This window comes from Triturus cristatus, chromosome 3_2 (genome assembly GCF_964204655.1).
Source record: "Triturus cristatus chromosome 3_2, aTriCri1.1, whole genome shotgun sequence".
In the NCBI taxonomy this organism is placed as follows: Eukaryota; Metazoa; Chordata; class Amphibia; order Caudata; family Salamandridae; genus Triturus; species Triturus cristatus.
Window position 1 is genome coordinate 966,122,353 of NC_140584.1, and position 72,089 is coordinate 966,194,441.

Genomic DNA, 72,089 nt, shown 5'->3' on the forward strand with positions numbered 1-72,089 from the left:
TGACCATGCTGCAGACCTGCTTTTCCTCACAGAAACATGAGTAAACCCAGTCTCTGCACCGAACATCGCTACAGCCATCCCCACTAACTACAAAATCACCATGCAAGACTGACAGCACAAGCCTGGAGGTGGAGTTACCATCATATTCAAAGATATCATTAGCTGCAACACCTACCCGAAAACCCCCACCGGCTACATGGCACACCTCATGTTGAAGATATGTATCATAGGCAACTTCTCCCTGGACAGAACTCCCATATACAGGCTAACAGAATCCCGCACCAATTTCGTCAGTGAAATCACAGAGTTTGTTGCACCCCTCATCATCAATGCCAGCACCTTAAATCTGTTCTGAAACCTTTTTTTTATTTTTTATTTTATTTATGCATTTTCAAGTACAATACAAAACCATTGTATAATTCCAAATACATAGCATCAGTGCAGTGGGAAAAGCACGTAATATCACAGTAGTGAGATGACATCATCACGACAACCAGAGCTCATATAAACCCAGGGATATAGACATGGCAGATCAGGCAAGGGTTTACAGGTGAGGGTGAATAGGGTAGCATGGTGAATACATTCAGGACATTAGTCATCCGTACGTGTCAGCAGATACGACGTGAACGGTCTCCAGATGTCTCGGGCCTGGAAGCAGATGGCAACTCCTCAGCATAGCAGGTGAACTGTTCCCGGCAATACACCAAGTCCTGTATCCACAATGCAGTTGTAGGCGCTAGTCTACTTTCCCAACAGAGAGAGATCCTGCGTTTAGCTATTAGCAATGCGATCGACATAAGTTTTCTGTTAGAAGCCTTTACCTTTGCCCCCACTCCCAGCAGACATAGCTTCGGATGACAGACAAGAGGCTCAACAATCATCAGACCAAGTATACGCACCACTTCACCCCAATAGTCAAGTATTTTAAGACTCTCCCAAGCCAGGTGATAGAACCCCGCTCCAGGTGCACCACAGCGTCTACAGGTATCGGATTGTCGGAGCCCAAATTTAAACAGCTGTGTGTGTATAGTACATCTGATGCAAGTATTTAAAATGCACCAGTCTTAAGTTGCCATTAGACGTCAGTTGTCCCGTCAAGCGGCAGCTGTCCAACCAGTCATTCTCCGTGAGTGGCTCGGGGAGTACAGTATTCCAGTTATCCAGAGCAACAGGCGCCACAGGCGCCATGTCACGCTGGGAAGCTCTGTACAGTCTTGCGACCAGCTTGGTTCTGGATGTAGCCGTGTATAGGAGTTGCAGCGCCTCGAGAGTAGGCGGTTCAGAAGGGAAATGTGGATTAAGTGCGCGCATAGCAGAGCGCAACCTAGTATATACAAAGATCTGCATGGCTGAGACCGCACCCCGGGCAGCTAGCTCTACAGCGGTTAGGAACCTGCCTCCAGGGAACACATCCGCCATAAGGGAGAGCCCCATCCCCACAAGCGTCCTTAGCGCACCCGATTCTTGGGTTACCGAGAGGTCAGAATGGTGGAGGAGGGGCATATAGTGGTAGTTTGTGCGCCCGTTGTCCTAACGCTCGCCAGGCGTGAGACGTAATTTGAACCGTATCAAATTCTCCCCTCTCAAACACCGTGTGGGAGTTGACAATCATGGCTTTAAGAGGTATAGGATGCACAGCGCCCGCCTCCACCACCACATGTAGGATGTATGCCTGGTCATGCTGCCAGTAAAAGGCATAATGCGCTTGTGCACAGAGGTAATAAAAATTGGGGTCTGCGAACCCGCCCTGTTCATACGGTAAGGTGAGTGTTTCCCACTTAAGCCGGGACTTCTTCCCGCCCCAAGCTAAGGTAATCAGGAGGGGGCGAAGAGTATCAAAAAAATGTCTGGTCAGACACACCAAGATATTTAAAAAAAGATAAAAAAGCGTGGGAGCACTACCATCTTCATTAAGGCTACCTGGTCTGCGAAGGACAGGGGCAACTTAATCCAGCGATGCACCTGCTCCTCCAATCGCGTGATAGCAGTGCCCAAGTTATCTTGAATGACCGTCTGCTGGTCCCTATGTAGCCATATCCCCAAGTACTTGACTGCATCTGAGCACCACGTTAAGGGGTATTCCAAGTCAAAGGGGCGAGTACTGTCAGTAAGAGCTAATATGGTGGACTTGGACCAGTTGATGCCAAGGCCCGAGAAGCGTTCAAACCGAACATATTCACGGATGAGTGGCGCCAGAAACTGCGCCGGTTCACGGACATATAGCACCATGTCATCGGCGTACATGCATACTGCAAGTGGGCGCTGATAGAATCTCGGGGCAGATGCAGAATGCCTCTGCCGCAGTATACACGCCAAGGGCTCCAACACCAGCGCAAATAGCAGTGGCGATAGCGGGCAGCCCTGCCGAGTGCCAAGGTGGATGGAAAACTTGTCCAAGAGATGTCTATTAATTCGAACTCTAGCTTCAGGCCCAGTGTACAACAGCCGTATCCAATTTGTAAAAACAAACGGGACCCCCATGCGGTGGAGGACTGCAAGCATGTAGGACCAAGATATTGAATCGAACGCTTTTGCAGCGTCGAGCAACACTGCCACCGCTGGGAGCGTGGGTGTTAGCACATGCATGACTGCAAAGATGGTGTGCAAGTTATGGGATGTGGAACGAGTGGGAATAAATCCCGATTGATCAGGGAGTACCATTGTCGGAAGAAGGAGTTGGAGCCTTGTAGCCAAAACCTTTGCCAGAATTTTAACGCCAGTGTTTATGATAGATAGCGGGCGATATGAGTCACATTTTTCAGGCGGCTTATCAGGTTTCAAAAGGGCAACCACCAGCGCCTCTCGCAGGATCTGCGGCAAACATTGGGTCTCATATGCCTCCTCATAGAGTTGGAGTAGACACAGCGCTAATTGTTCGGCATACGCTTTATAAAATTCAGCTGGCAGCCCGTCAGTACCCGCAGCTTTCCCACTAGGCAGAGCAGAGATAAAGTCCTGTATCTCCCCCAGCGTGAGTTTATGCATCAGAAACTCTTGCTGCCTCCGTGACAGCCATACCAATGCGATATCGTCCATATACTGTTCAAACTCAGCCGCGCTAGCTGCGGGGCGGGGAGCATACATCTTACTGTAGTAATCAGCGAACGCCTGCAAAATATTATCGGTGTCGTAATGAGTATCCTCATCCACCTTAATTGCCTGAACAACCTGAGCCCTGGGATGGGGATCTAGGATGCGGGCCGCAAGTGCTCTCCCCGGCCGGCCACCTTCCACATAATATCGCGCTTTGCTCCGTCAGGAGAGATGCCTAATCTCTTGATCAGCTGTTTCGTTATAAGCAAGGATTTTCTCTTTTATCTGAGCAAGTATAGATGGGCTAGGACTAACGCTATACTGATGCTCCAGGTCGCTCAGCTCCCGTTCCAGAGTCGCCATAGTGTGACGAAGAGACCTCAAGACCCCAGCCTGGAGGCCTAAACATTTACCCCGGATGGTCACCTTAAAGGCTTCCCATAAGGTTTCCATAGTTTGCACCGACCCTGTATTAAATGAAAAGTTATCCTCTATGGCCTTATGGACACCCTCTGCAAACACCGGATCAAGTAAAGAAGAGGATTTCAACCGCCATTGAAAAGGGGGCGGGATGTGAGAGGGCAGCATCATTTCCACAGCCACAGGGGAATGATCAGATAAAGTTCTGGGCAGATGCCTGATGCGCGTAACCCAATTACAAACATCTGGCGTTCCCAGCCAGTAATCTATCTGGGACCAGGACTGCCGTGCACACGAGTGACATGTCCCCTCCATGATTAGTGGGTGTCGCTGTTTCCAAATATCTGTGAGCCCTAGTGTTCTCATTCCCTCATGGATTACACTGGCGGCCTTGTGAGGGGGGTAATCAACTGTCGATCTACGGTCCATCTCAGGGTCAAGGACCACATTAAAGTCACCCCCACAAATAATGGTGTCAGAGGAAATAGTGGAAAGTGTATTAAAAATCCCTGGATCATCCGTGTTTGGGCCGTAGACATTCACAATAGTTACATGCGTATTATATAGCTTATCCTGCACAATTATATACCTGCCCTCAGCGTCTGCATCAATATAACTGGGCGTAAAGGGAACACTTTTTTCACCAAGATCATGACCCCCCGAGCATACGGTGAATAGTAGGCCGCTATCTTCACCCCAGCCCATCTCGCGGCAACACGCAAGACTGACTGCGGCGTCAGATGCGTCTCCTGCAATAGGGCGATCTGTACATGATGTCTGTCCAGATAGGCTAAGACTTGCCGCACCTTCTTCGCATTATTTAGCCCCCTAACATTCCAACTCACCCAGGTAAGATTAGAGCGATTTACATCTACCATGACCACACATCCCGAGATATAAAATTGCATCAGAGTGGGGTTCACATGTTATATACAACATTTCTCTCAACCACAGAATCTGCACAGTGCCAATATGCTGTACCAAAGGTCCCCAACCACCCCACCCTCCCACAGCGGCCAATGAACTATGCCGCTCAGATCCCCCCAAATAACCGAAACAGAAACAGAACATTTGAAGTGTCACAATGCATAGCATAGTAGGGGCAGAGAAGCCCAATACCCCAAAAAGGGCGCCATACAGGCACCAACATAAAGCCCAACTTTTGCGGGGAATTCCCATAACGTGGGTCACTAGAGGCCTCCGGCCCCCCGCAATTGCGGAATGGGTCAAGCTAGAAGTAAATTGGCAAACCAACTCGTGGCCAAATGGAAGAACTGGAGTGACAGCTGGAGCTGCCAGATGTTGACTGTGGGTATATGAGAGAGGTGACCATGCCAGCATAATACTAAGACACCTACAGACCACAGCACATATGGAGCCTAGATTCAAGCAGTACAGTTCAAGTGGTAAGCCTGAGGCATCTAGCAACATAGCAAACTACTCATGGAAAGTACCAAAGAAACGGGGCAGAGTAACCTTAACCACCAAAGTCAGAGTGGGCTCACGTGCTCAATCCTCAGAGTCCGACTGCCCGCTCTTTCCGCGTTGAGTCTCCTGCCGCTCCAGCCGTCGCGTATATTGCATCGTCTCCTTAGGCGTCGCAAAGATACGTGCCTTGCCATCATGTTGTATTCGCAGACGGGCTGGATACAGCATAGCATAGGGAATGTGAAGAGTCTGCAACTTCTTCTTCACCGTTTGGAACTCTCGTCGAGCCTGTTGAACTGCGATGGTGAAATCCGGGAAAAGCTCTATTTTCATCCCTTGGTATTCGAGCCTCCCTCTCTCTCTGGCCAGACAGAGAGCTGTATCCCTATCCCTATAATTAAGGAGTCGGGCAATAATTGGTCGCGGTGGGGCTCCTGGAACAGGCTTTGGAGCCAGGGGACTATGGGCACGCTCAACGATAAACACTTTGGAAAAGTATTTGGCTCCCAGCAGCGTCGGTAGTAGCGTTTCAACATACGACTCCACGGGACCAGTGTTGGTAGTTTCGGCCACCCCAATAATACAGAGGTTATTCCTTCGGGAACGAGCCTCTATGTCCTCGTTTTTGGCCTTAATGACTTCTAAAATTTTCTCCATAGTAGCACACGAGGCCCCACCACCTCCATTCGATCTTCCGACGCTGAGATGCGAGCCACAGCCTCCGCAATTTGCGTGCCATGTTTGTCCAACTTCGAGGCCATACTGTCCATACGGAGATTGAGCCCGTCAATCTTGGCATCGATAGTTTGGAGGCTTTGTTGCACATTGAGCATCATGCACTCCAACCTTGCAGTTGTTCCCTGATCCGGGTCCGGCTCCAAGTCACGGGCAGTGGAGGTTGAGGCCTTCGTATGCGATTTAGCCTCAAACTGAAGCTTACTTTGCTGTTTATCTGTGTGCCCCATAGTAACACTGGAGTAGGCATAGTGGAGGGACATAGCGCTGGTGAAGAAGTGCAGCGAGCGCCGGCAATCGACTAGTTAAGATGCCCCAAAAAGGTCTCTCGTCTAAAAGTAGCAAGTCCACACCTGGGCCAGGAAAGAGAGGATAAATGGGCAGTGGCACCCCCAACGTAGGTATAAGCCTTGGACGTGTGGCGGTATCTGGTCCAGTGAAATGAGCGCTTAATGCAGACCAGAGAATGCAGGCATTGATGTCAGCCAGCACCCAGAGGCGCCCGTGAAGCAATCGGCGTGCCAGCCGGGGGGGGGGGGGGGGGGGGGGGAAGCAGGGCGTCTCACAGTGCCGATATGACAACCTGGCTAAGTTGCACCCCGCCCCCACACAGGTCACGATAGGCTCAGGCACCTACTCAGGCCCCAATGTCCTCAGCGCTTCACCGTCACCACACTTTGCAAATTATCCCAGCAAACAAGGCCCTCCAGTGACAGGAGGGAAGCTCACCAATGCAGCTCCCAGGAGGCCCTAATGCCGATGTCCAGTCACGCCGAGCCGCTGAGTCCGCCCAGCTCCGGCAGATCGAAGAGGGAGTTCCAGTAACCGGCGCCTCGCCACACAACAGCGCAGCGGCGCAAGCGGGAAACTCACCATTCCACAGGCCCTCGCATCGGCGCTCCGCCTAGCTCAGCCGATGTACGCGACACCGCAGAGCCCAGGCCCAGCCACCATCGGGCGCCGCTCCCTCAGCAACGACCGCGGCCGGGCAACAGGCGTTCAAGATCCGGATCCAGCCCAGCGCAGCCAGCCAAGGTAGGTCAGCGCACCGGGGGGGCAGGGCGCGAGTCTGGGGCCGCTTGGGGAACACAGCGCGGCCCGACAGGCAGATCTTGTCCGAGGGGCCGCCAGCCGTCAGCAGCCAGTAGCAGTACAGCACCACCAGCAGCAGTCAGGGGGCAACACGATAGCGCAGGGTACCACTGAGAGAGTGTGAAGAGGAGCGGACCACCGCAACAGGCAGCTAATAATCCAATATCGCTCACGCCACCATTTTACCCGCAGCGCGGGACAGCAGTCGAACACCGGGACAGAGAGAGCAGAGGCCCCAAATTCCAGCCGTAGAGCACTCCACAACAGCACACCAGCAGGCAGTCAGCGTTGTTGGCCGTGGATGGCACCAGTTTTTACGGATTATTGACGGATGTAAAGCTCGACCAGCAGAGCTACACTAGCGCGCAGCCATCTTGCTCCGGGCTCGCTAGCGCCCCCCACTGTTCTAAAACCTTAACTCTCACCTAGAAGATAAGATCAACCAAAACTTCAGGGCCTTTCTAGAGAACCTCAAAAACCTTAGCCTCACTCAGCACATTACTGAACCCACCCACACTGCCAGACAACTTTTGGACCTGAATTCTTCTCAATCAGCAGCATCACAGTCGACAAGCAAGGAACTATGACCTGAACAGACCATGCTCTTGTCAGATTAAGGATATCCATCCGGCACCGCCACAGACGTACCACCGCCAAAATATACTGCTGCAGCTGAAAAAGCATCATAAAAGAGAGGGGCAGGGTTCTGCCATCTCTGAGCACCGGCCTGAGCACCCCAATATCTTGCAGAAAGCCATCAAAAACCTCAACAGTAGGATCACTGCATGCACTGACAACCTGGCTTTCCTCAAGCGCAACTGAATGGAAAGAGTCTAACTACAGGCCGAATGGTACACAAAGGAACACGGGCTGACAAAACACCACTGCTAACAACTGATGCACAAATGGACAACAAATCACTACTTTTGTAGATTGCATTAACCTCGGCACTAACAGGAGTAAGGAAATCTTCGCCACCATGCCTCCTACCGCCTCCATGCTCCAGCAACATTACCCTCTCACAAGACCTTTGCAACAAGCTCTCAGATTTCTTCTGTAACAAAATCACCTCCATATACAGCAAACGTGACCCTCAACTAGACCTCGTCACTGTCGCAACTCAATTTCCCATCACGGCCAAAGAACAACCCTGATGTTATGGCCCGAAATCAAAACAGTCTAAATCTCGGCTACCATGAAGACCATCACTCGATTTGACTCTTGCAATCACCATGCCTTCACCAAACGACTTCTAACGATCAGGAAAGCTATAACATCAAGCCTCAATGCCTCCATCGACTTAGCCACATTCCCAGATGCCGCCATCACACCTGGGCTCAAGAAACCATTCGCTGACCCAGCCATGCTTTCCAACTGCAGACCCACCTCTCCCCTACGATACCTGGCAAAGGTCTTGGGGAAACACATTAACTGATGGCTCACCAACCACCCTCCGCAACCAGTAGCTTCTGGTGGCTGGTACTGTGGCTGGTACTGTGGCTGGGCCTTAATCAGGACTGTGGGGCGTCGGCCCCACAGTCCTGATTAAGGCACAGCCACAGTACAGAAACATCGTCAATTGCCGCCACAGGTGACATCCACATGATCCTTGACAGAAGAGATAAGGCAACCCTTATTCTCCTGGACCTCTCTGCAGCATTTGACATGGTCTCAAACCCCCAGCCTCATCAGGTGCGTGCTTAACATTGGCAGCTGAGGATCCACTCTCTGCTGCATCTGTTCTTTCTTAATGGATAGAGCACAAGCTCTCAGCCTGGCACCTTACTTCTCAGAACCCTGCAACTTCATCAGAGGAATGCCTTGGGATTCATCGCTCACCCCCACCCTCTTCAACAGATAGATGATCCCTCGAGCAAACATCATCCATGCACACCACATCAACATCCTCTTCTGTGCTGATGACATGCAACTCATGTTCTCCCTCTCGGACAAGGCCTCCAACACAAGAAACAAGTTCACTGCGTGCATGACCGAAGATGCTACCTGGATGAAAGCAGATTGTCACAAGCTCAACACCAGGAAAACAGAAGTAGTGACCTTCAGCACGAACACCTCACCAATGGACTCCAACTGGTTGCCAGCCAAATTTGGACCCACACCCAGCACCCACGACAGCAACCTGGACATGACTGCACAAGTCAACGCATTCACACCATCCTTCTTGCACACCCTGAAGATGCTGAGGAAGATCTTCAAATGGCTCCCAAACAGCAGAACGCAAATGGTGCCCTAGTCAACTGAAAGTTGCACTATGGAACACCATTTATGCCGGAATTACCAATCAAGTCACTGTAAGTCTACAAACCATCCAAATCTCTGCAGCCAGACATCCTCAACCTCACACACAGAACTCACATCACACCACAGATCACTCCACTGGCTCCCAATATAGTAGCATGCTCATTTCAGACTACTCACACCCACACATTCAAGGCGCTACACAACTTAGGCTCCACCTACCGGAACAGTCCCATCTCATTCCGCCAACCACCCAGACATCTCTGCAGGACTTCTACTCTCACACATCCCATGCATACACAGACCCCAGATGAGAAGGACGGGTGATTTCTTACATCACTCCTGAAGTGTGGAACAGCCTCCCACTTCACTTCAGAGCATCCTTCTCTCTTCTTGAACTCCGCAAGAAACTGAAGACCTGGCTTTTCAATTAACCAACCTACCATAGGCAGCAATAATGTAAACATTGTCAAATGTGAATGGGTTCAGTAATTTAGTGTGCAGAGGGTTCAAAGTGTGTATAGAATAGTGAATAGTGTGTAAGGGAGCTCATGACGTACGTTGGGGATACCATTTTGTTGTTTTGTTATTGACCATGTCCCCTATGTTTGTAAAGGCACCTCTCACACTTTGTGATATGTCTTGATTTATATTACCATTTGAGGTTAAAATGTTTTGCACATTTTCCCACTAAATGGTTATATAGTGTGAGCTTTCCCATGTAGGTATACAGTGATGTGATGTTTGTATTATTGCCACTCTGCAACAAGGGCTTTCAGAGTAGCAGATAAAATGATCATTTGCTGTTTGGGTGTTACTTTTTCCCTCGATAAAAGCCATATTAGAGACCCTTTATTGCAAGCTGGAACCTTCTTCTAGCCATTTATGCTGGTGCTCTAAGGCAACTACCTGCAGTGGCCCTGAAGTTCAGCCCTCTTTGTCACACTTTTCTGTTAGCTACTGTTACAACATTAAAAAAATAAAGTCAGAATTTTCTCTGCGCAGACCTTGGCCTCAATTGTTTTAAGGCTCATCATTAACTCATGAAATGAACCTATACATATATCCTGAAGTTAACCCTACAATGATATAAGGATACAGCAAGCATAGGAGTAGCATAAGCATTGAGCAAGGATACAAGCATGTGCCCTAGAACTAGACCAGATGTGAAAAGCTTGCCATCTCACCCAAATATTCGCACTTAGGTCATACTAAAATCACACACTTTGGCAACCAAACATACAGTTCTTTCTGCAATTGCTCTGGCAATTAGGGTGACACAGTGTCACATAAGGGGCTGCTACATGCTGTGCAAGTGACAGCTGGCATAATATAGAATGAAGACTTTCTAGAATTGTATCTGGTGCTTCCATGCCACTGACTGGATCAACATTCAATCGAGACTAGGTTACAACAACTCATCAGAGCGAGTTTCGCCAGGATCAACATTCAATCTAGGCCAGATTACAACAACTCATCAGAGCGAGTTTCGCCAGGATCAACATTCAATCTAGGCCAGATTACAACAACTCATCAGAGCGAGTTTCGCCAGGATCAACATTCAATCTAGGCCAGATTACAACAACTCATCAGAGCGAGTTTCGCCAGGATCAACATTCAATCTAGGCCAGATTACAACAACTCATCAGAGCGAGTTTCGCCAGGATCAACATTCAATCTAGGCCAGATTACAACAACTCATCAGAGCGAGTTTCGCCAGGATCAACATTCAATCTAGGATAGATTACAACAACTCATCAGAGCGAGTTTCGCCCATAGACCTCCTCCATCATGTTCAGCTGATACAGAATGCTGCTGCTTGTCTGGTTTTAGTGGCATATTTTACCTGTGCTAGGGTCTCCTTTTTGTCTGCCTATGCAGCATAGGGTCTCCTTTAAAGCTTTGACTATGATTAACAAAGCAATATACTACAACAGGGCCATTAGTTTGTATGACCTGAGTTGAGGTTCTAAGGTCCGCAAATCAAGTTCTACTTGTGATCCTAAAATATTAACAGTGTCTTATGGTGACCTGGCTTTCTCCCTGGCTGCTGCTACACTCTGGAACTCACTACCATGCAACATGTGATCCAAATTCAATTTGAGAACTTTAAGGAGACACCTGATAACCCTGCCCTTTAATAAATGTTGTGTGTTATTTAGCGCCTTCTGGCTAGCTGAGTGCCACCCATGTCAATTCTTGACGTGGGTTTTAATTTCCTCCATCCTCCCACACTTCTCTCCGTATTGTTTCTTTTATCCAGTTGTGTTTGATTACTTTGAACAAAGAAGCCTCACCATCACACCATGTAGAAATAAATGTAACATTTCATAACATCCATGTCTCTTATGTCAGCAAGTAAGACCCAACTCATAGTAATAAAATGTGATACGAACATGGCAAGTTAAGTTGGCCTGCACTGCAGAGCACCCCCACATCTGTGCAGCCAATACAACTGGGACCTTAGACTGTCAGCATTAATCATGTTTCTAGTGTTACAATGAACAGTGGAGTGAAGTCAGAAAATGATACCAAAAACACAGAAGCTGTCACCTGCAAGATAACAAAACCATCACACCTAGAAATTAAGGTACCTATACATTTCAACTTAAGCCTCTTTAATTCATATATTTACTCACGAGCAGATAGCTGTCACAATGTATGCTAGCTCGCAGATGCTTGATGTTGACAGATGCAAGAATGCCTGTCATGACAGTATTCTGGCATAATTGCTACAAAATTAGTAATGGCAGGATGAGCATTACAAATGACTCGTATGTTTATAGAACAAGCATGCTTGAGGTTCAGCTGTTTGTGAATATTTGCAGGTGGTGCTTTAAAAACAACATGTATATAGTCAAGTCTCTCAGCAGCATTGGGGAAATAACTCAGCTCACACAAAGATTCCTTCATATGCTGCAAGGTGCCAGGCACGCTGCTTCAAGTGTTTAAGCACACACAGCCTTGAACATAGGTTTTTTTTTTTTTATAACTCTTTTTATTAACAAATATCGGCAAATCATACATTACAGAGGATCAGGCGAGTAAGTTATCACATGAAAAATTGATGGAAGTATTTACATACATTGTAATAGTTGGGAACGTTATGGGGAGATGGGGTCTTCATGATCATTGTTACAAGGTGGTGCACAGATTTCCCCTCTATAGCTATTCCACGGGACCCAGATTCGTGACCTCTTCTTGGGGCATCCCTCGCCAGATATACAGTTTTTTCTCTGAACATGCACCAGTCAAGGTGTCTTTTCCAGTCCTCTAGGGTGGGCGGACGTGTCGCTCCCCATAGCTGAGCAATATTGCGTTTGGCTAACATGAATCCCAAAGTGGCCCACTGAGTCTGCGAGGTATTTAAATCTGTGGGCTCCCATATGTTTAGTAGGCATCTCCGTGCTTCTGGTCAGAGAGTGGTGCGTAGTACCTCACTGATAGTGTTGTGTATTTGGAGCCAATACAAGCTAATATGTGTACACTCCCAGATAATGTGTATGTAGGTGCCAACATGTCCGCATTGTCTCCTACATTCTCCCGTGTCAGCCCACCCCAGGTTCACCAGTCTGGGCCCCGTTAAGTATATTCTGTGAAGGATTTTTAATTGAACCAGCCGTAGACATGCTGGAATAGCCACCACTCTGGGAGAGGATACCGCCAACTGCCAGTCCTCGTCATCCATTTCTATACCGTCTTGCACCCATTTGTCCCTTAGTAACTGGAGAGGATCTGCCATATGGTTAATCAGCTTTTTATATATTAGAGAGATTGTTTTCTCGGGGAGGTGACCATCTAGAACCCTGTCTTCCAGCGGAGAAGCCTTCGGGGGGGCTGTCTCCTTGGGTAGCCAGGACTAGAGCGAGTGACGAACCTGCAAATAGCGGAAATATTCCGCGTCTGCTAGCTCGTATTCCGTTTGAAGTTCTTCGAAGGACTTAATCCTACCCTTCCCCCACATATCTTTAATAGCTGAAATTCCGATAAGGTCCCACCTGTCGAAGCTCATCGTTTTCTGGAGATCGCCAAGTTGGGTGGCTAAGATCAACTTGTTCCTCCAGCCCAAGAGCTCTATTGTAGTTCCCACCCGCTAGGATCCACTTGTCCATGGCATAGCCCGGATCATCTACGCGACCGAAGGTACCGTGGTTGATAGCTGCTAAATGGGAGGCCCAATAATACTTCCTGATATCCGGGAGACTGATGCCTCCATCGTACCAGTGTAGTGTTAGTTTGTTTAGTGCAATTCAAGGTCTCCCGTCCCACAGTAGGTCTCTTTGCAAGCCCTCAATTTCCCTGAAGTAGGACGCTGGAATGACATCTAATGTGTTTTGCAGGACGTATATTAATCGTGGCAGGGCCATCATTTTAAAGAGGGTGGCCCTGCCCAGTAGTGAAATGGGGAGCTTCTTCCAATTTGCAATGTCACTTTTGAGTCTCTGAAGGGGGGGAGAAGGTTGCGAGCATACCGAACTGAGGAGTCGAGGGAAAGATCCCCAAGTATTTGAACCCAACGTTGTTAATTTGTATCTGACAATCTCGGGGAGGAACAGGAGGGTTCCCACTCAAAGCCAAAAGCAGGGATTTCCTCCAATTAATGGAGAGTCCTGAGAACCACCCAAAGATTGCCAGAATGTCTGGCACTACAATCAAGGATTTCCGGGGGGAGGCCAAATAAAGTAAGATATCATCGGCGTATAGAGATATACGATCCTCCCACCCGGGGGACCACTTCAGACCACGTATCATCGGATCCCATCAAATCCATGCAGCAAGGGGCTCCAAGGCCAGGGAAAAGAGAAGGGGAGATAGTGGGCAGCCCTGACGCGATCCACGACTAAGCGGGAATGAGGCTGATACCCTCCTGTTCACCACCACCTGCGCTAGAGGTGCGGAGTACAGCAGGCGCACCCACTAGATAAACTCAGTCCGAACCCAAACTTAGCCAGAACTGCCCACAAATAAGGCCACTCCACCGTGTCAAATGCCATCGTTGTGTCCAATGATACAATCACCGCTGGCTCCTGAAGAGTGGGGGCTCTACCTATTACCCCGTGGAGTCTGCGAAGGTTAAGGGCGGTGTTTCTTTGGGGCTTAAAGCCCGATTGAGCGGGGTGTATTAGGGTGGTGATCAATTTATCAATCGATTAGCTAAGAGCTTGGCCAGAATTTTGGGCTCTGCGTTCAATAGCAAAATAGGCCTGTAGGAGGCACAATCCACTGCGACTGCAATCCTTCGTGGCTATGGCACCCTCTTGGGTGAGTGCGGCTTGCCCCTATATGGGCTACAGAGGTGGAAGAAATTACCCTGAGGAGACTGGCATTTTCTGGCTGACTTCACAATAAGTTAGGCCCAGGGATGGGAACCCTGAGATTCAAGTGCCACTGGGGATACTGGGTATTGTGAGCTGGTGGCTGGTGCTCTGATCCAAAGTGGGGCATATAGAATACTGAGAGCTCTTGTGCATGAAGCACATAACTCCTGTACCTACCTGTAGTGGGTAAGACCGAACTCGGAGATGGGGAAGGATAAGTCTGCCATGGCTGAGCAGTTGAACAAGATTGACAATTAGACCCTCCCTTTGCCAACCTGGGGTGATGTTGGGGCACAGGTTCCATCAGTGGAGGTGGGGACCCAGACAATGGCAGATCTCCAGGCAGAGATACAAGGAACACGGGAGGCAATGCTGGTCAAAATCGATACTGTGGCCATTGAGGTGAACCTTCTCCCTGCGAACTTTCAAAAAATGTCGGAGAGGGTCATGGATAATGAGGGAAGTGTTAAAGAACTACAGCATGAGCAATTTAATCACTAGGGCCTTAAGGTTTGTTCCCTCCTCTGCTTCTGGAATGTTTAAAATCCGAAGAATATTCCTTCGAGAATAGTTTTTTATTCTTTCCAGATCTTCCCTAAGGCTGGAGTTTTCTTTAACCAGTGCCTCTACACCTTTGGTATTTTTGGATATGTCCTTTCGCAACAAGCTTATTTCCTCCTCTAGATGCCCTGTCCGAGCGACCACATCGTCTAGCTTTTGCGCCAGTACTGTGCAGGAAGCTTGAATGTCTGCTTGGTTCGCCTCTGACATTTTAAACCGACTTTTGAGTTCTTCCTTGAGGTCCAAAAGAATGGACGCCAATGGGACATCTGGGTTTTCTAGACTACACCGGGATGCCGCTAAGGGCTCAGATTGAATTAAGCAATTCAAGGAGGTTGATAGGATCTCGGGTTGTACATTGGGGGCCTTTCTACCCTTAACTTGTTGCAACTCCTCCTCAATTTCTTCTTCGTCCTGAAGAGTCAAGACACTAAACATATTTTGCGTTGTGACCTGAAAGTGGGTCTCTACGACACCATGATTCTTTCCTGTTTCTTGGCCCCTTAGTACCTCATTTCCTATGGTAATTTCAGGCATACTGGGGTTGACTCCCCTTCTCTCAGACTCTGTTAATGCGTTCAAAGGCACCCCTGTTGTTTTACTTCCGACCTCTCCTTTATCTCCTGATGCCACTGCGTGAGTCAGGACTTTATAATATGATTTTAGAGATGGGGTAACTTTAATTTGCAATGGAGAGATTTCTTTCTCTTTTCCACGTAGGCTCTTCCCTTGATGTTTTGTGGCTTTTCTTTCCCTTAAAGTCTTTGGGGGGATAGCACCAGCCGTGATATCCCCAGGGGCAACTTTAGCTGGAAGATGTTTAGGATCGTCACTTACCCCTATCTGTTTCCCCAAAGTACAGAGGGCTCTGGTGCGCAGAGTGTACCATGAAACCCTCTCCGAAGTTGCACCAGTGTTCTAAACCAGCGTTCTCACCAACCTTTTCTGCTGACGTCAAGTTAGTCTTCTCCATAAGGGGAAAGCGCTGTGTAGAACCCACCGGCCCTTACCATCCTGCTGGGGGCCCCCGCAGTGGTATACTTGTGAGGGGACTCTTCTCCTCTCCACACAGACAGGAGAGTCAATGTGTGTCTCGCTGTGACCCGTGCCGTAACTTGTCCCGGCTCTGCCCCTTACTATGCGCGCGGCTCTGATACGTTGCAGCAGCCCTGCCGCCCTCAGCCACGCTGAAGTTCTCCCCTCCTCTCCAGAGCCAACATCGGAGCTGCACTCGCTGGACGCCAGCTTGGAGCCACACAGTCCGGTAAGGAAGAAAAGGAACGGACGCTGTTTGGTGTCATAAACGTAGCCGATACAAAATGTTTAGGCAGCGATGGGTAAAGGGGGGGCGAGGGGGCACTTGGGAACGCATTGCGCACGCCTCCCTCTCCCGGCGGTCCGCAGCCGTTTACCTCGCGGCCGCCATGTTCCTGGATAGACCGGATATTAACCTTGATCAGGAAATACAGCGAGTACATAGGGATCCATTCAAGAGGAATCCACAGAAGCAGCAGCCAAGAACAATCTTGATAAATTTCCTATTGTATACAGTCAAAGAAACCATCTTGCTGGCCGCTCTAAGAAATGGTCCCTATACAACTCAGAACCTGACGTTCACCATCAGATCGGATGTATGTCACGCAACAGACGAGAAACAATGGTAGTTGGGGAAAAGAATGGGGGAGCAGAACAATCTGGGTGCCAAGGTCCAACAAAAATTTCCAGCTATGCTCCGCATCATGTGGAACAACCAAATGCGCAGCATTCGGTCCATAGAAGAGGCAGACAGTTTGATAGATAGCATAAGGAAAGGCGGAGGCTCCTAAGAAATTAACCTTTAATCTAATTTAAGGAAGAGCTAAAGATTGAAACAAATGGAAAAAAATATATTATATACATATATAAGAATTACAAAAATAAATAAAGAATAAGACACAGACATAGAGTCATACACAGTAGGTGGAGACGGTAGGGTGGGACGAGAGGATGGCTTGGTTTAACTATAGGGTTTCTATGAGACAAGCCTTCCTTCTCCAGCGGTTCCAACAGGCTTTATGCCTGATAGTTTTGGGAGGGTTCCTATGGGGGGGTAAGAGTGAAAGGGGGCAGAATAGGGCACAGGGTGGGGAGCAGCGGGAGAAAATAAAAAATCAGTCCTCATCTGACATATCATTAGAGTCCATTTTTAAAATAGCGAATCAGAGACCCTTGGGTCCAAGAAAGCTGGTGTACCTTAAGACAAATGGCCGGGAAGGATAACAACTTACAAATCGTAACATGGAATGTAAATGGCCTAAGATCTAAAACTAGACAGAGACTGGTAATGAAGTATTTGGAAGAATCCAAAGCCCATGTAAGCATTATTCAAGAGACCCACCTAAAGGCAAGTGAGAGCAGGGGGCTATTTCAAAATCAAAGTTGGATAGGGAGATATGCTACCTCTGATCAATCAGAATACTCAAAGGGAGTTGCAATAATATTCAGGAAAAGGGTCAGGAGTTGAGATGACCTCATCCAAAACTAACAGTTCAGGTAGATGGGTCATGGCCACTCTTAGATGTTTGAGCTTTGAGTTTGTCTGTGCTGGTTTCTATGGCCCAAATTTGGACGATCCCCAGTACATAGTAGATCTTCAACTCATGTTATCTGGGGGAAGCAGTCCCTATAATAATAGGGGGCGATTTTAACACCCTTCTAGATCCAACTTTAGATAGGTCTATGAGTAGGAGAGGGGCCCAAGCCCAAGGGACAAAACAGGCTCTTGAACATATGCTATTTGAATTAGGTTTGGTCAATTCCTGGATGTATCTAATGCAAGGTACCTTCCATAGTAAAAAATACCATCACTTTTCACGATTGGATTACCTCTTAGTAGATAGAGAGTGGGCGGGGAAATTAAAAGAGGTCCTTATACTCCCAGGACATATTTCTGATCATGCCCTGGTCAGTATAATACAAAAAACGGTAGTAGTGTTGTCTAGAAGGTCGCACTCCAGAGAGGAATTTACTGACCTCGAGTTTGGAGGCCCACGTCGCGCATCGGCGCTATTGGGGCCTAACATAGCCCGAGCCGGTATCCCAAATACGGATGCGACTTTCGATAAAAGCAGGACTTTAGAGTGGTTTGTATATTTTCAAGCACCAAATACTGGGACGCGCATTAACATACAGGAACCAACACACATTGGAATTGAAATCTGGGTTTACACTCGGGAATACGTTTTTGGACACCTTCTATACGGACTTACTTAAACATTTTTGAGCTACATTTCTACTACATATATGAAGAAGTAGGATCGGTTATAGTCACGGACATCATTTCTTGTCTTGAAAGCCTTGAGGAAGTCACTGGATGTGACGAAGCACGTGTCAGCTGTTCTCGTGCATCTTGATCGGAACTGTACAACTGTGAACTTTCTGTGCAAACTTTCCCCTTTCCACATGTTCTCTGTAACAGGGGTCTACTTGCAGCTTTGATTTAATTGTTCTTGTTTCAAAAGTAAAGAATATAGTAACCTATTTATGTTGTCTGACCAGTGATATATTGATTACATGGTGTGTTATGGTGACAGCTTATCAAGGCAGTATATGAGGAAAGATTTGATTTTTAGAGTGCCGGGGTATAACTAGGTTTCTATTCCCTGGTCAGTATTTCACCGAAGGGTGTTAATATGAGAAACAATGCCAGATGGACGTTGAAAAGATCCATTTTAGTAGATCTAGATGTGGCCACCCATCTGAAAAAAACAACCTAAGAGTTTTTTCAGATTAATGCCCATTCGGCTCCAGCTTATCAGCGGGGGGTCCTACAAAGTCAGGTCTCTTTTAAGAATAAGGTGGAAAGGGCTGAGCTAAAGAAATCGGAGGAAGAGATTGGGATATTAGAAAGAAGAGTGCAGCAGGAGGCACATAACATACAATATAGAGAGGAGATTTTGAAAAAACTAGAGGCAGCCAGACTGAACTATAAGATCAAACTAGACACAAAATGTAGGGAAAGGTGAGCCACGAGGCGCATGCAACATGTTGAGTACGGCGAAAAAGCTGGAGCACTTCTAGCTTGAAAGTCGAGGGCCGAGAGGGTGAGAAATCATATTGGAGAGTTAGTTATTAACCCGAGGGGGATATTACGAACAATGAAGAAGAAATACAGGAAAGTTTGGTTTCTCTGAGCTATATGCAGTGTTAGAGAGACCAGACGAAGAGGTCTTGAAGCGCTGGCTAAACGATGTAAGCCTCCCTGCCCTAAGGAGAGAAGGTAGAAATAAGCTTGATGCCCCCAATACAGAGGGCGAAATAAGAGAGCAGCTTAAACGTATGAAGAACAGAAAGGCGGCGGGCCCGGATTCCGTACCGGTCGAGGTCTACAAATTGATAGTTGACTAGATAGTGCCGGAAATGAAAGCTCTTTTTAACTCAGTTTATATGGAGGAAGGGCAAACCCCAATTTCTTGGAGGGAGGCCATATTTACCTTGATTTTAAAACCAGCTAAGGACCCTAGGAGGGCTGACTCATATCGGCCAATCTCCCTACTGAATGTAGATCATAACATTTATACGGGTATCTTGGCCAGGAGGTTGGCCAAGGTAGCCCCCCAGCTCATTCATACTGACCAGAAAGGTTTTGTCCCGAAGAGGCAAATACAAGAACTCACACTGTCACTAATTGGAACAATAGACCTAGCAGTCGCTCAGTGGATTCCGTCGGCGGTGATCACTACAGACGCTGGGCATTTCTTTGGGCAGTTTTAGACACTATGGGTTTTAGCACAGACTTCATCAGGGCAATGCAAAATCTATACGAGCACCCCACAGCCGAAATCCTCCTAAATGGCTCCATGACAAGGAGTTTTGATATCCACAGAGGGACGAGAGAGGGTTGCCCCCTGTCCCCACTCCTTTTCGATTTATACATCAAATCCCTGGCATATATTTTAAGAACTGACGATCAGATTATTCCCATACACCAAGTCCCTTCACGCAGTAAAATCACGCTATATGCTGACGATTTGATAATCTACACTTCTGACCCGGCCCAAACACTAATTAGGATGGAACAACTGACAACTGAATACCGGGTGCTTTCTGGGTATTCAGTAAATTTATCTAAGACAGAAGTGATGTGTTGGAATATGGAAGCCTAGGGAGGTAGAGTGTGCACAGAGATGAAATATCTGGGTAAGTTATTGCAGATAAAATCGATGAGATTCCTTCCCGCAATTTGAAGAGAGTGATGAAGGAGGTAGAGAGGCAACTAGCTAGGTGGAAGAACTTACCCCTGTCTATCTATGGGAGGGTCAATTTGATAAAAATGTATGTTCTTCCGAAGCTAACATACCTCTTTAATGGTATACCACTCAGTTTCTCTACGGATGAGATTAATAAAATATAGGGGAAAATATTGAGTTTTATCTGGGCATACCGGGGGGTACGTCTCTCATGGAAAAACTACGGAGCAGTCTTAAAAAGGGCGGGTTATCTTTGCCAGATCTTAGACTTTATTGTATGGCCTTCCAATTTAAAAACATCTGTATGTTGGTAAGGGAGCCCACTAGCACTACATGGGGGTCAATATTGGGCAAAATGACTAAAGATATGAGCCCAGAAGCCTTTCTATATAAATTCGGCGCCCACATTTTTTTTAAAAAGTCAGGCTAAAGGTGTTAAAATCTGCACTAAGACTGTGGCTCGCAGTGAGTCGGTCACTAAAGATCGGTTATTTTTCTGAATTTTCCCCAATTTGGGAATCCCCAGGAACGCCGGGGGACATGAAAGATGCTTTCAGTCTGCCTTTAAAGCGGGCGGGGATAACTAAATGGGGGACCTGTTAACAGCCGAAGGAATGTTTTCCTAGGAGGTATTAAACATCAGGACAGGTAATACGCTATCCAGGTTTAAGTACCTGCAGCTCACCTCATGGTCTTCAACTGTTGTAGAGGAGGTGGGGGGTACATGGGACTTTGAGGCCTCCCTCCAGGACACTAGTCCGAGTGCCAAAGAAGTGGCAAAATGGTATGGACAGTTTTTGGAGGCAGAAGAAGAGAAACTGAAGGCCCCCTCTGACATCTGACAAATATACTGCAGGAATAAAATCTTTGTGGATAGATTCCCTGAAATTCCTTTATGCCATAGTATCTCCTGCTAACTTTAAATGTCATAATTTCTTTGTCATTCACAGGCTGCATTGGACCCCACAAAGATTGGCCAAGTTAGTACAACAACCGGTTCCCCGTTGTAAGAGGTGCAGTCTTTTAAGGGCTAATGACGTCCATGTTTTCTTTACATGTCCAGTGATTAAAGAATTTTGGAAGGATGTAGAAGCCACCATAAGGGCTATCTTAGCAGAGAACATAGTTTTGTCTGAAACATTGGTGCTTCTTGGGGTGGGCAGTGCCTCTCAACTGGCTTTAAGCAGAAAGCAAAGGGGTTTACTATTTTATTTGCTGCTCTTGGCCAGGCAAGAGATTTGTAAACGGTGGCTGGACCCCCTTCCTCCACACCCTACAGCCTGGTTAAGCGCAGTAAATGGACGTGCAACATAGACATCAAATGCAACCCACACAGGTCAGAAGAGTTTTGGGGGGATTATCTGAAGTGGTCAGGATAGGGCTCTATATGATACTTCTGGTTGGTCATATACATCGATGTTGATGTTTGTTCCAATGATTACATCAGGCCATGGATTTGGTGGTGGTGGATTCCGCCCCCCTTAATAAGAACAGTGCCGTGGAGGCTACGAGTCTGAACCTGCATGGACCACAGACGGATCGAGGGTGTACGCATACGGCCCAGAGTGCAGTAGCCATGGTGAAATGAGGACTAAAAAATAAAAAATTAATAACTACAGCATGAGGTAGTGGCACTGAAGTAGATGGTGGATGGTGGCTACACTTCAGTCCCTCTCAACTCGAAAGCAGGAGCAGATGGATGACTCGGAAGGGCGCTCTATAGGAATAAACTGAGATTCGTGGGATTCCCCGAACGTGCCAGGGGGCAATCCGCTGAGTTGTTCTTGGAAAACTGGCTAATTAACTTTTTGAAACCGAGGAAGCTTTCAAAATTATTTACCATTAAGCGGGCCCATCAAGCATGGCACTGGTGTACAGACCAGGGGCATCACCCTGCACCATCAGCACCTGCATCTTTAATTTTAGAGACCAAGACACCCTCGTCGCAGCATGTCTGTGCACATGGGTCACCACAGTATGAGGGTAGGAATAGTATGGTCATCCCGGACCATACCCACAAAGTGCATTAACTCCGCAGGGACTTTCTGCCGGTTAAAAAGAAAATGTGCGACTTGATCCTTCGGTAGAGCCTGATGTTTCCAGCAAAACTTCAGGTGCAACACAATGGAAAGGCTTTCTTCTTTACCACATTAGATGAGGCAAGCGACTGACTAGATAGTCTTGGCGGAGTGAAGCAGAAGCAACCCTTACTTTGCATGGCCTCTGGTAGTGGCCTCAGCTGTCAGTCACAGCGATTAAGGAGGTATTCAGATAGGCTCTGAGGTCCATGCTGGGACAAAGCAAACAGGGAGGACCTAGGTCTGCCGAGGTGGTACTTTGGAAGACTCAAACTATGTGTCTGATACTCGAGACTCCTTCTTGTGATGCAGGGGAGAGTGTGACTCCCTGAGTGATAGCACAGACCTCGGCTAACGAGAGCAGTGACGAAGCCCTGGTGCTGTGAGGTGGCTCGGACCTGGACTGGGAGAAACTGGAGGAGGGAGCTGAGGCTACCGTTCGCAGATGGAAAAGGGACGGAGAAGTTGCTGGTTCACTGTTGTTTTGCGGACTACAGTGATGTATTTCAATGATTTTGGAACCAGTACTGCCTTATGCATGACTGGGGAGAGTTATTGATTTTATATTGATGCTGAATCATGGGGGGGATTTCAGTATGTTGTTTTCATATGCTATACATGCTTGTGGACATTTGAGTGCACGCCAGTGGGCAGCTGTGAAGGGCTACGGTCCCATATGGGTTGTTTGAGCGCCATTGATCTTGCTGCCCCATTGGGATGTAGGCCCTCAGCGTGAAGCGGTTGGGAGGTTGAGGCTGTGGCCTCCAAGGATGGGGTGCTGGTTGCTGAGTGTTGGTCAGGAAGTTATGAGCCGGCATTGTTCTGGCTCACTGCCTGTGGTTGGGGGGCATTAAGGGAGTTTGTGTTGATGTTTGTTATGGGGTTCAAGGATCTGGGATTGCTCTACTGTGCAGGGACATATCAAGAAGTGTGTAAGATAAGTGTGGCTGGGGGGAGGGAGGAGTGTACAGGGGGTTGAGTGATATGGGAACGAGGACATGATACTTAGGATGGACCCCTTATGGAAGTTCATAACATGGAACTTTCACAGAGTGGGTCAGCCTACCAAGAGGCGTAGGATGCACTTGTATCTGAGGTGATATGGCATCTCAGTGGCTTTTCTACAAGAGACACACACCTGGAGGGACTATATTGCCAAGTTGAGACATAGGTGGACTGGACAGCTATATGCGACTTCCTATTCTAGTTATGCTAGAGGAACACTGATCTGGGAGGCCATTTTTGGCTAAAGGGGTGAAAGTAGATGAAGAGGGGAGGTATATAATAGTGTCAGGAACCCTGAATGTCAGGGATATTTGTATGGTGAATATTTATGCCCCCAATGTGGATGATGCTGATTTCTATGGGGCGGTGTTGAGAGTGGTGGCTGAATATCTAGGTTTGGAGGTGATGGTGGCTGGGGATATGAACTGTGTATTGGATGGCACTGTGGCCCGTTTCTCCCCTGGGTCTATATGAAGCCTGCCATGACGGGTGCCATCTGGGAGGTCATGGGAGGCGTTGGGCTACAGGATGTATCAGTCAATCAATCAGGGTTTGTAAAGCACAGCTACTTACCCATGAGGGTCAAAGCGCTGGGAGGGGGGAGGTCTGCTGGTCGAAGAGCCAGGTCTTGAGGTCCTTTCTGATGGGGATTGTCTGAGTTGGGTAGGCAGGTGGAGTATGTATGAAGGGTCTGTCACCCTCAAAGTCATACCTAATCATGTTTTAATCTGGCAATGGGGACATATAATGGCTTAGATTACTGCTTGGTGTCTGTTTACTTGATTCAGAATATGGTCAAGCTTTTCATATCTGGCTTGCTACCTAGCAGATCATTCCCCCATGTTGATCTCGTAAAGAGTGGGTAGGTGGGCCCCTAGTTTTCCACTCTGGAAATTGAAGGTGGAGACATCCCGTTTTTTGCACAGACTGTGTGTTTAGTGCTGGACCATTAATTTGAAGACATCTGGGAAAGTACCAATTCAAGAACTACATAGTGGGACACTATGAAGTTGGTCTTACAGGGAGGAGTGTATGAAGATGATGTATAGAGTAAAGCTGCAGCTGTCACAGATGCAGGATGTTTAGGAGAAGAGTTTGGCATCCTGGAGGAGTGTCTGACTGCGCAGCTTCATTTAGACAGGTTTGTACACACTATCTATAGGCAGCAACTTCACACGAAGGGAGACTAGGTGGGCAGGATGCTTGCTACCCTCCTCTGCAGTGAGGCCCAGAGGACACCTGTGGTATTGATGCAGAATGCGCGGGGAAGGGAGGTATATACACAACAGGACATCGCAGAGGTCTTTGCAAAACATCTGCAAGGAGTGTATGCTGTGCACGATGAGAGCACATGAGAGGCAGGGGAGGCATATTTGTCCGGCTTGCAGATGGCCAGTCTTTCACAGAAAGGGAAGGAACGGTTAAATGCACCCATTACCAGGGAAGAAACTGTGGTGGCGATCCAGGCCTTAACGATGGCTAAGGCCCGAGGGGGGAATGGCGTGCCAGCTGAGCTATACCAGATAAGAGCTGACTCATTTGCGGACCGCCTGCTAGAAGTTTATAATCTAGCGTATGAGAGAGGTCCGTTACTCGAATCAATGAGGGAGTCTCTCATAGTTGTGTTACCTAAACCAGATAAGGACATTGAGGGGGTTACCTCTTATCTTCCCCTCTCAATGCTGAACGTGGACGTGAAAATCCTCAGCATCCAGAATTCTGAAGGACTTGCTGTCACTGATACACTAAGATCAGTGTAGCTTCATCCCACGCGGACACACTCTATGTTACCTGAGACGCCTCTCGCTGGTCATGCATGCCCCAGTTCTGTGGGATGACCACTACATTTTAGCGCTGCTTGACATAGAGCAAGCATTTGACTCTCTCACCTGGGAATTCCTCTGGCAGGTGCTATGGAAAGGGGACATAGAGGAAACATTAATCCAATGGGTGTAGCAGTTATACAATGGCCCGGTGGCAAGGGTGCAAATCAGCAGGATGGTGTCTCATATCTTCCCCCTGTTTCAGGGGACCAGGCATGGCTGCCCTTTGTTGCCGCTGCTATTCGCATTGGCGACGGAGCCACTGGCTTGTAGATGGCGGTCGGTGTTGCGGGGCTGGGAGGACACTGTAGGGGAGACCATGCATGTGGTCTCCTTGTATGCAGATGACACTTTGGTGAATCTACGCCAAACTTGAATATTTGGGGGGGGGGGGGGTGCCATTACAAGATCTTCTGGTGTTGGATGTTCCTGGATAACCGCCACCGTGGGGTATTTTGAGATTAGGATAGCAAGGGAGGCAGGGATGTTTGAATCCCTGAATATTGGGAGAGTGTTGAAGGGCCTCAAACCCAAGGTGAGAGTCTGGAACACTCTCCAGCTGTCCTTGATGGGCACACTGGCGAAGATGATTAACTTACCCCGCTGTCTATACATTATTCGGGGTGCCATGTTCAAAATCCCTAAAAGGTATTTTTTTTTAAATTAGACAAATTGATTGTGGAACTCCTATGGACCTCGGGGAGGAAGACAGTAAGCCTGACTACAGTTAAACGTACCTGGAAGCAGGGTGGGTTGGAGCTACCATGCTTGGTGCTATACTACCTAGTTGCTCAGCTGCATCATGCAGTGCATTGCTTTGATGAAGGGGATAATTGGGAGCCGAGGCAGCTACGGGGTTCATGTTGAGAGATTCCTAATGTTAGGTGCTGGAGTCCCCGATTCGGTTCGGACATGGTTGGGCAGGTGTGTCAAACCTGAAAAAGGGCAGTCTGGCAGGTGCTACGGCGCGTTTCTTGTGCACCAGACTTGTGCATTTGGAGACTGCACCCATTCACACACATTGCACGGACGATGTCTGTGGACTGGTGGCATGCTGAGGGTTGCAACACATTGTTGGATCTGTATCCCAATAATAGATTGTTTACTATGGCAGTGGAGACATTTAACTTGGGACAGGGGCAATTTTTGCACTTTGCCAAAATAGCGGACATAAGATGTGGTATTTAGCCGTCCTTCCCGGACGCATCTCTGCAGTCACAGCCTCTGGTGACACTGCTCCATATGGCTCGGGGTCGGAAGTTGATCTCTTATGTTTCCAGGGCACTGTGGGAGGATCTACCACTGCACACCCTACCGGTTGAGAGTAGGCAGCAGGAAGTGCTGCGGGAGCCTCTCTCAGATAGAGATTTGGAGGGCGAGATTCAAATTACTACAATACAATATAGTACACTAGGTGTATTTCACCCCAAACGCATTGCATGCTATTTACCCTGGGAGGGTGTCCTCCTGCCCACGTTGTTCTACATGTGGGGCAGATACATATGCTATGGCATTGCCCCAAGCTGGATATGTACTGGCAAGCAGTAATTAATAGATTGAATGCAGCTACAGGATAGAGTGTCCCCAGAGATGTTAAACAGTGCTTGTTAGGGATGATTCCTGCCCGAAAGAAGAGAACACTTAGTAGAAGAGTCCGATTGTTTGGGTTAGTGCTCGCTAAGCTTAGGGTGGCCATTCATTGGATGTCCCTTAGCCCCCTTGGGGTGAATGACTGGATGAGGGATATGGCTGAGTGGGTGGTGGCAGAAGAGAGCCACATGCGGAAATTCCAGAGAAACAATGAGTTAGTGGATGACTTGAAGGCTTGGGTGGTGATGCTTGCTGAGCTACTAGAAGCTCCAGATGCCAGGCCCTCATGAGGAACAAGTGTACATCGAGCTTTGAGGTTGCGAGGAAGATCTGTAGATAGGATCCTGGGCTGGGAATAGTGTGAATAAGGGTAGGAGTGCAAACTAGGTGGGTGATGTTTGGACTGCTGTGCACCGGCGATGTGTCAAGCTGGGCCTGGATTCTCAAAGGCTCCCTATGACGGCCACAGTCAATGTTCAAATGTTTTGTCCTATGCGGTTGTTGAGGTAGAGAACAGTGGGAGGGGTGGGGGTGGTATAATGTGACACATATATTTATGTAATATATTGTTTCCTGGCCTATTTCAAATGCCAATAAAAACGCATTTTAAAACAATGGTGACTCTACAAGTTGTATTTATTGGCGAATTGGGATTTTATTAAAGCCTAGGACAGCGGCGGTGTGTCCATTGGGGCGTGGGGGCGTAGCCCCCCCGCCCACGCCCGCTCCCGCAGCTCTCCCTCCTCTGTGAACGTCAGTCAGCATGACGTAGGACCGTGGGCGGTCCGGCGTCATGTTGACTGACATCATTGTCACACGCCTTTGGGAACGGCAGCACAAGTGCGCATGAGTGGGCATGGAGCTTAATTTTTACTCCGTGCCCAGTCATGCGTACTTGTGTTTTTGCTGCCTTGCGCATGCCCATTAGGAGCCCCTCGGTCTCCTAATGGGCAGGCGGCGGGCGAGGAGTAGGCGGTGCCGTCAGCCAATCCTGGTGCTGCTGCAGCGCCAGGATTGGCTGAGGGCCGGGTGGCAGTCACTTGCGTCACGTGGTGTTCCGGACCGTTTGAAGGGGCAGAGAGGCGCCAACGCGGGCCAGGAGAAGAGGCGGTCACTGGTCAGGTAAGTGTTTTTTAATTTTATGGTGGTTTGGCTGGGTTGGGGTTGGTCAGATTTGGCTGGATAATCTGGCCGGGTTGGCGCCTCGGCAGTGCTGGGCTTTCCTGTCCTGACAGGCACGTTTAAATGCGTCAAAATGATGTTGGCTTCTTTCATTCTGTAAATGTTATCAGATCTTTTCATAAATATTCCTCCTCACGTTTGAAAAAAAGATATAGGGGCTGATTTAGAGTTCTGACCCTCGCTGTGTCAGACACAGAGACCACTGCGTGTTTAGCTGTTGAGTACATGTTTAGAGTTAACACTTGGGAAAGTTATAGATGTTTGCTGACACAGTTTATATCCCTCCTTTCTGTGCATGTGGCTGAACTTTCTGTTTGCGCCGAGACGGGGTGTTATTTGTAACTTTATCCCATATTTCTGATGCTAATTTGTCTGGAGTCATTTCTGTGGACACTGACCAGACGCCCTTTCCATTCTGGGATTGTGTATGTCAGCCCAATGTTGGAAGTTGAGGGTGGCGCTGGCGCTACAACAGCTCCCCAATATTTCGAACGAATCGTGCACACCTGGCACCGGAGCACTGGATTGAGGGGGGCTGAGGGCTCGATGGATGCTAGGCGCAGTCAGGATGCGGTGCAATCTGTCGGTTCCTGAAAGTCTCACGTGGCCCTGCTCGCCGTGGTACGCTTTGCAGCTTTGATACCTGCAGAGCCCACATAGAGCACCCCATGGGCTAGAAGGCAACATTCAGAGTGAAACCAGACCTATTCAGGGTACAACGTCGGGCATTTCATGCAACTTGCTGCGTTGTGTTCCTTGGCATGCCAGTGGGCTTGCTTGCAGTTTTGCTGGTACTAGTAATGTTGGCCTCCATGTTTAAGACTGTCTTTGCTCTGCATTGCTGCCAGGGCCTAAGTTCGATCTTGGCAGAGGGGGGGTTCTACCTTATGACGGTCGGGCTTGCTCGCCGTGCGAGCACACCAACAGCCACTCATCCCAAACCTTTACGCCCCACTAATTTCAAATGTCACCAGCCGCGCCTGGCCTAGGAGGCTAGCATTCTCACTCACACTCCCAAAAAGGTATGAATTTAAAAATAGAAAGCAAAATAAAAAATATGCTTAGTCTTGTCGATGAACAAAAAACGTTTCTACAATAGTCACCACTATCTCTATCTCTTGTTACCCCTTCACTTCACCAACATTGTGAAGGCCCTCTTAGTTTGTCCACACCCATTGATACCTGTAAATATGAGTTTGCAATACTGCATCAAAAGCTGAATGTAATATTTGAGGCTAGAACATAAGCTCTTTCTTCAAGGACATCCTTCCATGTTCCAACATGGCTCAGCCCCACTCTCAACTGTGGGTATCTCACTTTATGATGAGCTTAACCCTGAAATCTTAATTACTGCAACAAACAAAGGATTGCACCCACATTCCAGTCTTCCACTTATCTCTCCTCTCCTGCCTCCTTCAAGGCATCAAACCTCTAACTAAATACAGGGCCAGAGAACCCCCTATTTTAAATCCTCACAACCAAAAATTGGCACATCTCTCCCTCCTTTCCCACCATCCCCAGAACTAGATAACACCGACAGAATCATAGATTGATATGCACGGGGCATGGTCTCGGCGCCAATCCAAGATGGCGTGACCGTGTGGTGCTCCGAAGGACCGGTGAGCCCTTTTGATACCGGAGGCTGCTCGCTGAAGGACGCGACTGCACAGCGTCGGCCCCTCATGTCACGGTGAGTAGCTGGAGCCCTCTATAACTCCTGCCTCTGCATTTTTAAAGGCCATAATGGCCCCGGGGGATTTCTCCTCAGGAAAAGGTTGCACCTGCCATTTTGAAAAGGAGAACGTGCTTCCTTTTTCATGAAAGCATCTCTGTGCTATTTTTTTTACATTACTTGCATCCCCAAATGGTCTTTTGTGGTGACTTTGGCATGCCGCTCCTTGATGATACATTTATTACTTTTTGAAAAAAAGAATTCTCCTCAGTAATTCATCTCTGCGGAACAATTTCTTCATTCTCATGCCGGACATGTCATTGGCTATTATCATATGGATACTTGTGACTGTTTATTGAATCCTCATCGCTATTGTTGATAAGGGAGGTCGACCCAAAAGTTTTCTTCTGTATTTCTGGATGTTTTTTGGTTGTGTCTCTCTGCTCCTCACTGTGTGACTGCGATCTACAGCCTGCGCAGCTCTTTTACTGTATATGGGGAGATTATATCAATCAATCATCAATCATAGGCATTTGTATAGCGCACTGCTCACCCGGAGAGTCTCAAGGCGCTGGGGGGGGGTGGGGGAACGATACTGCTCGAACAGCCAGGTCTTGAGTTGCTTCCTGAAGGCGAGATGGTCTTGCGTTGTCCGGAGGTGGATGGGGAGGGAGTTCCATGTCTTGGCTAACAGGTAGGAGAAGGATCTTCCTCCGGCGGTGGCTCTGCAGATGCGGGGGACGGTGGCGAGAGCGAGGCTGGCGGAGCGGAGCTGGCGGGTGGGCTTGTGGAAGGTCAGGCGGCTGTTGAGGATCTTGGGGCCCAGGTCGTGGAGGGCCTTGTGTGCGTGGGTGAGGAGTCGGAACGTGATTCTTTTGTTGACGGGGAGCCAGTGCAGGTCTCTCAGGTGTCCGGAGATGTGGCTCTGTCGGGGGATGTCCAGGATGAGTTGTGCTGAGGCGTTCTGGATCCGTTGGAGTTTCTTCTGGAGTTTGGCGGCGGTGCCGGCGTAGAGGGCGTTCCCGTAGTCCAGACGACTGGTGACGAGGGCCTGGGTGACTGTCTTCCTGGTCTCGGTGGGGATCCACCGGAAGATCTTTCGAAGCATGCGCAGGGTGTTGAAGCATGAAGACGAGACGGCGTTGACTTGTCTGGTCATCAAGAGGGAGGAGTCCAGGAGGAAGCCTAGGTTGCGTGCGTGGTCCGTTGGCTTGGGGGTGGCTCCCAGGGCGGGGGGCCACCAGGAGTCGTCCCAGGTGGAGGGTGATGATCCCAGGATGAGGACCTCCGTCTTGTCTGAGTTCAGTTTCAGGCGGCTGTTCTTCATCCATTCGGCGACGTCTTTCATCCCTTCGTGTAGGCTGGCTCTGGCAGCGTCTGGGTCGCTGGTGAGGGAGAGGATCAGCTGGGTGTCGTCGGCGTAGGTGATGATCTTGAGGTTGTGTTGACGTGCGATGGATGCGAGGGGGCTCATGTAGATGTTGAAGAGGGTGGGGCTGAGCGATGACCCTTGTGGAACGCCGCAGATGACTTCGGTGGCCGCTGACCGGAACGGGGGGAGGCGGACTCTCTGGGTTGTTCCGGCGAGGAATGAGGTGATCCACTCCAGGGCCTTCTCCTGGATGCCGGTGTTGTTCAGGCACTGTACCAGGGTGCGGTGGCAGACAGTGTTGAACGCTGCGGAGAGGTCCAGGAGGATGAGGGCCGCAGTTTCCCCGTTGTCCATTAGGGATCTGATGTCGTCTGTGGCTGCGATGAGGGTGGTCTCCGTGCTGTGGTTGGCTCGGAAGCCGGATTGCGAGTGGTCGAGGGATCCATTGGTCTCGAGGAAGGCGGCTAGCTGTCTGTTGACGGTCTTCTCGATGATTTTGGCAGGAAACGGGAGGTGGGGCGGTAGTTCTTGAGGTCGGAGGGGTCTGCAGTTGGTTTCTTCAGCAGGGCACTGATCTCGGCGTGTTTCCAGCACTCCGGGAAGGTGGCGGTGTTGAAGGAGGCATTGATGATGTCACGGAGGTGGGGTGCGATGATGTGGTCGGCCGTGTTGAAGATGTGGTGTGGGCAGGGGTCCGTAGGGGATCCGGAGTGGATGGTGTTCATTGTGCGTGTTGTGTCTTCGGTGCTGACTGGGGTCCAGGTGCGGAGGGTGGCGGTGGGGGGCATCGGTTCGGTGGTGGGGTTCGTGGTTGGTGGGCCGAAGCTGTTGTGAATGTTGGCGATCTTGTAGTGGAAGAAGGCTGCGAGGGAGTCGCAGAGGTCTTGCGAGGGAGTGATGTCATTGTTTCCGGCGTCGGGGTTGGAGAGCTCTTTGACGATGCTGAAGAGTTCCTTGCTGTTGTGGGTGTTGTTGTCCAGTCGTTCCTTGAAGGCTGTCTTCTTTGTGGTGCGGATCAGTTGGTTGTGTTTGCGGGTGGCGTGTTTGAGGGCCGTCATGTTGTCTGTGGTCTGGTTGGTGCGCCAGGTGTTCTCCAGGGAGCGGCAGTTCTTCTTGGAGGTGATGAACTCGTCGGTGAACCAGGAGGCTTTCTTGCTGCCGCGTCTGCTGGGGGGGTTCTTCTTCAGTGGTGCGAGGGTGTCTGCGCAGTTGGTGATCCACTGTGTGAGGTTGTTGGTGGCTTCGTTGGGGTCCGTTGAGCTGGTGGGGGGTTCTGGCTGAGGAAGGTGGTGAGCTGGTCGCCGGTGATCTTGTTCCAGCTCCTGCGGGGGGCTTGTTGAGGGTGGTGGTGGGTCGTCGTTTTACTGAAGCTGAAGTGGACGCAGCTGTGGTCAGTCCACTGGAGATTGGTGGAGTGGCTGAAGGTGACGTATTCGCTGGATGAGAAGACTGGGTCAAGCGTGTGGCCGGCGTAGTGGGTGGGGGTGGTTACCAGTTGCTTGAGTCCGAGGTTGGCCAGGTTGTCCAGCAGAGCAGTGGTGTTGCAGTCCTTGTTATCCTCCAGGTGGAAGTTGAGGTCCCCCAGGAGGATGTAGTCGGTGGAATTGATGGCGTGTGGGCTGACGAAGTCTGTGATGTCTTCGCTGAACTGTGTGCGTGGTCCCGGTGGTCTGTAGACGAGGGTGCCTCTGAGCGTGGTCTTGGGGTCGGTGTGTATCTGGAATTGGAGGTGTTCGGCGGAGGTGAAGGTGTCATCGGAGTTGGTCGTGATGCGTATGGTGTTCTTGTGGATGATGGCGATGCCTCCTCCGGTCTGGTTGACGCGGTCCTTCCTGGTGATTTTGTAGCCTTCTGGGACGGCGATGGCGACGTCGGGCGCTGAGGAGGCGTTCATCCAGGTTTCCGTCAGGAAGGCGATGTCTGGTGCTGTCGAGTCGAGGAGGTTCCAGAGTTCGACGGCATGCCTGTGAACGGTGCGGGTGTTGAGCAGGATGCACATCAGGTGTTTGTTGCTGGGGCTCGGTTTAGCAGGTGCGGTGTTGGGTCGGAGGCCGGTGAAGCGGCAGGTCAGGCAGGTGAAGGGTCCGTGGGTGCGTCTCGGGGTGGCTCGGTAGCAGGCGGTGTTTCGGCCGGCGTTGAGTGCGTGGAGGGTTTTGGCGTCGTAGATGTGCAGGGTGTGCTGGCGAGGGCGAGGACCAGGGGGTCTGGTGCTGGGCGCAGTCCAGGCGCGGACGGGCGCAGACGGGCTTACCTTCGGCGCACCTTCGGCGCTCAATCGGCGCTCCCGCTGCACGCGTCCGCTGCGCGGTCGCTCTGGGGGCGTCATAAGTAAGGAGCCGGGAGGGAGGAGCAGCTGGGTGGCGGGAGCGGGGCGGCGAATGGAATCACAGGGGCGCGGGGCCGCAGGGAGGCTGCGGCGGGAAATTCCAAGAAGCAGCGGGCAGCGGGAAATTCCCAGGAGCAGCGGGAAATTCCCAGGAGCAGCGGGCAGCGAGCGAAGGAATCTGCAGGCAGGAGGCGGCAAAGGCAGGCAGGAGCGGCAGCAGTGAGTGGGGCGACCAAGCCCTGTGGAGGGCTGAGCGGTCAAGGTTATAGAATCTTAAACTCTCAGCTGCATCCATTGTAGTCTCTGATTCCAATCATAACGACATGGAGGATATATCTCCTCATAAATCTGAACCTACACCAGGGGTCTCTCCAAAACTCGCAACTCTCAAGCAGGATGCCTGTGGGAACATCTAAAAGACCAAAGAACCCCCCCTCCCCACCCCGTCTCCAGTGCACACCTCGCCAACCTCCATAGATATGATTCTTTAAGAAATTCGTGCACTAAAACCTTTCAAGGAGGAAGCTACTAAAGCACTGCAACTTCTGAATGACAAATGGTCTTCTTTGGATTGCCATTTTGTTTGTTTTATATGGGTGTTTTTGTTTACTGTATAATTCTTTGAATGTTGTCTCATTCTTGATTCACTTATGAGATGCTTTTCTTTAGTCTCTTTTCTCCTTTTTCTCTTTTTTTCTCTTCTTTATACAAATAGTAATGCATACTATTTCTCTTTTTTCTAATACAGGTGTATTTTCATCCCCCATCTCCCATGTGATCTCCTTCATTTTTTATATCTTTATCCACCCAAGGTTACCCTGACGTCCATTGGGATTCGTATGCTGTCGTCATCGTCTCCTGGTGCTGCCACCCCATATCAACTTTGTGTTTTGTAGGTATGTTCTTCAGTCGTCATTCGTATGACTTGCACTGTCTTTTTGTTTTTTGTCTCCTTTCCCCTTTGTTCGTGTTTTTCTATGTGGCTGTTTTTTATCACATTCCTCTCTCTAATGTTTACTACATCATTCTTTTTCTTAATCTTTTTTCTTATTAAACAAATGTTCTATTTATATCTTTTTTCTTTTTCATATTTGATTTATTCTAGTCTTAATATCGCTACTGTAAGCATATTGAATGTTCGTGTTCTTATCATTACGTTACATTCTGGGTTACTACTTGGAATGTCAAAGGACTAGGTAATCCTATTAAAAGACAGACAACGGATGTTAACTCACCTAGCCAAGTTGAATACTGATTTTGCACTGCTGCAAAAATCACATTTATCTGAATCTGAGGCTTCCAAATTAAAGAGAAGTTGGGTGGGTCATGTGTTCAATTATCCTGCTTTAGGTAAGAAACATGGGGTCCTGATTCTTTGCCATCAAAAATTGCAAGTTTTGGTTGCTCATCAAGAATCTGATATCGAAGGCCACTGGGTTGTCGTTAAACTTCTTATTGATAACATACTTTTAGGTATTTGCAATGTATATGGCTCTGTCTCTGTTGATAAGATTTTTTCGACAAAGATTTCTGACAAACTGCTTTTACTTGATGATGACTATATTATATTTGGTGGTGACTGTAACCAAATTTATGATCCCATATTGGACAGGCATTCGACTGTTCAGTTTGTTCCGAATAAAATGCACTTACGCTTCACTTCCACTATACGCCGTAAATCGTTAGTTGATATATGGCGACTCTGTCACCCAGACCTTCGGGAATACAGTTTTTATTCAGCACCACACCACTCACAATCTCGCATTGATTATCTTTTTCTAAGTAAATCTTTAGCTCAACATGCTCTTCAAGCTGAGATAGGATCAATTTTAATATCAGATCACGCTCCAGTACATGTGGATTTAGACTTTTTATTACTACTCCAATCTGCAGAACTTTAAAGCAAACTCCAACCGCACTTAAAATTCTAGAATTAGAACTACCGCCACAGTCTACATAAACCAAAGTCCAGCAGCCATCTTCCTCTTTTATTTGTTCCTTACCAGATTAGTATCTGTTAGCACTGTTAAGCGAATTTTAATCAATGGTAACTAAGCAAGATCATGTACTGTATTTAATATGAGGTCATGTGTAGTAATGTATTTTTGAATATGATTCTGTCTTACTGTTTGCATTTCCCTAATTTACGGGATGTATATATTATTTGCCAGAACGATAAATGCAGTTTTAGATTATGTTTGATAAATAAAGTGTGGCTCTTGTCTGTTTTCGGCCCTCGTGCACCGCTCATTTAGCGGTGAGTCGAGGGTGAAGGAAACGGGCTAAGCACAAGGCATTTTTTTCTTTTGTGCCTCGCGCTGACGTGGTGCTGTGCTTCTGAATCCTCATGTGTGTTCCCTGTGGGAATCCGTAGGTTCAGAAGTCCCTGTTGACGATGACGTGGCAGGTGGTGCTGCACGTTATCAAATTGCTGTTGACATGGTTACCATGGGGATTAAGATCTTAGGCAGCATTTCTGTTAAACCAGTGCATGAGGCAGTTTCGCACATGCATTTCGGCCATTCTTAACTGATATGAGCGGCGATTTTACAGACATGGAGTAGAAATTAGGTGTTTGAGCAGAATTACATTAAAAAAGAGAAACGGTTACTTGAGGTTTGTGGAGTGGAAACGTAATTTTATAACCATAGCAAAGATGAATGAGGGAGGGGTAAGTTCAAGAGTAGAAAGTAATGATGATTTGTTGAAGAAAATGGTCTAGGATGAGGTAAGGGCCTCAGTAAAATATATTTTAGGATCTATTATGAGAAGGAAAAGGAAGGCAACAGATCTTTTAGATGAGGAATATGGTCTCTGGTGGAGGAGGAAAATAAAAAGATGTTTTCAGGAAAGAAAAGGATGAAGAGAAGGAATATTGAGATAGAGAGTAAGGATAATTTATTAGCCTGGCAGAAAGGTGGTCTAGGCACCACGGTAAAGGAGGCTGTCAAGTGCAGCACAAAGGAAGGTATCCTTGGCGGCACACATGAGATTCAGGTTGGAACTGATGAAGATAACTCCTACAACCGTGATGGAGATAGTTGTAATGAATTTGTCTTAAACAAGTATGATGATGATGGATGGGATTTAGATTTTGATAAGGAAGAGAAGATAAGGAAGGATTAAGGAATTGTGAAAGACCACCAGGGGGTAGGTATGTTCACTCCTCGATAGGATAAGGCACCCTAGGAGTGCAGATTGGTGGCCCCTGGCTCATGTTGCGGAATTTGTTATACTTTGGATTAGGAGGCCTTTGGTGGAAGAGGCAAGAACTGAGATGGGAGCAGAATGCTCTCGACCAGTGATTGAGAATAAGGCATGTATGTCTCCAGATTTAGACCTTGATCTGATCAGTTTTCTTTTTATGATGTTCGTTACCCTAGAAAGAGACTAGAAAGAGCCAGTGGCAGCAGCCACCTATCCAAAGAGGTAGGGCTGCCGAGGGGTTTTGGGGGAAGAAGTGAAAAGAAAAAATACTTACCTACCGCTCTGCTGCCACTGACACCGCTGGCCGCCTAACTGCTCCTCTTGTAGGGTCGGAAGCGGATGGGCCCTCAGGCACAGGCTTCCCACTCAATCCAGATGCTGCTCTCAAGCATGACAGCAGCACCAGGATTGGTCTGAGAGGCCTAGTTTGCCACTCAAACAGTGCATTGGAGCCTGAGAAAAATAAGTGCGCGTGTCAGTTAGGCCGGCCCAGGACGGCATGCCAAACTGACATGCGCACTTATAAGTGCCCACCACTACTCCTCTATGCCATGGCCCAGCCATTCCCCGCCCCTCCCAATACTCATTCCGATGTCAGACAGCAATAAATAAAATGAAAATAACGTTGTGTTATTATCATTTTATTTATCATCTGCTGGCTTTGGGCAGTGTGGCCCGCTCCTCCACCATTACGGAGGAGCTGCCCCTGGAAAGGGCACTCAAACAGTGCCAGGATAGGCTGTTTGACTAAATTGGCCCTCTTGCAAGAATATCGGAAGCTAAGTCAAAGTCAGTCTTGGTGGATGCAGAGTTACTAAGGGGTTGGTCACAAAGTGCTGTTTGTTTCCCTGGGAACACAAATGCGGCATTAAAGGCTGAGAGACATAAAGCTATCCTCATGTGCATTAGCCCTAAATTGGGGTATTTTGATTAAAAGGAGCCTTGATAAGGCTCAGAGTTCCCTAAGAAGGGTATTTGGGGGACATGTTTTAACAGGGCCGGAGCAAGGGGACGTTTCTCTGGAGGATCATTCTCAAGGTCCCATTACCAATCACAAGGACGTACATCTTTTAGAGGATTCCAGTCAGCCACTGGTTTCTATCCTCAGAGAGGAAGAAGTATCAGAGGATGCCAGTCAGGAGGAAGGGTTCTTTTTACACAAGGAAATCAAGTTAAGTGTGAAGACTATTTCTGGTTCTTTCCTAAGAAAGGTAGGGGGAAGTTTTAAAGATTTCATGCACATTTGGAAGAGTTTAACAAAGGATCAATGGGTCCTACAAGCAGTGCAAGGGTACACAATAGAGTTCAGGGAATTGCCTGTTCAGGATATAGAACCGTGAGAAATTAATTTTCAAGTAGACCAGCAAGAGTTAGTTGGCATGAAGGTTAAAAACATGTTAAAGAAACGAGCAATAGAGAGACTGTTTGGAGAACATGTAGGTTTTGTGAGCACAATATATATATATTTTTTAAACATCTGTTCATTGAGTTTTAGATTGAGCAGTGATTGCATACATGTTAAATACATAACATTTGCTTGACTTTACAGGAGTTCAACAGTCTTGATTCACACCAAATGGTTATTACAGCCATGTTTTCACATTTTCCCATTTGTCCATGTAATGTGCTACTTCAGCAAAGTTGCCAATGACTCTGTACAGAATCAGTCAGGCTTTACATTTGTTAAGTTCTACAATTAGACAATTGTGCAACAGATTTGATCATGAAACACAGGAACTTCTGAGCATTCTAGTACAATTTCGTTTCACCACATGATATAAGATGTCTATGGCTTGCAGTTCCCCATTAGGTCGACACAATACTATAGTAACGAAACATGTGTTGTGTGCAACATTACTCACATAGTTCGCTGCTGTCCGACTTTTTCGGTTGATTTAGTTCTGAGAGGAGCAGGATGCAAACATTTGCAGTAAGCGGGACATGTACTGCCAGTGTGATATTTTTGGTTTGTGATTGGGCATTACGCGCGTGAGTGAGCACGATATTCATAGTCAAGAAATAGGACAAGGTATGGTGTCCAGTAATAAATCTGAGAAATTTTAATTGGTATTTAATTTACAGACATTTTAAGATGGAGGTTATCCATTTTTATTTAAGAGGTATTCCGGAGAAGAACGATTAGTTAGTAAAACTGGATTTGAAAGACGCTTATCTTACCATACTGATAGCGGAAGAGAGTAACAGATTTTTGCAATTCAGATGGTTAGGAGACTTTTATCAGTTCACTTGCCTGCCTTTTGGACTGGCATCAGCACCTTGGTGTTTTACGTAGGTACTGAGACTAGTGGCCTCTTTTCTCAGAGAGAGAGGGAGTCAAATGATTTTGCATCTCATCAATTTTCTAGTTATGTCTCAGACTCAGGAGGAGTTAAAGGCACAGCTGTCTGCGGTTCTGCAATTGTTGGAGTCCCTGGGTTTTTTCATCAATATGGAGAAATCAGCACTGATTCCTTGTCAGAAATTAGAGTTCCTTGGGTTTCAGGTGACCACAATTCATTCGACTTTGAGTTTGTCGGAAAGGAAGACTGTGAAGATAAAAACAGAGTGAAAACAAATTCTGAAGCAACACTTCATTACATTGAGGTCATTAACAAGAGTTATACGTTTATTTTCTTTTTTAATTCAGGCGGTCTTTCTGGGACCACTTCACTACAGAGGTTTACAGAGACTGAATGTGGAAGGCCTAAGGAAGGGTTTGTGGTACAGGTTTCTGCGGAAGCACAGGAAGAGTTGAATTGCTGGCTAGACAATGTAGATGAATGGATTGGCTGAGCAATTTTTGAGATATGTCCATATTTTATATTGGAAACAGATGCAAGCCTTTCTGAATGGGGAGCTTGTTTGAATCAGCAGGAGGCAGATGGTCATGGGAGGAGAGTCAGGACAATATAAATGGGTTAGAGATGAGAGCACTTTTTGCGCTACAATATTTTGGGAAAACTTTGAAGAATTGCATTGTTTCATTAAATATGTAAAATGTGCTTTTCAACAGGTTTGAAAGGGACTTCAGGGGTATATGTTCCCACCATTCTCGATGATTCAGAGCGTGTAGTTGATGGTGAGGAGACAAAGATGTCAGCTCAGCTTTGGTTTCCAGGGTTGTTGGAGTTAGTAGTAGAGAACCCTTTTTTTATTCCAGTATCAGAAGATATATTGACAGGTCCAGGTGTAGAAGTTCAGCCTTTAGTTTTGAAAGATCTTTGAAGATTCTTATTTGGAAGATTTCAGGGGAGGAAGACATTTTGAAGGACTTTTTGAGCAGACTCAGGAGTTGCTCAATGAATCCTGGGCACCTGGGACAAGGACACATTATGTTAGAGCATGGGAAAAATGGGTTAGTTGGTGCATGGAGAGAGACTTGGATCCAGGGAGGACCTGGCTTGGCAGTTCGGGCTGGACTGGTCCCATGAGGCACTGGGTCAAAACTGATTTGCATATGGCCAGGTCTAAACATGGTGAGCAAAGGAATGATGGATTTAACTCAGATCTTTTGACTGGGGGTGAATGTTTTGATTTGTTCTGCATTCCGTCCATCAATTGTGTGTCTTTTGCTTTCTCGCCCTAAGTGCTCCAGGTATGCCCAGACGTGGGTCCTGGGCTCACTGTGCCACTGGAATCAAGCTATCCTGGCTGAAGAGGGGTGAAACCCCGAAACCGGTCCTAGGATGCTTGTTTCCAGTCCAGGGAGGACCTGGCTTGGCAGTTCGGGCTGGACTGGTCTCATGAGGCACAGGGTCAAGACTGATTTGCATAAGGCCAGGTCTAAACAGGGGTGGCATGGTGAGCAAAAGAATGATGGATTTAACTCAGATCTTTTGACTGGGGGTGAATGTTTTGATTTGTTCTGCATTCCGTCCATCAATTGTGTGTCTTTTGCTTTCTCGCCCTAAGTGCTCCAGGTATGCCCAAACGTGAGTCCTGGGCTCACTGTATCACTGGAATCAAGCTATCCTGGCTGAAGAGGGGTGAAACCCCAAATCCGGTCCTAGGATGCTTGTTTCCGGTTCAGGGAGGACCAGGCTTGGCGGTTCGGGCTGGACTGGTCCCAAAAAATGTTCAAGCATATTTGAGAGGGGTCTATGTTACAGAACTATAAATTGTCATAGATCAGCGGTAGTCATGCTCCAATAGGGAGTTTATCCATACCAGGAAATATTTTGATTTGTAGAGTATTGAAGGGTATAAAGTTGGGGAGGCCACATAAACCTAGGTAAAGTTCTTCACGAGATGTGAATTTTATTTTTACAAAACTAGAGTGTTGGCTATCTAACAAGTTTTTGATATTACAGCAATCATCTTGCAACATTATTATGTTTGATATCTTTTAGAAGGGTTTCAGACGTCTGGACCATGGAGGTGAGCAACCGATTCTACAACCCAGATGGGGTCGTATTTAATATTACAAAGAGAACTAAGACAGTTTCAACATCCGTGTTTTATCCAAGGTTTGATGGCCATCCGAAATGGTGTGTTGTGCAATGTTTGAAAGAATATGAGAGCAGAATGACTGAATTCGGTAGAGATAGAGTGACTTGATTGTTAATTTCTTATGTGAGACCATTAAATCCTGTGAGTTCAGTGACTATTGCACGTTGGGTGAGATTGTGTATGCTAGAAGCAGGAGTGGATATGCAAACGTTTGGTGCACATTCCATAAGAGGTGCAATGGCGAGTAAAGTTTTTGTATCTGGAGGACATTTGGAGAAAACTTTGAAGGCGGCAGACTGGTCTAATGCTGGTGTGTTTGTAAGGTTCTATTTGAAACCTATGGAATATGTATCATCAGTTGTGTTTTCACAGCTTTAAACATGCATAACGTTAGCCTCTGGTCTTGACTTGAAATGTAGATTCTCCTAGTTTTATGATCAGTGAATCTGGATTTCATTAAAGACACGGAGGCTAGTATTATCCCGCCCTACCTTCCAAGGTAAGGTTGCATAGAAAAGAGAGTGAGGATTTAGGAAAATATATTGTGAAAATTACAGTTTGCACTCTAAGATAAGTTGTTTTTTCCCAAAATGTTAGGAAATGCTGTTAAATATTTTCTATAGAGAATTAATCAAGTTGGACACCAGAAGGATAGAAGAAGAGAGTGGCGATGTGGATCATTTAGTTGTTTTTTCGTTTTCATGTTCAATAAGGTTTAGCCTTGGAGCAGCTGTAAAGAGGAAGATGGCTACTGGGCTTTTGTTTATATAGACTGTAGTAGTAGAATTTTAAGTGCTGTTGGAGTTTGCTTTGAAGTGCTGCAGATTGCAGTAGTAATAAAAGGTTATGCATAATGCTAGCCTCTGTGCCTATAATGAAATGGAGGCTCTTTGATCATAAAACTAGGAGAATCTACATTCTTTTCTCCAGGAGATTGCCTCAACACAACACTGCAACTATCCACCCACACTAAAAGGTGCTACCCTCAACTTAGTAATTTTCAAACCTGGCCACGTCAGTATGCTAGGCACAATACATTTTAAATAGTGAGACAACTAGTCGTTGCAGGTGAGGCCCACGGACACTCATTTTTGGGGATTGACACTTTTTTTTTTTTTTTTAATGCTTTATTTAATATTGAAAAAACAAAACAGTACAAAGACATTGGCTGTATGTTCAATAAAGAACCAGTGATAAGATACATCACGACACTTCTGGCCCACAAATCAGCAACAGCATCTAATAATGGCATCGGTTCAGCGGCCCCCCGTAATCGCCCCAACACTCCCATCCGTCTGAATTAAAAAATAAAAATAAAAAAAATAACCTCCCGCCAAAGGGCCCACCATGCAGTCTCCATAGACACTACGGTTTTCGCCCCACACCCCCCGACCAGCCCACGCTCGTACAGACCAGCATCCCGGAACGAACAGCAATGAGGACCCTAACGTCCTGACAGGTTCATAACCCCTCCAGAATCATAACCCTGGCGCCGCGCGGTTTACCCCACTCCCGTAGGCACTATGCCGGAACTGGAGTGTGCTGGGGAAGAGCTCGGCAGGGTAGCGATATATGTCTTATACAGGCCCCAGATATCTTTGGGTCGCGCCACCGTGGGGAGGAGACTAGAGTAGATCTCGCTTTTTGTGTTGCAGAAAGCCATGGAAGTGAGCCATGCACCCGCTGTGGGGGCCATTCGATCCCCCCAGCGCTTAGCAACCTCCCGCTTAGCAAGCAGGAGGCCTAGAGAGGCAAGCCTTCAGACAGTCTTAGGGAAATTGACCGTGTAGCCCAACAGCGCAACCTCGGGTGTGGGAACCAACGTGAGCCCCAGCATAGCGCCCAGGATCTCGTGTACCTGTGTCCAGTATGATTGCAGTCTGGGGCACGTCCATGACAGGTGTGCAAAATCAGCATGTGGTGCAGCGCATTTCCAGCATGTGTGAGGTCGAGAGGGATCAATGGCGTGGAGTCTATCAGGGGTCATGTAGAAGCGGCGAAGGAATTTGTAATGGAGGAGCTTGTGGCGACTATTGAGTGATATCGTGTTAGTGACTTTGCAACAAACGGTCCACTGCTCGTCTGTGATAGGCCTACCCAAGTCCGACTCCCAAGCCGCCCGCAGTCGGACATCCGCACAAGGAACCAGAGCTGCGCATGACTTATAAAGTCTAGAAACCATGTGGGCTCCCGTGTCTATATCAATGAGGAGGGTGAGGGGCTCCAAGGACTCCGGCTCGAGAGGGAATCCCGCGATTTCCGACCGCGCCGCGCAATAAAGCCGGCGTAGTACAAACTTGTCCATGAATGTAGCCTCGCTGAAACGCGCCTCCTCCGTCATCGAGAATATGTGTCCGCCAGGATATAAATCTCCAATCTTAGTAAGGTTAAACTTATTTAAAGTACGCTGCACAAGGAGTTCTCCCGTACCCGGCAGCAGCCCAGGGTTAGGAAGTGGGAGCGAAGAGGAATACAGGCGAGGCCGGGCTAAATAACGATCCAGGCGACCCCAGGCCCAGCTGGTGGTGGATACCGTTTGGATATCCACTGGGCTCCGGGGAACCCCCCTGGGCAACACCGCCGACAAGCGACCCGGGAGCACGAAATCCGCCTCCGGCCGAAGAAACGGGATCCGTGCGTCAGGATGATACCAGGCATAGGCGTGCGCACACTGAGCAATCAAGTAGTATAGATACATATCCGGTACACCGAAGCCGCCTCTGTCATGGGGGAGCGTAAGAGTCCTCCAGCTGATTCGGGGGCGCTTCCCGCCCCAAACCAGCTTGATCAAATGGGACCGTAGGGTGGAGAAAAATGCCCGAGTAAGAGGAATAGGAATATTATTAAAAAAATACAAAAATCTGGGGAGTACAACCATTTTTATAATAGCAATTCTGGCCGACATGGAGAGCGGGAGTCGCAGCCACCCCTCCACATGCGTCTCCAGCCTGGCAATCGCGTGGCCATAATTGAGGCGAATAATTTCGTCCATGTTCAGATGTATCTGAACGCCCAAGTACCGTACCGAGTCGGAGCACCACTCCAACGGGAACTCACACTGCCATTGGGAAGTGCCGCTAGTCAACGGAAAAATTATGGACTTGTGCCAGTTGATGCCCAATCCCGAGTGGGCACCGAAGTGAAGAATCTCCCGTATCAGGGGAGCCAAGTTGACCTGAGGCTCTCTGACATACAGTATCGTGTCGTCCGCGTAGAGGGAAGCTAATAAGGGACCCGTCTGGAACTGGAGACCACTGTGCAGATGCCGTTCCTGGAAATGCCGAATTAAGGGGTCCATGGCCAAAATGAATAATAGCGGAGAAAGCGGGCAGCCCTGCCGCGTGCCTCTCGTGAGAGAGAAAGGGCGGGACAGCGTACCATTGATACGCAGACGGGCCGTGGGGCGGCTATACAAAAGCCGCGTAGTGGCGAGGAAGTTCTCTGGCATGCCCATGCGTCGCATGACAGAAAGAAAGAAAGGCCACTCTAGGGAGTCGAAGGCCTTCTCAGTGTCTAGAAGGATTGCCGCGGCAGGCGTGGCCGGATTGATTCTGTGGAGAACTGTGAACAGCGTCCGCAAATTTAAAGACGTGGAGCGACGCGGGACAAAGCCCGATTGTACGGGCGATATAATGAATTCCATCAATTGAGACAGTCTGTTGGCCACAATTTTGGCCAGTATCTTGTAATCGAGGTTCAATAGGGAGAGGGGCCTATACGATCCACACAGCGTCGGGTCTTTATTTGGTTTTGGGAGCAGAACTATTACCGCTTCACTAAGGGTCGCCGGGAGGGACCCACGCTCCAGCGCCTCTGCGTAGACCTCAATAAGCCGTGGCGACAGGAGATCCGCAAAGGCCTTGTAAAAATCCCCAGAGAAGCCATCGAGGCCGGGGGCAGAGGAGCCGCGAAGCACCTTAATAGCCCCACGAACCTCTGCCACCGTTATGGGCTCCGCCATGAACTCCTGCATACCCCTATCAAGGAATACTAGCGCGATTTCGGACAAGTAGGCCTCACGGGAGGCAGAGGATTCACCTAACTTGGTCTTGTATAGATCCGAGTAGTAGGCCAGGAAGTCGTACCTGATCTCGGTGGGCTTCGTGTGAAGCGAACCGTCTGCACCCCGCACCTCGACTATCAAGGATTTGCTGTACGGCGGTCTCAGAGCCTGCGCCAGCGTGCGACCCGGCCTATCCCCCTCCCCGTATCTACGCGCAGTCTGGTACTTCCCCACGTACAAAATCTCTCTGTCCGCTGCGTCCCTAAAGTCGGTCAGGAGACGGAGCCGACGAGCGGACATGTCGGCGGTGGGCGCAAGCTGCGCCTCAGCGTCAATTGCCTCCAACTGTGTCTCCAATTGTTTAATCGTCCCGCGCAGCGCCCTTAGGACCCCAGCATGTTTGGCTATGCAAATCCCCCTAATGTATGCCTTGAACCCCTCCCAAAGCATGGCCCACGAGTCAACCGATCCGGTGTTAAGTGGGGATTGACACTTAGTATTCCTTACCAGACTTTGATCTAGAGTGAGTGTTTTACGCAAAGGTAGAGGAGGAGGAAAACAAAAAAAGAAGCGACAAAGAAAGAAATCAGGAACTTCCAAGAGTGAGATAATTGAGCTGGGGGTTTCCAGTGGTGGATTAAAAGACATGGGTTGGAATAAAGACTACGCATCATTGGTATTTGGCACACTGACATTTAATAGCACCAGCTGCGGGGTTCTGAGCAAACCTTTGGGCTCTGGCAGTTATTTGTTTTCAAATGACGCACTGGGCAGACCATTCCCTCATCCTGTTTGACATTCTTGATTAATCCTTGTCCTGTAAAGCCAAGACTAACAATAACAAGAGAGAGGGGTGTGGCTTGGCGCCAACAGCAATGGCTGCCTAGCAGAGTAGCTCCGCCGGTGCCGAGGCCCAAATCTCCTTTAATAATCCTTCAAGACGCGATCACAACTGAGCCGGACACCTGAATAATAGGAACGGACCTGACCCCGGCAAAAGCACAGTCCGAATCGTTGCCGTGGGACGTGTTCGGCCCGGGGGGCGCGGCGCCGATGGACTGGGAGGCGAGGCGCGGCCTGTGGAATATCGAGGTGGCGTCCGGCCCTCGCGCTACATGCCTGGGCGCAGGTGAATGCTGCTCGGCTGATCGGCCCCTGCCCCTTTCTGGGACAACCAAGCGGAGGCTGGCGGATGGCTGTTTGCGGTCCGATAAAACCGCGAAAGCACGGCCATCTGTGGCGCAACGGAGGAGCGGCGGAGTCCCCCGCATCGCTGACGAGGCCCGGCTGGCGGAGGAGACGGGAGCGAAACGAGATTGGAGGGGGGAGAGGCCGTGGACCTTCCAGCAACTGGTGAGCCTTCTCCTTCTCCACACACCTGAAATCAGGCTGCCGCTTGGTGGGAGACACCCAGGGTGTGAGGCGGCACCGGCTGAGCGGGAGGCACAGCTCGCAGTCGGCAGACTGCGGGGGCTCGTTTTACCGCGCCTCCCGCGTTGCAGCTGAATTCATTCCCCTTTTCTCCCGGGGTGACTAAGTACAATTGCACGGGCCTGAACCAAACAGGGCCGCGAATCATAGCCCAGGGGGCGGCGCATATTGAGGTGGAAAGGCAGTGAAGTCACAGGGTGGCTCCCTTCTAAAGCTAGAACTGGAGGGGTGCTATTGAACTGCCCCTGGGGCGAAAACAGACTGGCAGGAACCCCACACATGTTGCAGATATTATTGATAGCCTCTTATCCGGGAGCTGAACGTGCATAGAGAAGAGCGCGGCTGGAGGTGTGAGACGCATATAGACCACCTAGACGGGAGGGGGGCCCAACCACCCGTTAACTGAGAGGGCGCTACCGACAGGAGCTACAAGGGTGAAAATTGATGAAACCACATCGTGCTACGTGTACGAGACGCGTCTGGAGCGGCTGAGGTGGGTGATGCGCGCCCCCCCCCACTAGACGGAGTCAATTGAATACGACCTGTGCCAGTTAGCCCTCCCCCATCCGCGATACGGTGAGCGCCGGAGGAAAGATCGGACCACATACGTTCATAATCAGGCTGCTAGATGGTGCTGCCACCCTGGCCATCCGATCGGATACTTCAGACTCTCGGGTGGGGACCGCCTTGCCAGCCCCACGACCGGCGGTTGATACAGCGGAAGGCAGAGTCCAGTAGACGGGTTCGAAAGGGGTAAAATCGCCTTAGCGGAGACTAACGTCTCAGGAGGAAAGGTGCCCCCTGGAGGAGTGCGCATGCAACCTGCGGACCTCCACCATGATGCCGAAGAATGCCCTAACAGTGCAATCTAATAAATTGGATAAGTATGCAGTCCCAAAAACGGCGCCGCTGGATGAGGGGCTGCAGGGGGACCAGCAGAATGAAACGGAACCATCTCTCCAATCTATAATGGCGGCCATCAAGGGACTGGGCACCACCCTCGAAACAAAAATTGACAAAATGTCCATCGAAATGAATTTGATGAGAACCGACATGAGTAAAACGGAAGATAAAGTCATAGCAAACAAGACTAGCATATTGGAACTACAGACAACTACCAAAAAACTTGAAGAGTGACTCAACACCCTTACTCACCAGCACCGCCAAATGGCCCTAAAGCTCGAGGATCAGGAAGGGCGGGCCCGCCGCAGTAATATTAGAGTGGTGGGGGTCCCGGAGGGACTGGAGGGACCAAGCGTCGACCTCTTTCTTGAAGACCTGACCCTAAACCACCTCAAACCGAAAAGGCTCTCCTTGCTCTTCACGGTGGAGAGAGTCCACCGAGCACCGGTTCCTAAGCCCAAGCCAGGAGCGGCCCCCAGGACAATTATTGCAAAGATCCTAAACTATAGAGACCGTGACATCATACTGCAGGCGGCAAGGGTCCAGGGAGCCCTACACTATGACAACGCCAATATCCGGTTCTTCCCAGATTTCACTCTCAAAGTCCAGCAAGAACGACGATCCTTCGAAGGGGTGAAGGCGGTTCTCCGACAACGGGGGCTTAAATATATGATGTTCATCCCAGCGAAGCTGAAAATAATCGCGGACGGAAGGTCACTCTTCTTCACCACCCCACTTGAAGTACAGGACTGGTTGGATGGGAGAGTAGAGCAGAAGAAGCCGCCTGGGTCTGGGAGGGACCGGAAGGAACCCAATACCCGCGGGCCGGGATCGCCTGGGGAACGGTCTGACACAGAAAGGCGCAACATGCGCTCCTGGAGATCGAGGTCCAGCAGTCCGGGTCTGCCGGCGGCACAGAAAGACTGAAGGAACATGGGTTCCAGAACTGCAGCCGGGGACAATGTCGCCAAACCGTAATGTATAAATTGTCTTATTGCTAGAATAGGGGGTGGCAGACATTGGGGCCTGATTGACCTGAACTATGGCCCATTAAAGTTTAAGGAACTTTTTGCAATGCTGGATAGACACCTGGACATTAGACTGAGCCTAAACTATTAAATGCAATGTGTACAAAGTACATTCCATGGTTGCATAACATGATTGCCTCATATGCTGGGCCATTACTCTTTGATCCCGTACTTGACGAACGTTTTTGAGTAATATAGGGGGGGAACCTCGGGCTGCCGGAGTTGGCTCTAGCCCACTTCCCCACGTCACAGTTGACCAGTTACTAGGGCAATAGGCACTCTGCTAGTTGGGGATGTGGGCAGTTTCAAACCTACGTGGCAGGGTAGCAGGGAGGGGAGGGGGAACAAGGGACACAGGAAGGTTGTGAGTTTTAAACTGTTTATTGTTGGGTACGGGGGAGGGAACGGGGGGAGTTTCCCTTGTGGACATGCACTTTACAGTCCTTAACAATGGGGTTGTGTCACAGGCTTTGTGGGTTGTTCATCGACCTCTACTATAGTAATTGGTATGCACTGGGATAAAAGTCTTAAACTCATGAGTTGGAACGTCAACGGATTGGGCGACAAAATAAAAAGGAGTATAGTGCTGAAGCAAATTAAGAGACACTTGCCTGATGCTGCACTGCTCCAGGAGACACATCTAATCGGTAACTCCTGCAAGGCGCTTAATAGATGGGGCTACGTAATGGCAGGCTTTACATCAGGGTCCCGAGGGGTGGGTATCCTTCTCCGACGCACCTTTCCCTTCAGTATACAACACACGTGGGCCGACCCATTGGGATGCTTTGCAGCGGTCTCGGGGAGGTGGGAGGGGCGCATGCTCACATTAGTGGTGGCCTACATCCCCCCGGGTCTCCAGGTACAATCATATAAGGATTTGGGTAGGCTCCTGCTCTCCCTGCCTGAGGGCCATCTTGTGATCGGGCGAGATTTTAACTCAATCGCATCCGGGGCGTTAGACAGACACCCACCGTGAGACATTGGTGCAGGGCAACAATGGCTCCCCAACTTCCTTGAGGCGTTTGGCCTCATTGATCTTTGGAGGCGGCACCACCCCACTTTACGGGAATATATGTTCCTTTCGGGATTGCACCATTCCCTCTCGAGGATTGACTACGTGCTCGCACCCCCTCAAGATGGCGTAACCACGCGTGAAATCAAGCACTTGGCGAGGGGTGTCTCGGAACACTCCCCCATATGGGTCCACCTTACTATAGGGGATAAGAAAGTCGGCTGTGTCGCGCCGATAAATCTCTGATACTTAAAAGACCAAGATACCAAATCACTTTGGTGCGCGCAATTGATCAATATTTCTCAGACAGCGAAGGTACAGTGAACTCCCCCACTACTCTGTGAGAAGCGTTTAAAACGGTTCTACGGGGTCATGCCATATCAGCCATGGCGGGAAGGCGCAAAGACAAAGGAAAACAATTGGTTGAGATTGAACGCGACCTCCTCCGCCTTGAGGAGAGGGCGGGGCACGACGCGGACCCAGCCATTTCCCACCAACTGCAAATAAAAGCAGCCCAATATAAAGCAATTGTGACTGACGCTGCGAAAACCCTTGCGAGAGACGGGCGGCTATATGACCAGGGAGACAAAGCGGGTAGAATGATAGCCTGGCTGGACAAAAAAGAGAGGGCGCAAAGAGTGGTATCGGAACTAAAAAGTAGTGCGGGGGGGGTTCTTACTGAACCTCACGATATAGCTAGAAAGTTTGCAACACACTTCGAGAAAGTGTATCAGAGGGGCTCGGGTCTCATGAAAGAAGAAGACTCATCTGACTTCTTAACAGATATCCATCTACCTGTCCTCTCTGGGCACGATCGTGAGGCCATGGAGAGTGCTCTCACAAGTGACGAATTAGCCAAAGCGATAAGAGATCTCTGCTCGGGCAAGGCGCTGGACCCTAATGGCCTTCCAATGAACTATACAAACTTAAGCCAGATAAGTTGGCGCCTTACCTAAAAAGTATGTACGAGGATAGCAGGAAAAAGGGGAAACTGCCAAGAGACCAGCGTATAGCCACGCTGGTCACCATTTCCAAGGAAGGGAAGCCAAAAGACGAATGCACCTCATACAGACCGATTTCTCTGTTAAATGCAGAACCCAAGATACTCGCCAAGCTCTTGGCCAATAGACTTCGGCTGGTTATATCCAAACTGGTACATCCAAACCAATCGAGCTTTATGCCGCACCGTAATACGGCCCTTAATCTGCGGCAGCTCCATGGGGTGCTGGGGCGCTGCTCCGGCATCCAGGAAGACGCGATAGTGGTCTCATTGGACGCGACAATGGCGTTTGATACTTTGGAATTGGCATACCTAATTGCTGTCCTTAAAAAGATGGGCTTCGGCCCTAACTTTATAGGGTGGGTGCAGCTACTATACACAGAGCCGCTGGCCCAAGTGGCAGTCAACAACAAAATCTCGGACGTGTTCACACTGGGAAGGGGAACCAGACAGGGATGTCCACTCTCGCCACTCGTATTCGCACTCTCCCTTGAACCACTCGCAGCCTGGATACGAAGGGATGCTTCAATCCGGGGACTTCGATGGACCGAGGGATGTGAGGACCGGATCTCATTATACGCAGACGACATCCTTCTCTATCTTGCCTCCCCTCCACGATCACTGAGGGTGGTATTAGACATCTTTGCCAGTTTTGGAAGAAACTCGGGCTTTCAAATTAACTGGAGCAAGTCGTTGCTATATGTCCTCCATGGGAAGGCCCCATCCTTGCCCAGGAATTGCCCAATCCAGATAGTGGCCAAGGGATTCAAATACCTCGGCGTATTCGTCACCCCAGATGTCAAGATACGATATGAGCGGAACCTCCTCCCGCCCTTGCAGCGGCTCAAACGTGACACAAACACATGGAAGGCTCTGCCCCTGTCTCTCCTTGGGCGAGCAGCGCTTTTCAAAATGATGGCATTGCCCCGCTTTCTATATGCCCTTCAGAACTACCCTGACCCAGTCCCACACGTCTTTTTTAAAGAGGTAGAAGCCCTGCAAAGGGATCTACTATGGGACGGGAAACCGCGTATAGCACTCCGGAAGTTAACCCTTGGATGGTACGACGGGGGTATTGCCCTCCCGGACATAAAAAAATACTACTGGGCAGCGCAACTATCCGCCATAAACCAATGTATGTACGGAAGCGGGGACGACCCAGCCTACTGTATGGACAGATGGCTGCTACCAGGAGGAGACTTTACAAGAGCGCTTTACTCTAGGCCGGCAAAATTTCCACTTACTGGACCCACTAGACACACGGTGCAATTGTGGCACTTGGTTAACCGCAACCTGGGATGGGCCAACAGACTCACGCTCGCGACTCCCCTTTGGGACTCTGAACAGCTGGGAACACTAGGGCGTACTAAAGGGTTCGACAAGTGGGACCTCATTGGTATCTCCCATATCAGGGACCTCTGGGGGCACAAGGGGGTGGTGTCCTTCGCCTCACCACAACAAACACATGAGATGTCTGACTCGGAATATTTTAGGTACGTGCAAGTCAGACACTCCCTCCAGGCTAACATTCCAGCTGGAACGACACTACCAGAATCTTCTCCTCTCGAGGATAGATTGCTTGACGGACACTTACCAGACAGAAGCATATCCCTCACATACAAGAAACTCGTCCACCATACTCCAGACCCTTTGCAGGCACTCAGGGAGAAATGGGGGAGGGACGGGCTGGAAATTGACGACGAGGAGTGGCAAGAAGCACTCTCCTTCCCCAGAGAAGTCGCCATTTCGGCGAAATTGATGCTGATACAACTAAAAATCGTGCACAGAGTCTACCTCTCGGGGCAACAGCTAATGCTCATGGGTAGAAGTGAAGATGGGATGTGTAGGAGATGGTGTGGACAGGAGGGTACCTTCCTTCATGTAATCTGGGAGTGTCCGCTGATACAGAAATACTGGAGAAAAATCCTCGAATGCAGAGTATGGTCTGGGGGGTGGCCCTTTGGCTGGAGGTTAAAATATGCCTTTTGAATATCGGGGAGCCCACAGACTTGAATGTTAAAGGGAGGCTCTGGGTGACACTTGGGCAGATGATCGCCAAGCGGAATATAGCGCGACTCTGGGGGGCTGCAGCACCACCGACGGTAAATGGATGGAAAGAGGATATGGATTGGTGCATGGCAAGGGAGAAAACAGTGTACGTAGGCCGTAGATGCCCCCGGAAATGGATAGCAATCTGGACTAGTTGGAATGTGTATCAGGGAGGAGTGTGCGAACCCCCTAAAATTCCTTCCCTTGACGAACAATTTATGATCTGAAACCAATTACTTGTAACATTGATGTAAATTTTGCAACATGATGCGCAATATCATTGCTTGTAAAGACACGGTACCCTGTAATGTGAACCTGATTATTTGTACGACATGACCCTTTTAATTTTTGATGTTCAATAAAAAGAATTAATTTAAAAAAAAATAACAAGAGATATAATGGGCATCAAAAATCAATAATATCAAATAGGACTTATTATCCACTTCCTCACACTGGATAGAACTCCCTCCATTTAACCCATTGAACTAATCAAGTGATACAATGATAAAATATCCCTCTTGCTCCAGCCAAAGCTAAGAATACATGTTAAAAAAAAGTCAGTGGTTCAACAAGATGAACATTCAGTGAAAGATCTTTGTGTCCATCAGAGTAGATAGAGAAAATCTCTAACCCTACAAACATCTCCATGCAAAAACGTACGAAACCCAAACCTTAAAAAAAGCTCATTTTCCAGTCAAAGACATTATTTAGCCTAAAACATCTCAATGCTAATACAGGTCCAGAGAGCTTTTAAAAATCTTACATGGCCAGTCACCTGAAGATATGACTCCCCCACCTAACGTTCCTAACAACAACTGTCATAAGATTCAAAAGGGCCCTCGCAAAAGTCTTTATTTTATTTATACATTTATACTGGACAATTTTGTTTTAATGATGACTTTTTACATACCATGCACTTACACAATAATATACATAGAAATTATTCTGCATGCAGCACATTTCTTAGTAAGCATTTTATAATGTCGTTCGATCACTCTGTACAAGGCTAAGAACATTTGAAAGCCGTCCGGTTGGAAACTTCTTAGTTTCAAGACAAACAATCACATCAGCGCTACGCCTTTGACACAGTGCGATTGGAACAGTGCTTTTATTATATAAACCATCTCTGAGCCAAATTTGGCAGAGGAGCACTTCTTAAGATTATCCTGGAATGCTGTGCACTATGACTGAGATGCAGTCCTGCTGACTCTAGCCTTCATCCTGCAAAGGATGGTAGCCTGGTATACATCAGATCAGCTTCCTGATACACCAGACACAGGTATGGGGTGGGGTGGGTTTGGCTGTGTCAAGAAATTTGGCAGAGGGTACTCCCACTATGCTTTCACTAGTGTATTTAGTATTAGATAGGAGTATAAGTATAATTATATAATCATATTATCACAAAGCAATGTTAGTTACAATGCTTTGTTGCATCCAATTAATAATCGCAGCTCAGGCATTTTACTCAAGAATACAATTGTTTCAATTAATATTTGGGAAGCCAATTTCTATCTTTCTTGTGTCTCACTTGGGCAAGCCTGAGTAACAACAAAAGGGTAGTTCTATTTCCACAATTTCCTTGAGGAATTAGAGTGGTCATTAGCTGAGGTTGTAGATACCATCTGGTAACCTTGAAGGTTAGGGGTTCAGATGGTGCACTGCGAACTAGCTAGGACAACATACTCTGATGATGTGTGTGGACTCAGCCCCATATTCTGACTGCTATGTTGTCCGGATACAAAGTCCTACTTAATTTTTACGGTACTGTATGATGTAGCACCACCAACTTTCTAGGTCAGATACTTATTTAAAGGGTCTCCTGAGTAGTTCTTGCATATGCCCAAAGCCCCTGTTCACCTTATACGGAGACGTCCGTGGTGTTAGGGATCAATCATCCTTAGCTAAATTGAAAACCCCTATTTTTGTCTGATGGTTGGTCAAGATTGAACCATTTAAAAGGATCACACCACTATAGTGTTTTCTCTTCTTTGAATTCCATTTATTAAATAGGGCGCAAGCAGCAATTATTCCAATTAATTGCCGACATGCTATTGTAATAGCAATTACAGGAGAGATGTTACCTATGTGGTTGAGGCCCATGAAGCGTACAGAACAAAGGTATTCTATTCATGGGTCACCTTTCCTGCAGCAGATGCCAATACATGGGTCACCATTCCTGCAGCAGACGCCAATACAGAAATATTTTACACATGCATTTCATCAGCAATACTTAGCCAATACAGAGCATATGTAGATTTAGAAATACCATTAACATACCAGGAACATCAGAATTGGTTTCAAGGCGCCCTACCACATGCAATGACTGGGTCCCCTCAGCAATGAGGGAGCAGCCTGACCAGTCTTAGCTGGCTGTACACCATACCTAACATTAGCACCATTAAATGTTGCAGAACGTTGTACTCTTTACACAGGTCTAGACTTTACAGACACTTAACACAGTTCATTGTGCAAACAATACCAGTGACCCCAGCAAGGGCTATTCAAGCTGTACAGCCACATTTTGCCGTGCAACGCAATTATGGTTAAAGTTCCTGCCAAATGGGGGGAAATTCCATTCTGGATTGCTCAAAAAACAAACCAGCTTGAAGCTGGACCCCTGCCCTCAATTTGGGGATGAAATTAATTGTCAATTATGCCACAGCCGCCTCAATTATTTTAAGTAACAGAAGGGGAGGCAGCAGCACTGGCAGTACTTCAACACCTTATGCAAGTTCCTGTTGCGAACCAAGAGCGCAAACTACCAAAAATGATTGCTGAAACCTATTCTCTATAGGCCGAGATAATTTGGGAGCCAGACCAAATAGTCACAGCTTAAGGGTAATTCCGAAAAGTATAACACCAAATAGGCACCTGAGTCTCACAGAAAACGCTGTTATAAACCAAAATATACAGAAAAACAAAAAACACGGGGTGGATCTCCACAACTGGAGTCCAATGGAAAGCAACATAACCTGCGAAACTGTGAATCACAGCCTGATAAGTATCAGTATACTGATACACGTCCTTCTCGTTCCTTTAAAGACTCACCCGACAAGCGCTCGAAGAGAGGTGGATCAGAACACGGACAAGAAGAGTATGTGAAATCTAGAAAGTACTTATAACGCTCATCTGACATCATCATAAAAAAGGAAGAGAAACTTCCACAACAAAAACTCCAATTCAAAAAGAAGAAAGTAGTAGGTATTTCACTAAATATGCCACACATATTGAGGACACTACTTCAGAACAAGACGTGAGCACTGACACAGCTAGAGAGCACAGCAGAGGTCACAATAGTTCAAGGCTGTCTGGTTTCGAGAGCAACTAATGAATTAATTCAAGTTGAAACACCAAATCAACCCTTCCGACAGATTGTATGATATCGACATACCGCTTACTATTAAATTAATGTTCTGGGAACATATACTCAACACTTATGACTTTCTCTTAGCTGAAGTGGATTGGCCACCTGAGTTTGTTAGGAAAGTCCCACAAGGGGAAGATATAATATTATTGTCTTTCTCCGTCCTTGTTCCTGAAGTTGTCAAACAAGTGTATGCCTCAGAGTAGGCTCTTGCACATGACCCAGTATTATACCGCAATAGTGTATTTTGGGATAAAGACTCACCTTATCATGTTATACCTATAAGGTTCAGCCTGCAAGTGCAACCACAATGTCCAATTAAGCATGAAGCTAAATGCCCAGTTAGAGAAATTCTACACAAAAAGAATATCAAGGCATCTTTGAGCCAATGAAGAAGCCTTTGTTCCCAGTAGCGAAACCAGATCATTCATACAGCTTAGTCTTAAACTACAGACATTTAAACAGTTATGCACGCACTTTTGCAATTCAGAATTCACCCATTCCAGCACTAATGAACAACATGTTGCACAAAAAAAACAAAATCACACTGGATATTTCAAATAGTTTTTTCTGCCAAAACATAGCGCATGAAAGAAGGGATTTAACCGCATTCACCTCTTTAGGAAGCCAAGAAAGATATTGTCGACTTTCTCAAGGTTATAAGAACAAGCCTGGTCTGTTCTCTGCCCGATTAACATCAATTTTACATGAAATTGACTCAGAACCATTGTCTTATGTCAATGATATATATCTTACAGATGATGACTTAAACACACACCTAGACAGAGTAGATCGTATAGTTTTGGCATTTGCTGAACATGACTACAAATTCAACTTTCAAAAAATAAAAAATTGCTCATCTCAGTGTCCTATTTTTAGGATACGAGATGCCAAATGAAGGCAGAAGCCTAGCACCATATTTTCTAGAGAAACATGCACTCCTACAGTCACCAAACACCATAAAAAAGCTACAATCACTTTTAGGCTTTCTCAACTTTGGTAGAACATACATACCAAACTATGCACAATAGGTAAAACCTTTTTATGAATCAATTTGTCCAGACTTTTCAAGCACTCCAGAACATACTCAGATCCTGAAAACACTGCAAACAGACATGCTTGCACCCAGACACTTACATACACGTATCAAAACAACAAATTTGGTGATCCACATAATTGTGGGATCCAGCAACTACACAAATGTTACTTTCAGCTAAGGTGATACTGTTCCAATTTCATATGAATCACATTTATGTTCAAATGCTATGTCCAGTCTTTTAATGAGCATTTACATTATTGGCGCCTAAATGGATTCAAGATTCAAAAGGGAACGCTATCAAGCATAAATTGCTTTGCGAAAAGATGGCACATCTAAAAATAAAATATGTTTGCCATAGGCTCATGTAATTCATATATTGAGTCACTAATTCACTGGCTGATGAAGCCGTAAGAGCAATGGTTCACGCTGGTGTAGTAGCTGCAATTACTCGTTCATACAATAGAGTGGATGGTGACATCATGGTTGCTGTCAATGCTTCATGCACTGGTACACCATTACCTAAAAGATTTCCAGCAAAATACTTCGATCTACTGAGTGCCCAAAATATACCATATGCTAGCATTCTCGCAGTGGGGGACAGAGTGATACCAAATCAAGACCGCAGGTTAGAATTAATAATAGCTGCTCATGAGGGGTTAGCGTCTGCCCATGCAGGTGTGGCAGCTACAGGTTCCTTACTACAGAAATGCTATTGGTGACATGGTCTCTACAAACAGACAAAACAATATGTCAAGGAGTCGGCGGTCCCACCCGCCATATAACAATTAGACCGTCGTGTAGGCGGTCAGAAACTGCCTTTTTCTAATGTGACTTATGCTGCGACCCAGGAAAAGGGCCGCAGCACAAGCCGCAGTGGAAATGGCAGTTTGTGCACATCCATGCACTGTGTGCAAGGATGGCACATACATAAGCAGTGACCCAGGGGACCTGCTTGGGGCCCCCAAAGTCCCTTTTCATCTGCCTTTTCATGGCAGTGGGACCACCATGAAAGGCAATCAGAAAGGGATATCCTAATCCCTACGGCGGTGCCTGAGCAGGCGCTGCCCCCATTATAGGGTTAGGAATTAGACTGGTGTTCCAACAGGATCTTTGGAGGCGGTGGTCCTAAACTCCGACCGCTGCACTCCGACCGCTGGTATTGTAATCTAGCAGTCAGACTTATTCCCAGGATGTCGGACAGACCGCCACTAACGGTCTGTTGGTGGTGGTTCGCCCGACATCATGATGACCCCCTCAGTTTCTAACAAACCTCTAAATTCAGATGGTTCATTAAAATGTATTCTATTGGCAGTGTATTAATTTTCTAGATTTCTATGGTTGTGGCCACAGCAATTGGCTGACACTCAAACTGTTCTAAAAGTTTTGCAAGTCATTATTGGGAGGTATGCAGTAGCTGCATTCCACTCGGACCAAGGACCAGCGTTTGCCTCTAGGGCTTACCGGGATACCATGGGAGCGCTGGGTGTGCAATGAATTATTTCTCCCCCATCATCCTGAGGGAAATTCAAGTGGAAAGGCAAACCTGTGACTGAAAGCAGTCTTTAACAGCTGGTGTATTAGTTTCAGGTCATAGTTGGGTCCATCAGTAGTATCAAGAAACCTTTAAATAGTCTGGCTAGAAGATCCTTGGACGGCCGGACCCCCTACAAGATCCTGTCTGGCATCCAGATGTACGTTCCAAACCTTGATAATCCTGGCACACTTGTGGCAGCTACACCTTTTGAAGTCAATGAATGTTTCGCTGTCTTACAGGAACTACAAGACTTTTGAGATGAGCGCTCAAATGAAACTACTAAATATTGTGCCACTGAAAAAGTGAAGGAGCAGTCAGCAATTTCTGTCTGGATTCCTAAAATCGGGGATCTAGTTTGAGAGAAGATTACCAAAAAGAAAGAGTTCAGACCATCCTACAGAGCACAGGTGCCAGTACTTGGCATTGTAGGTATCAAAACTGTGATTTTGCTACCGCTTGCTGGTGGTAGAAACAGTTTGTGTGAAATGACCTTATTAAACTACACCATGTGGCCAGTCCTACACAGTAGGCCATGAGAGCTCACTACCATACAGGAAAATCCTCATCAAACATTAAATAAAACAAAAATTGCTACTTCCCGGGTTGGGATGTTAGATACTGAGGTTCTACTACTTCCTGTTACTATTGCTAACACGGTCTGTGAATTCACAGTTCTCAACTGCCATTCCTAACAACAAATTTGTTTATAATCAACCACTGTTGAAGGTACCTACCAGTTCTACTTTACACAATGAGGTCTCTGTTCTTGTGCAGACTGCCTCAGGCTATTTTTCTGAAATTGATGACTTTTCTTCGGATTCAACACATACTTCACAGCATGGGATACGTGTATTTGTTTTCTGGCTGAAACAAACTTATCTAATTACACCATGGTCATATATTTGGATTTCCATTTAACTGCATTTCCTATTCATTCGGTTTGAATTTGTCACAGTTTTCTTTTTGCTCCAAAATGGATATAATTTCCCAGAATGCGAACTGGTAGCTGAGGTACTGAAGCCTCATTCTTCTTCATATAAAGTGCAAAGAGACCTGTACCTAGTGAACATTTCTGCATTTCCTTTCCTGGTGGAATTGTTTGGGATAAGGTCCCATTTGATATTTTTGGTGCTACAGAAACATTACAACTTCTTTATGTATTTAAAGTCTTGATGGATGACATAATCACTCCTGGTGGTATTTGTGATGACTGGGATGTCACCACTGTCAAGAACATGCTTTCTGAACTAGAATCTTATACAGTACAGCTAGTACTCCATGTGCAGTTTTCAATTACACACAATGGGAACATTGCCCAACACCACCATTGGGTAGTTAAAAAATTTACCTGCAAAAGTGTGCATATTTTTCTGGTATCAACCCTTTAGATCCTGTTTCTTATTATTATAAGCTTACCCCTTCCCCAGCAAAGAACAATATGCTGATGGAAACAAAATTAATTTATTCAGACTCTTTTATTTTCCAGCTGTCTATACAAGGCTATGAAGTCTGGAAGGTCAAAATTGAGTTGCAATCAATTTGGGGAACACAAAATTGGCAGGTCCAGGGCAATGAAGCTTTGTTTAGAGCTTGTCAAATCCCTAGACAAATGATTTATCTGAACAAGACAGTGCAGCAAACCACCTGCCAGTGTTTGTCTAAAATTAACTACACGAACACACCTAACATTCCCTCTTTTGTACATTTAGAAAATTGGAAACCTTTTGCAAATTTCACAGAGAAACAGCTTAACATGATACAGAACGGTACATATAATTCTTCACTTTCAGTTCAGAGTGGTTAGTGTCACCAGTAGACACTAATGGTTGTCATGCACGTTTTTTTAAACACCACAATGGGTTTTATAGCAAGCAGACCAGACCCCTGATATGTGCAGACACAACACTCAGGAAGGGGTACTACCTACCTACCTCCTTTGGGATCTGTTCCTGGGGGTGCAACATTCAGGAAAACCTCCCGAGTCATGGAAAGGCACAAATATAGTTATCTTTCCCAAAAAGGATAAACCACCTGAGAACCCCACTTCATACCGACCTATCTCTTTAATAAATGCAGAGGCCAAGATTTATTCTAAGATCTTGGCAAATCGTATCCAGGGGGTCATAGCCAGTCTGGTCTCACCTTGGCAACATGAGTTTGTTCCGGGTAGAGACACCACGGATCATGTAAGAAGAACTGTGGCATTATTTGATATTGCTCGGGAGACCAATTCTAGGCTGGCTATGATCCTACTGGATGCCGAAAAAGCCTTTGATAGGGTGGCATGGGTATATCTGTGGAAGATTCTAGTAGCTAAGGGGTTTGGCCCATTAATTATTACTGCAATTAAGGCTATGTATAATTAACCATATGCAAAATTGCAGATGATGGGCATTGAGTCAGAAAGGATAAGAGTCAGTAGGGGAACTAGGCAGGGATGTCCCTGCTCCCCAATCCTGTTTGCCCTATATATTGATCCATTTATACAGATGATTATGGATAACAATGTCATTACATGCGTGTCAACCCAGGGGTTTAATACTAGGGTACTCGCATACGCTGACGATATCGCTGTACTAACCCCGAATCCGGAGGAAGCCATGGGGGAAATAGAAAATTTGGCTACTTTGCTTGGCGAAGAGTCAGGGTACTTACTTAATAAAACCAAAACGCAAATAGTTTGTACTGAGAACATTATCTTTCAAGATCATCGGCGAACCCCTATGGCTACCTATCTTGGGGTTAAGATCACCCCGGATATGGACCAGATAGTCCAAATCAACTTTAACCCCTGGATTAATAAAATAGATTTAGACCTTAAGCGCATGAACCCATTACATTTGACTATCATAGGGAGAGTGAATGTTTTGAAAATGGTTATGCTCCCTAAAATATTATACTTATTCCGCACTCTCCCTATCGGGATTGAAGGATCTATATTTAAAGTTTTAGATTCTATATTCAGCAAATTTATCTGGCAATATGGTAAGGTTAGGAGGTCACTGAAACTATTAACTTTATCACAGGCACGGGGTGGATTGGCAGATCCCAACCTCACTTTTTATTACTGGGCAGCCCTATTGTGACAAATGAGTATACTATTTTTGACAATACGGGGCTTGGGAGAGGGCTAGCCTCAGATATTCCTACAATTCCTACAATTTATGAACTGGCACTTGGGGACAAAGCAAGAGCTGTATTGCTTCGGCAGGTAGAGCCTAGCTACTTCAAAAAAGTATGATTTAAGATCATCCTGAACGCTTAGAAAACATGGGGCAAAATACAGAAATTTATGAAAATTGAGAAATATACTAGATACACACCTTTTTGGAGGTCTTCGGTATGCTCCCCCGGGCTCTACGATGTCATAGGGAGGCAATGGGAGCACCTCGGTGTGAAGATAGTAGGGGATATCCAGGTTAATGGCGTACTCTGTTCCTTCTCTGAGCCTCAAAGGAAATATGGAATACCGGGTGGGCACTATCTTAAATACCTCCAAGGGGGGTTTTGGAAAAAAAACAACAAGCAATATCTAATAATAAAATTACACTATTTGAGGTTCTCGAGAAACCAGTATGTAAACTTACGCTTTTTATATAGTATATTTACAGGGGCGGCACTAGATGATGTAGAAAAAGTAGAGGCAAAATGGGCTGTTAAATTAGAAAACACTGATGTAGATATAGATATGTCATTATTGCTGGCAAGAAAAACGCTCCTCTCAGCTAACCTTAAGGTTCAACACTACAAAACAATCTATAGTATGTATTTCACTCCTTACAATTTATTTAAATGGGGAAAAAGGGAGGATGACAATTGCCCAAGATGTGGGAGGGGACTAGCAGAGGAGATTCATATGTTTTTTGGCTGCCCGCGACTCGATCTGTTTAAAGCGGAGGTAGTCAAGTACTGGGAGAAGATGCTGGGTAAAAGGGTAGTAATGACCCCTACACTTATGATGTTGGGATATGATAGTAATGTCGGATTGGATCAGGCTCAATCTAGCATCTTATTCATTTCGATAACAATAATGAGGTTACTTATTGCGACTAGATGGAAGGATTCATTACCCCCATGTTTCCATGAATATTTAGCTAGATTTATAGCTATATATAAACTTGAATCATCTTTATATGACTGCAAGGGACATCAGGCCAGGAAATGGGGTATGAAACTCTGGAGTCCCCTATCTAAATGGATAACAGGGGATGGAGATGGCTAAGGAGAATTATGTGAGTAGGCTTATCTGTCCCCCCCTATATAACCCCATTACTATGCACCTTATTCCTCTTTGTTTCACAATTCAATGATGTTTGCCCTATATAATTATTGTTGTCTTTGTCTGGTTTTTTTTTTTGACACAAGCTGTAAACTTTATCAAAAATATAATGTATTGAATTTGGCATATGTAATCAATATCTTCTCTGAAAAATAAAAATAAAAAAAAATAAAAAAGGAAGCTGCTGAATTTTTAGAGAAATCGTCAGTGCTAATTTGGAAAAGGCTTTAGCTGTTGTAAATAATGGCATGACCACACTGTCAACTCGCATTTAATCAATGAATAATATTGTATCATCTGCATTCAAAATAATACAGAATGACATGTCTCTCCTCCAGCATAGACAAAGTCAGCTGAGGTCGATTATGCAATTAACTTGAACATTACAGATTTTAAAATCAAATTGCGTGCCATGGAAATATCTGAAACCGATGTATTTATTTTTGCCCTGTAATTTAACACGCACACAAAAAATAATGGTAAAGAAAGATGCGAATTACACAATCGTAAGTAATGAGCATTTAGAAAAATTGCCCTTCACAGTAGCTGAAACATCAGCCATATGGCTAATTCATGGAGTAATTTCATTACCAATTTCAATGTTTCATTTTACATTTTGTTTGAAACATTTTCAAGTAAGCAGATATGAGGCACTAGGGGAAAGATTTGTTCATGAAACCTGGGTTTTACCTTTTACAGGTGCCTGAGTGGAGAAACTGAAGTTTTTCTCAGCGAAACGAATGTGAAACTTTGTTTGGCCATTCATTAGTCTGTAAAGAGGTAACACTTTACATGCAAGTGTCAATTTGACGTGTTGTCTGAAAGGTGCCCCTGCAGCCTTAATTCGGCCAGTATTCACATTGCTTTCAAATGGAAGCTGTTTGATCCTGAACGACTAGGATTGATGTGGGATGAAACAGGGAGCACCATATGCGCTAACGGTTTCCCATATCGTGATCTGTTGTAATAATGTTAATGTTCCCACCAGCACATACAGTCAGGAAAGTTACCATATGGCCTTCAATTGCTATTTTTAATGTTAACTTTGATAAGTTAAGTTAATTGAAAGCCTCATTGTTTCAAAAGGACATAGTCCTAACATCTGTTAGAAAGATGTTTTATCTCCAAGTTGCACAGTCTTTTTCCAAAATACACAAATCTGCCACTACATTTTGATAAACTTGTGCACTGTATTTTTAATGCGTCAAATACCATGGGAGTGGTACACTTTCTTAAAGCTTTTGAGTCTGGCTTTGTCAACATGTTCCAGTCTGCATTCAGACTGATCCTGTCCTTTAAACATTCTTTGGTTTCCAGGGTATTTGGAGGCATACCGCTTGTGTTATTCTCAATTGTTGGAATTTTGGTCGTATTTTTGTTGCTCCGCAATGGATGTTCCACCTCAAGGTCAATTGGTGATGGAACTACCACAATGGTACTTTATTTGATTAAAAATATAATCATAAAAGCAAGACATACATACCATACGTATACAAAACTGAGAGATTAAAATGACCAAAGTGTAATAGGACTACGTATTTTAAAACCAGATAGCAGCATAATATCATGAAAAACAATTAATAATATAAAAGGAGAATGAATGTTGCTGCTAAAAACTACAAATAAGACACTGAATTGCAGAGAGACCCAAGAGATAAGAACAGTTCAGTGAAGCAGCTGTCAGTTGTCGATAGTCAGAATCGAGTCGTCGGGATCGCGTTCCATAGTGATGCAGGGGCAGAGAACATAGGTTGTACTGAAATAGAACTTCATAGGTTTGCTATTGTTTTAGTCACCTGTGCACTTCCTCGAGATTGTTGACGGGCCTGCAGTTTTCTGGGGGGTTTTTCCCTATTCTTTTTTTTTAATTAAATCTTTTTATTGAACAAATAGTAAAAGGCAGTGTCATGCAAGCATACATTTCCTTCCGCAAGGTACATTGTGTGTCACAGATTATAGCAGTTGTTTCACAGTTTAATCTTACTAATGTGCTGTCTCGTTTCTGGGAGTGCAAAGCATTACTTGTTCATCTAGGGAGGGGGCAAATGGGGGCTCACATATATTCCCTCTGTACACATTCCATTTAGTCCATAGCTGTATCCATTTTCGGGGACATCCACGGGCCACATATACCGTTTTCTCCCTTTCCATACACCAGTCCATGTCCTGTTTCCAAGCATTGATCTTTGGTGGCGTTGTCGCTCCCCAGTTCATAGCTATATTCCTCTTCGCAACCATCTGCCCCAGCGTCACCCAGAGCCTACCCTTTGTATTTAGGTCTGTGGGCTCCCAAAGATTTAGAATGCACCTTTTAGCCTCAGGGTGCAGCTGCACCCCCCAGATCTCACTCATGCACTCGTGTACTTTTTTCCAGTAAGTTTGAATTAGTGGGCACTCCCAGAGTGTGTGCAGGAAGGTCCCCTCTTGGCCACATTTTCTCCTGCACCTCCCGTCCGCGCTCCTACCCATACGTGCTAACTGCCATTCGGAAAAATAAACTCGGTGGAGGATTTTCAATTGCACCAGCCGTAATCGTGCCAAGATGGCCACTTCCTTAGGGGAGGACAAGGCCTCCTGCCATTCCTCATTGTCTATTTCAAGTCCGTCTCTGCCCCATTTCTCCCTCAATGCCAACCGGGGGTCCGGGGTGTGGTGTATTAACTTTTTAAAGAAATCATTTTTATTGATTTTCATAGCAACAATATCAGTGCACAGGTATAACCATACAATAACTAGGAACTGCCGAGTGCCCCCTGGCCATACGTGTCCATATCATGCCCCCTAGGTGGTTCAGATGCTTCATGTCCGACCAATGGGAAGCACCCCCTGACCCTCCCGTATCCGCCACCCCCCCGCCGCCCCCTCCCACCCCCCCCCCCCAGCGGCAACTGCAAAGCGTCCAAAGAAAAAAAGTCAACAGCAGTGTGGGGAGCACCGCGACCCCCCCGGATCACCCTCAATGTTGCTGCGGCGCCCTGCCCCTCCCCTCGCCCGGCGTCTGTCAGGTCTGAAAGAGACGCAAAGCCCTCAGAGCGGGCGGATAGACCGCTGCCGGTAGGCCCTTAGATAGGAAAGCCAGCAAGGCGCCCCATGACTCCTCGAAAGCGGAGGGATCATCCCGAAAGCACACCGCCAGGCGCTCCATCGAGAGCAAGCGCCACAGGCGGGCGTGCCACAGTGTCATCGCGGGAGTACCCTGTTTCTTCCAAGCCGCTGCCACCGTGAGCTTAGCCGCCCCCACGCAGAGCCACCAGATAGCCTTATCCCCTTTGGACACCCCCTCCCAATCCGCCCCCCGCAGACCCAGGATCACATGAGCGATCTCTCCCGGGGGTGTAAAGCCCAGGATCTCTTTAATCTGCGCTAGAATTTCGGCCCAGAAAGGTTGAATGCCGGGGCAGTCCCACCATATGTGTTTGAAATCCCCGAGGAGGCCACAACCCCGCCAGCAGAGTGCAGAAGTCCCCGGAAAGATCCTAGCCAATTTTGTGGGGTAGAGATACCAATCAAAAATAGTTTTGTAGTGCGCCTCCCTCAGACCCACCGACAAGTTATGTCGGGGTATATCCCGCCACAATCCCTTCCATTCCGCTTCCGATATCTCTCTCCCCAAGAGGTGCTCCCAGAAATCCATATACCTGCCCCTGGGTGTATGCAGTGTGTTCAGCAGCATCCTATAGAGCGTCGAGATCGCCCCTTTCATTGATCCCGCCCGCGTTAGAACCAGTTTCTCCATGTCAGTGAGGCTCCGGCATCCCGCCTCCCTGAGCGGAGTCGCCGTGGCCCAATGCTTTAGCTGCAAATAGCGGAAGTGCTCACCGTTGGGAACTCCAAACTCACTTTTGCAATTCTGAAACGTGCGGAACTCCCCCTTATCGAATAGGTCTGACAGCTTGAGGCACCCCCCGTCCCGCCACCCATCAAAAGGACCCTCGTCTCTCGCGGGTGGGAAGGCCGGATTGAAATGTATCGGGGTGTAGGGCGAAGGGAACGTCGTCCATCCCTCCCTCCTCGTGACCCTGTCCCAAACCTCTAGCGTAGTGCGCGTCGGCGTGCTAAGATAGGCATTCGGCGGTCTGTCTCTCCTCGGTTTCCACAAAAGATCCCAAATCGACCTACCGGCTATCGCTCGGTCCATATGAAGCCAATGCTTCTCCGATTCCCGCGCCGTCCATTCCAACGTGACCCTCAGTTGGGCCGCTTGATAGTAGAGCTCAAAGTCCGGCAGTCCCAACCCTCCGTCCGCCCTCTGCTTCCGAAGCACTGTAAAAGGGAGCCGTGCCCTCACCCCCTGCCACACGAACTTAGTGATCATCGTCTTCAACTGCGGGAGAAATGTCCTCTCTAGCGGGATCGGCAGGGCCTGAAACAGGTATAGGACCTGAGGCAGCACCATCATCTTCACTGCGTTGATGTGTATTGACTTTTTGTATGTGAGGGATATACTCCTTTCGGGTAGGTGTCCGTCTAAGAGTCTGTCCTTGAGTGGGGAGGATTCTGGCAATGTTGATCCCTGTGGAATGTTGGCTTGCAGGGAGTGTCTGACTTGTGCATACCTAAAGTGTTCCGAGTCTGCCATGTCGTACGTTTGCTGTAGCGACGCAAATGACACCATTCCATTTTTCCCCCAGAGATCCCCTATACGGGAGATCCCAATGAGATCCCATTTATCGAACCCTTTTGTCCTGCCCAGCATGCCCAGTCTCTCTGAGTCCCAGAGTGGTGTTGCCAGTGTAAGTCTGTCCGCCCACCCCTGCAGTTTGCTGGTTGAGTTTGCGATATGCACGGTGAATAAAGATTGTGAGGCTTAAGTTTAAAGCTGGTTTCAATGCCGCGATAATTGCCTGCCTGCAGGACCAGACTCTCAATCTGTTCCACTCTGGCCTCAGTTTTAGTCTGCGCTGGGTCAGCAATTCAGGGCAGAGGCATAGAACATGCCCCAGGGACTCCACCAAGTCCCTGCAGCCCCTGGACTGTAGCTCATCTGATGTACGACGCCAAAGAGGTAAATGTTTCAGAAAGTACCATTCCCCCAATCTAATTTCCATAAACCGCAATTTTAAGTACAGGGGGTATGTGCAAGGCAGGTATGGTGGAAGAGAAGCCAGCTGGTAAGAGTTGATTACTGCCCATGCATGCTTGCATTTGGCTAAAAGTGCTTTGTCGGTATTATGAGACCACATACGGATGCGCTTCTTGATGCTTGTTTTGAAGACTATGTTACTAGGGTTAAGATTCCCGAGATCGCTTGCTGAAGGTCGGAGTACTCATTCATGGAAGAACTGACTATAGGCCCCACCTGGATTATTAAGGCTGATATCTGACCACAACAGTGACTCAAGAGACCCAGCTCCGGCCTGCCTTAACTTATGGTACAGATTTAAGTAAGCACCTGCGCTTGAGGTTTCGTAGTTTAAAAGGCCCAATTCTAATTGAATATGTGCAGCTGAAGCGGATTTTGGCATATGAAAGACTCCTTTATAGATCTTGGTCACATGTTGATTTAATGTTGCACTCAGTTTGCCCCGAGAAATGTCAATGCCATATGACAACGTGGGCCAATTTTGGCTTTCATGACTTCCAACATTGGAGTTAGGCTCGGGCCCATCAATTTTTTGAAAGTTTTAAAAAATTCACTTGGAGAGCCATGGCTTTCATTGAGATGTCGCTGCGATGTTTGGCAAGGGTGCCCTTGGAATCGAAATTAACCCCCAGGTATTTGTAGGATTTTCCTACTACAAGTCCAGAGTTGTTATACGTCCAGCCACCACCTCTGTAGTGTTTTCTGCCAAATATTACTACTTAGGTTTTCTTTAAGTTAACCTCTAGGTTGTTCTTAACGGTATAACTATGTAGTTCATTTAATAGTCGTTGCAGCCCTACTCAAGTTAGACTGAACAGGACAAGGTCTTCGGTGTATAGAAGGTTGCCTTGCTGGACATCACCAATCTTAGGGGGATGGCTGTTTATCGCATCTAGTTCCGCTGAAAGGTCGGCGATGAATAAGTTAAAGAGCAATGGGGCTAGCACACATCCCTGTTTGGCTCCTCTTGTCGTCGTGATTTTTTTAGACAGATGTGAGCCGGTGCCAAGCTTAACTTGTATCCAGGTGTTGGTATGTAGTTGGATAATGGCCTCCAATAGTTTGACCGGGATTCCCCATTTCATTAGCTTCACCCAGAGTGCTGCCCTAGGGACCCGGTCACTACCATACGTCCTGCCATGTTATGAACACATGATATGATATAGTGCTTTGGAGTGTCTTTACTTCAGGAACTGAACAGCAACTGGTCTTTGTCCTTTTGACCTTCATGGTTGCACTGCGTACAGCCTGTATTCCACTGTATAGTGTCACTTTTGAAAGTTCTGAAATGCAACTGGTGTGATCTTCGTATAAGAATCTGCAGGTGCGTCTGTAAAGGGGTCATCTTCACTGCTGCCCTATGAGACTACCATTGCTACAGGATTCTATGAGCCATTCCAGGATGCTTCAGCTCCTGGATTCATGGATCCTGGCTCCTCCTCTGCAGTTACACTACTGGCTGGTACACCATCTGCAGCTGTGACTTAGGCTGGATATGACCATGTTTGTTCTTTGGAACATGCAGTTCGGGCCACTGTGTAAACATTGTATGCGGGTTCCTGTCTGGATCCTACTGACTCGATGAAAATGGAAAACATTTCGGGAGCCTCCTAGATTTTAATTTGACACCCTGTTTTTATTGCAAATCCACTTCTTATTCATTTTAAAAAACGTGCGTGCTTCTAATTGGCATTTTTTTTAAAATGCATTATGGACTTTCTTCGCTTTTATTTTCAAAGTGAATTTTTTTGTTTGAAGCAAAGTCTCCTTCCAGTCAAGGAGTGGGTGTTGTAAGGTTCAACAGGGCCCGCGCACAAGTCTTCACTTTAACTGCACCTTTAAGCTTGACATCTTTTTCTAATGGTGACTTTTTACAAGCCTTGCACTTACACGATAATATAATTAGAAATTATTCTGCATGCAGCACATTTCTTAGTAAGCATTTTATCATGTCATTCATACACTCTGTTCAAGGCTAAGAACAATTAAACGCAATGCCCTTGCATGAGGCAGCTAAGACAAACAATCACATCAGCGATGCACCTTTGACACATTGTGATTGGAGGAGTACTTTCATTATGTAAACCGTCTCTGAGCCAAATTCAGTGGAGGAGCACTTCTGCGAATTATCCTGGAAGACTGTGCACTGCGACTGAGATGCAGCGCTGCTGACTCTAGCCTCCATCCTGCAAAGGATGGTAGACTGATGTACATTAGATCGGCGCCCTGATACATCAGAAACAGGTATTGGGGGTTTGGTGGTCCCAAGAGATCTGGCAGAGGCTACTCCCACTATGCTCTCGCTAGATTAGTAGTATTAGGTAGGAGTGGAATTATACAATCTTATAATCACACAGCAATAATTGCAGCTCACGCTATTTACACAAGAATACAATTGTTTCAATAAATATTTTAAAAGCCAATCTGTATCTTTTTTGCATTTCCCTTGGGCATGCCGGAGTAACAATAAAAGGGTAGATCTGTTTCCATGATTACCTAGGGGAATTAGAGTGGTCATGTTCTGAGATGGCAGATACCATCTGGTACCCTGGAAGGTTAGGGGTTCAGATGGCGCAAAGGGAGCTAACTAGGAATTTTGGACTATGTATTCTGATGCTATGTGTGGACTTAGTCCCAATATTCTGACGACTATGTTGTCCGGATACACAGTCCTACTTAATTTGTAAGAATCGTATGACACAATAACCTATCCAAACATGTTACAAAAACAATTCAGAAGATCAGAGTACTATAATTGTGTTGCCAACCTCTAATGTAGACCAAATGTAGAACACGTGTTTGTTGCACCAGGCAGAGTTTCACAAGAGCTATGTCTGCATCATATACTAACCACACCATCAACCCATCCTTTCCCCCTAACTGCTGTTTATTACAAATGTAAATATTCTACGTACTTTACTATCAACTTTTGTTTTATATATATGTTGAGTCACTGCCGACTCCCAGTGTATGTATCTTTTAAATGCCTTAGGGTTATATTAATGCCAATCATAAATGCATATAGCTACCACGTACCTTGCTAGTGTGTTTATTATGCTATTTCTGTTCCAACTTCAGATGCTGTGCAAGTTTTTATCCAATTAGCATTTGTTATAAAGCACTCGCTCACTCTTAGGGTGCTAGTAGCGCTACATCACAAACTCTATAATAAGAATAAAATCTGAGAATGGCATGACATACATATATAAAATGGGCATTATATGCAAAGCATTGATAGGATGTTTCTGCTAGATATTTAACCTTGCCTGGTTGAAGGAACCAGGGTGAATTGTTCTTTTTGGGATTTTCCCAGAGATTTGTTTAGTAGTGATTCAAGAGACACGTCTTTCGATTTCTGGACTATCAAAGACTTTAACTAGATTGGGTATTATCCACCAAGTAAACCATTGAGTTAAGAATGAAGCCGGCCCTCTGCTTAATATATTTCATTTAGTATATCATTAATATAACAAAAAATGTACTTAAAACATAATTTGTTGAAATTATCTTTCAAGAAACCTCTCTCATTTATCACTTGAAATGTTTGACTCACCTATCATGTTTTACATGGTATGTATTTACTGTAATACATTGGAAAGTGCTAATGAATATTTTTCATCTATATTTCTAGAGGACCTCAAGACACTGTGTAATGGTTCTGTTTGTTGCCAGCACTTAACATTTTGCATATTCGTTATGAAATGAATAATATGTTATTTGAGGGTAGTCCTTAAATTATTTTATGCAATGGGGACAGGGTGGGGCATGATAACATTGGAAGACCTGTGGGAACAGAGAAACAAGCTTTTGGGATATTTATAAGCACATCAGACACTTTGAGTACACAATTAGGGTTCATTAATCTAAAACGCGTAAAAATGTATCTGTACAGATCCTTAACACAATTTGGGTTGCGTGACATAACAACAGCGTGTGCCCACAGTGTTATTCTGGAACTAAAAAGATACCATGCTTTATCCTCAATTGTTCTTACAGCCCCCCCCCCCCCCCCCCCATCTAAACGTATGATTGAAAACCTAGAAGAAGCTATCTAGCTTTGAAAACCTAGAAGAGGTTATCTAGCTTACAAACACCAGCAAACCTTATTACTTATAATGCAAAAACAGCAACATTACCTGTAAAGCAAGAAACACAGCTTGTAATTACCACCAGAACGTACAGTTCGTGTACATTAGGCAAGGAATTAGAAGGGTAGAAACAAAAAATATATTCAATAAATGACTATGATAGACTTGTCAGACAACAGGAATCAGGAAGGTGTGCTCACAAAATAGAGAAAGTTAGGAAGGCACTCTTCTCTAAACAGAAACCATTGAATAGGGATAAACAGGGCAAGAGGTGCAGCGAGCAACACAGAGAGGAGTCTCGAAAACCAAGACATGATCGTAGTGTATGGGAATTCCTTAAGAAACAATGAAATGGCATTTAATGGAAAAATCCATTAGACATGGCAATGTTAGCATAAGGACCCCCATAGTACAGACTACGCAATCTAAGAGTAAATAGGGAAAGCTCGCGTACAGAATGCAATCTCAAGAGAAGTCAGAAAACACCATGATTTGCTG